The sequence below is a fragment of the Trichosurus vulpecula genome, chromosome 4, assembly GCF_011100635.1.
Source record: "Trichosurus vulpecula isolate mTriVul1 chromosome 4, mTriVul1.pri, whole genome shotgun sequence".
NCBI lineage: Eukaryota > Metazoa > Chordata > Mammalia > Diprotodontia > Phalangeridae > Trichosurus > Trichosurus vulpecula.
The window spans coordinates 46,392,477-46,464,565 of NC_050576.1; the positions used below are offsets into that span (position 1 = coordinate 46,392,477).

The 72,089-nt window shown below is 38.1% G+C and overlaps 1 protein-coding gene across 2 annotated transcripts; it reads right to left on the minus strand.

Moving 5' to 3' along the window:
- Positions 1-992: 992 nt before the first annotated feature.
- Positions 993-36,245, minus strand: PRKACB (protein kinase cAMP-activated catalytic subunit beta). Of its 2 annotated transcripts, XM_036758044.1 has the most exons (11): positions 36,059-36,245; positions 30,517-30,578; positions 26,354-26,482; positions 20,455-20,526; positions 13,078-13,176; positions 12,019-12,101; positions 11,203-11,329; positions 10,979-11,074; positions 5,754-5,876; positions 5,186-5,350; positions 3,263-3,470 (listed from the first exon to the last, which is right to left on the minus strand). In XM_036758044.1, exons 1-11 carry the CDS (start codon positions 36,243-36,245, stop codon positions 3,345-3,347), a joined length of 1,269 nt encoding a protein of 422 aa, XP_036613939.1. In that variant the 3' UTR covers positions 3,263-3,344. The 2 variants fall into 2 exon arrangements, with proteins under 2 accessions (XP_036613938.1, XP_036613939.1); XM_036758043.1 differs by lacking the exon at positions 20,455-20,526 and having other exon boundaries at positions 993-3,470.
- Positions 36,246-72,089: the final 35,844 nt, after the last annotated feature.

The window sequence follows — 72,089 nt, forward strand, 5'->3', positions numbered from 1 at the left end:
TTAAGTCTTCTTTATTATTGTTCCTGAGTCTCTTGCATTTTATTCCATGGGGTAGAATAAAGGCACTGTTTCTTTGAGTATGGGATCTGGAATACTCTTTTACCCACATCTGTAGTGACCTAGGCCCAAAGCTATTTCTTCAGGGTAAAGTGTGGGTGAGGAGCATAAAGAGCCCAAGATACTGATAAATTAACACGTTATCTGTGGTAGTTAAATTCACTTATGAAGGAGGTCTATGGGTTAGGTATGAATTTCTTTGCCCATTAGTTTGCATGACAGAAAAGGTAGTGTACCTGATGAAACACAGAACCTGCCATTGGAAGGCAGATATTAAGTTCAAGAGCATCAATTAATTCAAATGTCTTTTTCAAGAACTTGATTTTAGATCCGAAAGAATCGAAATTATGACCATCATTTTAGAATTTAGTCCTCCTTTCTCATTTTACAGCTGAGGAAATGGAGACCTAGGAGAAGTAAGTGAAATCTAGGGCCACAAAACTGGTCAACTGCAGAGCTTACATGTGTTCATCTCAGGTCTCTGACTCCATGTCCAGTCTTTCCATTTCATCATGTTCCCTTCCTGCTCTAAATTGGGTAAAAGCATAATTTCTTCAACTGTGAAAAGTTTCAACTGATACTAAATACTCATTTGTGAAAATCATTTTCATTCAAATTCATACCAATGCTCTCTGGCCAAAAGTGGGGCTTGAAATGAGAGGTTTTATTATATGTTCAATGTGCCTACTAAAGTAAGGGAAATTGCATCTGGAACCAAATTCAAATTTTCTTGTTCAGTGCAATGAGTAAGTTGAAAATGGACACTCTTTACATATCCAAGAGTTTGTTGATACAATTTAAATTGTAGAATAAAATGGAATGAATAGCCCTTGAAACTTATGTCTATTGGGACTCAGTTTCCACCTTTTAAAGACAGAGCATGTTTGTACTGAGAAGAAAATCAGTAACACAAATAAAGGTACAACAGAGACAAATTGCGACATATAGATAGCATTTATTTAAAACATCAAAGTTACTATATATTTTACCGCATACAGCTAGCGTACAAAGCATGTTCAGGAGCTAAATGAAATACAAAAGATTTAAACCTTTTCTTGCAAATAATTTTAAAATTTGTTGATGGGATGGCAAATTATTTTTTACTTAAATTCTGATACAGCAAATTATCTTATACTTTTCTTGCACATGAGTAAAAGTAGATAGAACAATACTGAAAATCGGTGTCAGCATCTTAGCAACATTGCTGGTACTAAGATGCTCGAGGATCTGGTATCATACTGAAAGTTGGAGAAAGAGTACAGTTCAAATATAATTTTAAAATGAGTATAAAGATTTATTTATTTTTTTATCAGAAAGGAGTAGTAGGCAGATTAAAAGGAATTTGTTTCAGTGACCTATGAAACCTTGGTGATATAACTGTGGTATATCGGTATATAAGATCGGTTTTTTTGTAAAAACGATCATCCTGTGAAGTTTGTGTTTTGAAATTGATATTGATCTGCAATTTATGCCCCAGTTTTTTTTAAAACTGTGAAGGTGTGCTGTGTGAAGATAGGTCACTGAGAGATCCATAAGTGTTAAAAAGTACCAGGATGGATGTTTGAAAGGAAAAAAAAGTGCTGAGCCATGGAATTTTGAAAAATCGGAAAAGAAAAAAGAGCGCCCAAAGCCAGCACTTGGCAGCAAGATCGAAGTTAAGTCATTTGGTGAGAATGTAAAAACATCTACGCCCAAAAGCTTAATTGATGCTGCGGTTACGTGATCGTAACATCTGGCTCACCGGAAACTAAAAACTGATTACAAACTTAAGAGAGGATTCTGTTCAAAAAAAAAGAGAGCGCACCTTTAAAATGAAACCCAATTGTGGCAGTTTTTTTTTTTTGATTTTGTTTCTCCTTTCCTTGTTATAAACAATTAAATTGAAAATGATGTTTGATGCAGTACTCCATCTTCAGCTTACTAATATAGAATACCAGAACAAAAACATGGCAAAACGCTCTAAGTTAAAAATCACTAAGAACAAAAAATAAATAGCCGCAAGCAGCTAGCAGTGCATTCATAATATAAATAGCAATAGCGAAGCCACTTAATTACTTAATTTTTTATTATCCTAGCAGGGCCAAGCAAACCCATCACACAGATGCCCTTTTAAACATAAAGCAAAATAATCTTTTTTAAAAGCGAAAAGGTTTAAAGTGAGGGATTTTTATGACCCTCGACAATAATCACTTAAATACTCATGCGCTGTTTACAATACTGAAACTATTAATTTTATTGAATACATATGGCGATGCTGTTACCTATATGAGTGAAACTGGTTTACAATCCAGACCATTGAGAAATATTCCTGTTGCATGAGATCACATGCTTCTCATTGCACAGGCTACTCATGATTTACAGAACAACACACACGCAAGAATTACAACAGAAGGCAGAGATGAAAGAATTTTACTGGTCACAGAAAACCAAGGCACAGGGACCGGCCGGCCACCCCTGACTTGATGCCAATTTATCGCCTAATTTAGTTTAGTTTCCAGAATGATGGGTTTTTTTTTTTTTTGCTTTGTTTTGTTTTAGTTTAATTTTGCATAAATTTACATAACATTGGGAATTTTGTTTTTAGAAATCTCCAATAAGTATAGAGTAGTTTGAATTAGGAAAAATTTTAATAAATTAATATAATTATTAGAAACCATGTCTAAGGATTGTAGATAAAAGGGACTAGCTGGTTCAGACAAGAAGAAATACTTTCTCTCTCTCTCTCTCTCCCTCTGTCCCTCTCTCTCTCTCTCCTCTCTCTCTCTCTCTCTCTCTCTCTCCCTCTCTCTCTCCCCCCCTTTCCCTCTCTTCCCCCTCCTCTCCTATCCCCCCTCCCTCTCCCTCTTTCCCCCTCCCTCTCCCTCTCCCCCTCTCTCCCGCCTCTCCCCCCTCTTCCTCTCCCTCTCCCCCCTCTCCCTCTCTCCCCTCCCCCCAATCTATCAAACACCACTAGCTGTACCACCTCTCATTTCTGAACACCAAACTGATCAAAACAAAATAGGTCATGGGGGGGGGGACGGGGCGGGACTTTGTAATTTGAAAAGGGGAGGAGTAAAATTATAGAATCCAAAGAGAAGGACAAACAAAAAAAAAAGGACAAAGTAAAAATAATACCCGTGGCCGGCCCTGTGCCTAAGTAATCTGGGTTTTCTTAATTGCACACATGATGATGACTTTACTTAAACGTGTGGAATGAAGGAACTAGATGGATTTTTGTTACACAATAATATTCAGCATCGCCTTTTTTCATAACAGCGTGCAAAGGGGTGAGACCTGCTGGTCTCACTCTAAAAATCAGCAAATTCCTTTGCACATTTCTCGGTAAGAGAAACACGGATGTCCTCTTCTTCGTAATCATCGAAGTTGCTGGTATCACCAGCACCTCGGTAGCGAGGGACAAATGGAGCTTCCACCTAAAATCAGAAAAGCAAAAGAAAAAAGTGAGAAGAAAGAAAGAGTAGGTGCTTGATGGTTGTATATTCCTAAGACTGGGAAGATGCTTCCTTTATTCTATACCATATCCCCATCTCTATGAGCAATCTAAAGGAAGAACATGAAAATAAATGGCAACCAAGCAGAAATTCCCAACTCCTTTTTGCATCACAGACTCCTTTGACAATCCAGTGATCTTCACGGTCCCTTTACCAAAATAATGCTTTTAAATGTATAAGATGAAATATATTGTATTACAGAGGAAACCAATTATATTAAAATACAATTATCAAAATATATAAAATAGTTCATAATTCTTTAAAAATTACATAAGGAGCACAAAACCAGCTCACATTTAGATAATTCTTTAAATCTTTCTCCAAAAGAAATATACTCACAAGGCTGAATGGCTTCATCAATTCCTGAATATCTCAAAAATATATAAAAAAAAATCTGCCTTTAAGGGTGTAAAAAACAAAATTCCATGGAGGGAGGGGGGAGGTGGGAACAGAAAAGGCACATTTTAAATGAAACTGCTGCATACAAATTATTTTTCAATGGGCATTTAAAAAACAAAAGAGCAGATAATTATGATTCAGTCTAGTGAAATCTTTTCATAAATGCCTCCATTTAATACAAACAGTATGGTGATGTGTTAATCGCATCCTGCCTCACAGTAATTAATACATTACTGATTATCACAACAACTGTACTGTTAACTGGAGCAGAAAAAAACCCAATTTCTTTCTATAAAGTATTGTTAGATTTGGGGTTTGGTTTTCTGTTTCATTCTGGTTTTTAGCGGTACACTCACCCTTGTTTGTGTTTACATTCTATTGTCCCAGTCAGGAATTTGTAACTAAAAATTTGTTTAGCAAAAATATCTTGACTCCGGTGCAAAGTTTTTCTTCCAACATTTCCATACTGTCTGGGAATATCATAATATTGGAAGAGCTACTTTTTTGCATTTAATACTACATATCTAAAAAAGAGTATCAGATCTATTTTGCTGGTCTAAAATTCTGTACACAGTGATATCTTAGTTCAAAGAACCCGAGTATCCTTCTTCTAAAGAAGAGCAGGGGGGAATTTCAGCTCTTCCATGTGATGAATGGGAAATGGGGATTCCCTCATTTTTGGCTGGGTGAATTTATTAGCTTCCATAATATCCCCATAAAATGTAACTACATGCCTATTTTAATGTTATCCATTTGGGAATGTCCAATCTTGCAGGACAAGAAGTATGTTGCACACATGTCAGACATAGAGCTGTGCTTGAAAAAAGACCATTTGGGGATAAGAGAATGATTAAAGGTAGGAACCAGTGTCAGGAAAACTACTTGAAAATTATAGGAAAAATAGGGAACATGTCCTTTTCCTTCCTCAGGGAGAGAAATAATTTAGGCTGTGTGCCTCAAGTGATACACAGAATGATTATTAGTCCTGACCATAATAATGCATTTTAAAGTGTCTTAAGGTTCATAAATAATTTTCATTAGAAGAAGCAATCCTATCAGGTAAATAATATAAGTATTATTATCCCTGCTTTACTGGGAATGAAATTGATAACTAGTTCTAAAAATTACTGAGTGAAATCTAAATGGTGCATGTTTACTTGGGGCTCCATTGTCTGGAACCGGAGCATCAATCATTCCGTTCTCAGCTATTTACATTGAGAAGAGAGAGGCAGGCTTACTTTTCTCTGAAAAATGGCAATCCAGTCAATGGCAGAAAACCAGCGGTGGTGCTTGATGTCGCCGACACCATTCTTCAGGTTTCCGAAACGCTTGGTCAGGTCGACCTGGAGCAGGTTCCTCAGGAGGTCCTTGAGTTCGGAGCTGAAGTGGGAGGGGAAACGGACCTACACACAGACATTCGCATGTTGACATACATATTCTATACCTTTTCTCTATATTTTCCGCCCCCCTGGACACTTCTTTCCCAAAGTTGTATAAACAAAGACATACAAAGACATGACCTTCAATCTACCCCTGACATAAATAATGGTTTGTAAGTGCAGTACTGCCATATAAAGGTACCCATTGTCTTTATTTGATTCCCTCACATCATCGTATCATTGCAGAGTAATGAAGTGATTGGTAGAGCATGACTGATTCAGCGGCAGATTCATTGACTAGGCTGGTCAATCAATCAACTGGATCTGGGAATTTGCTGAATTTTTTATTGACTTCAATTCTTTTTTAAATTATGCCTTGGGAATTCATCAATAGCAAGTGGGGGATGGGATAACAATCTCTGCTCACCTTTCCAGAAATGATCTTTTCGTAGATCTGAATAGGCTGGTCAGCAAAGAAGGGAGGATAACCAGCAGTCATCTCATAGATCAGCACTCCCAGGGCCCACCAGTCCACAGCCTTGTTGTATCCCTGAGATAAACCAGTATTGAAGGTCAATTACTGTTTCATTTCCTAAAATTAAATGGGGCCTAGGGGGAGGTTAATGATCTTATAATGATCTTCAAGCACATGAAAGAGTATCATAGCAGTTACTAAGAAGCTATTGAGGGCAGGAGAGGAAATGGGTTTAAACTGTAACAGAAAAAATTCAGGTTAAATAAAGGGGAGAATTTTGGAAACTAATGACTGGTAAAAATTGGAACAGGCTCTTAAAGAAACTTGTAAAATATTTACCAAAGAACATCAATAATACAATAAACAGCCAATCTCAAAAATATGCTGTCCCCCCTGCAGGCAGGGAGATGGACCAAATGACCTCTTAAAAGGCAGCATGGTGTAGTGGAAAAAACCCCACTGGGTTTGGAGTCAAAAGACTTGCATTTGAGTCCCAGCTCCACCATTTATTACTTATATGACTATGAATAAGTCACTTAACCTCACTGAGACTCAGTTTCCTCATCTGTGAAATGGGGGTAATATTTGCCCTACCTACCTCACAAGATTGTTATGAGGAGCAAATAAGAGAAATGTATATAGAGTGTTTTTTCCAGACTTTTATAAATGTTACTTTTGTTGTGATTATTCTCAGAATGTATATTTAAGATGTTTCAAGAGATCTTCCCAAGATCTGTCAAACCCAAAGACTGCTACCCTTATGGTAAGTCATATAAGAACAAATGATATCACCAGAGAGACCCTGGGCAGAATTTCCCAAGACTGTGAAGATTTCAGGAGTAAAGTGCTAGACTTAGGAGCACAAGTGGTATTTCTATGATTACAACCAACTGATATTCAAAGATATCTGGGAAGTGAATATGTGGCTAAGAAGATGGTGTCAGGAAAGAGGATTCTTCACCAAGGACAGAGTATATATAAAGAGCACCAGGAAAAAAACAGGAGCCTTCCCTGACCAGTTGCTATGGTTCTCTTCCTTTTCATATTTCCTTTTATTTATTTTTATGTTGATTTCCTCCTCCTACTCCTTGCCCAAATACAATTGAAGTAAAGCTTTTCACAGCTGTGTGACACCTGAATTGGACCTTGGAGGAAAATCTACAGGTGATCTTTCCTGGCTAAGAGTTAAGCAATTCTTGACTTTCCTTGCTGATAATTTTGCAGTGGAAGGGAAATACAAAGGGAACTGCTAATGTGTATCTGATTCTGCCTAAAATGAAGGAAATGGTCAGTGAAGTGAAAATGACACAGACTTTGGGAGGAAGAACCAATGCTATTTCAGATGGCATCAGGGAATGTCTTCCACAGTCTACACCAAACCCAAGACTTAAAGTGAGCAAGTTTTGAATAATTCTGAGGTAGAATAGCAAGGATTCTTTGGCCTGAGGTGCTAAAAGGGAAGTCAATTCAAGAGAACTTGGAGGCTTTCCAGAATGAAATCCTGATGCCCAATAACAAATGATTACTTATTTGAAATAATTAATAATGACTATAATTATCATAAGGAAGAAAAAGGAGGAATGTCTAAGGAGGACCATGTACTTGTGTAAGGAATGCAGTGCTGATCTCAGTTTATAAAGGACAAATCCAAGATATGGAAGATGAGCACATAACATTAGAGTTATAAAAGGAAGAATGGTGTAAAATCTCATGAGAATAGAAATAGAGAAAGCCTGATTTGGGCTAAGGTTTGCAATAAATGCTAAAGAAAACAGGGTCTTTTTAAGTTTTGTTGGAGACAAGAGGAAGATCAAAGCAAATATAAGGGCTTCTGCTTGGGGAGGGAAGATAATAATAAACAGTGGAAAGAAGGCAGAACTACTCAGTGCCTATTTTGCTCCTTTTTTTTTTTTGACTGAGGGTAATAATTTTCAGACTGGCCAGGAGAGAGAAAAAGTAGTTGGCAAGCAATGAGATGCAAGATAAGTGAGAAGATAGTAAGAAAGCCCATTGCTGAAGGTGCCCTCATGGAGTTCAAGTGAACTTTGCATGTATGGCTGCTGAATCATGATTGAAACCAATTTTGGCAAGTAGGAAGTGTGCCACAGGACTTGCATCAGGCCAACCGTATTCTAGTAATTAAAGTCATGTTCACTGGCCCAGAGCTTAAAGGATTCATCTTTTTCCTCTTTTTGAAAATTCGAACAAAGGACAGTTTGTATATCCTCAGAAAGTGTTGAGGTACTCACTCTAAGCTATCATGGGTTTGTGAAGAACATGTTATACCAAACTAATTTCTTTTTATTATACAAAAGGGTTACTAGATCAGTAGATACTTTACTACTAGCTTTAGCCAAAGCTGGATTTGGGTATGGCAGATATTCAGTTATCTGTATATTTGGTTTTGGGTAAGGTAAATGGCAAAGTATTTTCCAATTTCCTTGAGGATCAATGTAGGGAGGTAGATTCAGTACCGCCCAAATGGCCAACTGCAAATAGTGTCTCTAGCAGTGGTACAGGGTCCTGTCTTTGGCTTGCTTAAGAATTTTTATTAGTAACACAGATAAAAGTACAAATGAAAGACTTCTCAAATTTGAATGTGACATAAAACTGGGGTTTGAAGCCAGCTAATACAATGGATAGCAGAAGTAGGATCCAAAAAGATTTCAATAGGCTGAAATAGTGGGCTGAGGTTATCAAGATGAAATTTAATAAGGATAAATTCTAAAAAGTTCAAAAAAATTAACTGTACAAGTATAGGATGGGGTATCCATGACTACAAACCAAACATTGGGGGTTTAGTGGACTACAAACTCCATGTGAACCAATAGTTTGATGAGGAAACCAAAAAAGCTTAAGTAATCTTAGGCTACATTAATGGCATCCAGAGTGAGGGAGGTACACTATACTTTGCCTCTCTGCACTCTGCTTTAATTGGAGCCCATCTGGAGTACTGTATCTGGTTCTAGGTGCTGCATTTTAAGAATGGCATTGACAAGCTGGAATGGGTCCAGAGAGGGCATTCAGGATGGTAAAGGAACTCCAAAGCATGCCAAATGAGGATTGGTTGGAGGAACCGGGGATTTAGCTTGGAGAAGAGAAGATTTAAAGGGTGCATGATTACTTTATTGTAAAATCTCAAGTCTCCACCATTAGGGGTCTGACCTGCCCGTCTTGGATCTGGAGGACAGAACTAGAACCAAGGGATGGAAGTTACAGAGAGGCAGATTTTGACTTAATATAAGGAAAACGTCCTAACAATTAGAGCTACCCAAAAATGAAATTGGCCGTTTCTGTAGGTAATGAGTTCTCAGTCAGTGGAGGTCTTCAAGCAGGGGCTGGATGACCAATTGTTGGGGATGTTGTAGACTGAATTTATGCTTGGGTAGCATTTGAATTACATGACCTCAGAGGTCCAACTCTGCAATTCTGTCAATGCATGCAAAAGCGCTTCGTATCTAGAAAGCACCATATAAATGTAAGCTTCTAAGATTTTGAGCTCCCACAATCCAATGAGACAGGGGTCCTACATTATAACTAGGAGCTTCAAATAAAACGGTAGCTCTGGGACATCAGGAAAATTTGTGGAATTGCCTTCCAAGTTACTAGAACTTCAAAGGATTAATGTGCCAAGGTCACTTAATCACAGTTTCAACTTTTGGAAAACAGACATTTAACGGGATGCTTAATCACCTACATATGGACATCATGCACTTACTGAAGTGCGTATTGCTCTGATCCTCCACTAAAATCCTATTCCACCGCCACATGGTGGCAAGGAGCAGGCCCTGGGTTCTCAAAGGCTATGCCAGGGGGACACAAGCTCTAGCAGATCCTACCAAGCTCACAAAGCTTTGAAAATTTGGGTCAGGCCTCTCTTGTCTAAGGACTAATCTCGCCAAGTTGGGAAAGAGTCATTCATCACCATGTTGGGAAATGGTGATGAACTTTTTGGCCACAGCAACTCTTGAAGACCATCTACTGAGTTATACAAGGGTTGTGATCTGCCTTAGTGAAGGTAGTACCTGCACTAAACAAATCACAGATCCTTTAAGTAATTACATCACTTTGACATGATTTATGCACTACTGGCTTAATTCACACATTAAGTTCGAGTGCAAAAGGTACGTAATTTAATTAATTTATATCAATATTAAAAATTTCTAGGAAAATAATTTGTTTTTAAACCACTAATGAACAAACAAAAGCATTCAAAATAAAATATCAAAACGATGTACATTCAAACTAAAGCTTATTACCATAGTTCTTAGTCACTTTGATAATGGATTACTTTAAGATAAGTAGAATTCCATTTAAAAAAACACAATAAAACAATTTGTATAATAAAGTTATTTACTCATTCTAAATGTGAACCACCCATTATTTGGTTGGCTTGGGGAGTGCTCCAAGATGAATAATCCTGTACAATGATGTTTTCTCAACAGCCACCTTGTATAATAGAAATACCTGACTGTGTTGGGAATCAGTGAGCTGAGTTCATTCCAGCTCTTTTGTTCTGTCATCAAGAATGATATAATTGAATGAATCTATTTAAATCCCTTCTCCTCCTCCCTACAGTCTAAGCTACCATGAATTGAAGGAAGTAAGACGAAAGCAAAAATGATTATTTTTGGATGTTGGTGCTGCAAAGAGTTGCTGGGTGTATTAGAATCCTTCTACTTGGTCTGCAAGTATATCATAATTGTGGGCTTCTTACTGTGCTGAATGATATCCTAATATAAAGTTTCATGCATGAGTGGATGTCTATATCTGCAGCTTAACTGGTAACTTAAATAGATGGGATGAACTGGTGACCAATATGCACGTTTTGTCAATATGTCTGTGTTTGGGGCACCTGATTCCAATGATTTCCCCATTACTAGAAATAATAAGCACTGGATTATTCATCTGGTTTTATAACCAGGGATTTATTTATACTATCTCCTTAACAACGAAGGTAGCAATTAACTAAGGTTGTGGAAGCAATGGGAGGCCCTAAACAGGCAATTTTTAGTAGTTAATGCAGAAATTGTAGATTTAAATTAGTGAGTTAGAACTAGAGAAATCATAGCAAGCACTCTTTGTCAATTAATTTTAAAATTATACTGTACTTGAAAAAATTCAGGATGTGCATATATTAGATTGCTGATTGTACAAGATTTCCTAATAAAATGTACCTTGCTGAGGATGATCTCAGGAGCCAGGTATTCAGGGGTTCCACAAAGGGTCCAGGTTCTGCCCTTCACCCTTTTGGCAAATCCAAAGTCAGTGACCTATTAAATAAAATGGAAAAAGAAAGAATTATCTTTTTTATTATTTGAAGGTATCAGTTAATGTAATTCTAATAAATGCTTTCTGAATGAATGAAAATAGTTTCTATATTAATTTGATTAATTCATACCAGGATGTATCCATATTTGTCAATCAGAAGGTTTTCAGGCTTCAGGTCACGGTAGACCAGGTCAAGAGCATGAAGATACTCAAAAGTCAGGACAATCTGGGAGGCATAGAAGCGGGCATGGGGCTCGCTGTAAGGAATGAAAACATGTTGGATTCCGTAAATATACACACATCTATTGAAATGATTCAATTCAATGAATACAATTAATATTTATGAAAATTCCTAAATGACAGGGTTTCATTTGGGCTGAAAAGTTGATGATTTTGGTTGTTTGCCTGCTCTTTTGCCACTGAAAAACATCCTTAGAGGGTGCTTTTGATGTACTTGCCTTGGGTTGCTAACCCATTCTAAACTCATCAAAAGCATAATCAATTGATCTACAGTATTCTGATTTCCTTTTGTTACATTTCAAGAATACTTGCACGTAGTGGGTTGAATTAAAGTGAGCCCAAGGAGTAAATGTGAGGGACAGGTTATACACGGAGTGCCACATTATCCCTCTTATGGTAAATGTGTAGTCCTGAATTTAGCCAGATTTGCTTCTGTGAAGTCTCGTCAAAACTATGGTCACTCATTGCTGGCACTGGCAGAAAATACCTATTTTATATTATTTTACTTGAATTAATAAATGCATGTACTTATTACATTATGCCTTGTTATGTTTACTTCTACTGCATTCTTCAAATAACCCCAACTTATTTAATCCAATTAACATGTATTTAGGATATTGAGGGTTCTCTAAAATTTGGGAGTTAAAAACAAACAAAAATGAACGCTAGTACTTAAAGTTTGGGGGTGGGGGAGGACCTGGATTACCTGAATCGGCCAATTTTTCTCAGGTGGGAAAACATCTCACCACCAGGCACGTATTCCATAACCATGTACAGGTTGGAATTATCCTGTGAGTAAGTGAAAAGAATTTAAGTAACATTAAAAAAATACTCAACCTAAGTTGTTTCTTGAAAAATATTTTTAGGTTCTGCTGTTTTCCATTAGGAAAGAATACTTTTACAATCTACTTGACAGGTTAATAATGTGGGAACAGAGTGCTGCCCCAAAGTTCTCCAGGCTCCCAATATTAGGGCACTCATCCACTTTCTTCTGGGAACTGTCATAAATCCATCCTGGTTTTCCTCAGCTCCCAGTGTCCATGGACCTAACTTGACTTAGGGGTATCCTACACAGACTCCAAATATGATTGCATGCTAGCATGAAAACTAAGTCAAAATACCCTTGAAAACAGGTACTAAAGAAATTTGTTTTTTACCTATGGTACAGGATGAGAAAGAGATCATTTTTCCCCTTCATTTGCTTTTCAGGGGATAAAGAGAACTATTTTGTAAGAGGTAAAATAGAGACATATAATACCTCATGCTTTTACTGTGACGATATCATGTTTCATTCTAGATAATGGAAATGGTATGATAACTGCAAGAAAAAATGCTAATATATATATTAGAAAAAATATCTCTGCAGCTTCTAGTCATGTGAATGAAGAGTCAAGGACTAAGTCGACTCCTAAAAAATTAAAAAGCTAGAAGTTAGGTGACTGAGTAAGAAGTACCAGCAGGGATTAAATGGAAGCAGAAAAAAATGGTGGGTATATATGTAATCTAAGAACTATGAACTAAGAACTATGTTTTGCTAGATGTCACCATGGCTTTTGATAAATTCAAATATTTGATTTTATAATAACATTTCACAAATAAGTATAGATGCCAGTTTGCCTAATTTATCTAGAGACAACCTGGAACATTTTCAAATACTGTATAAGGTTATGAACACAAGAGGTTTTAACTATGTACAACTCTTGTTACTTTATATTCTTTTTATTGAAGTTTTTTATTTTATTTTTTTACCTTAAGCAAAACTTACCTTGAAAGCATATTCCAGCTTGACCAGGAAAGGGAAATTCACAGCCTGCAGGATCCTTTTCTCATTCAAGGTATGCTCAATTTGCTTCAGCTTAACAACCTTTGGGGGAAGTGTAATGTAAACATTTTCAGAACAAATGTGCAGAATAGCAGAAATAGAATGGTTTTTAAATGGAAGGTTTTTCACATAGTGCTAAACTTGGGTTAATGGAAGTCTTGAGAATTTTATCATCATAGCAAGAACACCAATTAAATCAAAATTATTAGACAGCAAATGATCACAGGAGATTAAAAAAAGGATCAGTTGTGATTTGAAAATTGAAATGGTTTCTATTTTTAAATTAATGAAAAATGGTGAAGTGAAAATTAAACAATTTGTCAATTTAATATATATCATGAAGAGTAATAGAATAAGGAAAAAAAGGTCAATTTGTCCATATAGAATAAAAGAGAGGATTGTCTAAAAAATGTCATGTCTTTATGAAGACTAGGTCTTACTGAATTAATTAAACTTCCTCCTGATAGACTTGGTAACAGCAAGGAAGGAAGTAATTTATTTTGACTTTAGCAAGGTTTGTGATTCTTTCCTACATGACTTGGCAAATCTTGTGTTCACTCTCAAACCTCATTCAATACTCAGTGGCAATCTGCCAGTGTGTGACTGGCAGTGGGTGGGAGGTACAGCTCTTAGTGGTGGTGGATATGGAAAGATCTAGTAAGGGGAGCGGTTTAAGCGAGAGTCATTAGAAACCCCCTCCACCATCACTTCCATCTCTTTCATCAATTAGAGATTAGCAACTTGCTCTTTTAATGGCATCTTGCATTTATGTAGTTCCCAACAGGAATATCTTTACTCTTCTTTCATGGCTAAAACAGAATCATCACCTACTCATTCCTGCTTCCCTCTGCCACAGCAACAGTGGTATCCTTAACAGTAAACTGAGGCTAATCCTGTGACCTATGCCTTTAATCCTATTCCCTCTAATCTCTCTCCAAGACTTTGCCCTTGTAGTCATCCTCTGTCTTCTAGGCATCTTCAATCTCTTCCTCTTAATTGCCTACAAACATGCTAAGGTCTTTCAGATCCTAAGAAAGCCTTCCTTTGAGCACTCTATTTTTGAATCCAGCTCCTCTCCTACTTGTCTCTCCATCATTGTTTAATGACTTGAAGCTGTCCACATTGATACATCTGCTTCCTCATCCCACTCTTCACTGACTCTTTACAATTCGGCTTGCATTCTTATTGCAGTATAAGAACAGCTACTGTATTTCAACACTTCCAATGGCTTCCTTACTCTCCTTCCTCCCAAGCTCTGATCCTATGTAACCTCTCTGCAATGTTAGACACTATCACTCCCTTCTGTTAGATCCTTTCCTCTCCCACTCTCCCCTAATCTCTCTAAATTCTCCATCTGAGCCTCCTTTACTAGTTCTTCATCCTTTTAGCCTTTTTATGGATCCTTAAGGTATCCTCCTAGGTGCTACCTTTGGCCCATGGCTCTCTCTCCTGACTCCCCATGGCTTTACCCTCTTTCTCTAGGGAAATAATTCTTAAAACTATAATTTTCATCCTGATCTCTTTCTTTATCACTTACTGACAACTGGCAACTCAAACTGAACATGTCTCAAATCAACCTATCCTTCTTCCTGAACCTTCTTCTGCTTTTGACTTCACTTGTTTTCTGTCACTAACATAATCATTTTCCTTGTCTCCCATATTCAAATTATTGGTACTCTCTATCTTTGACTACCTCTTTGCTTTCTCATATCCAGTTAACAAGACCTATCAATTCCTTTCTAACAGTTCTTCCTGCCTCCTTTCCTGGCCTTTCACCTCTCCTTTATGCCACAGACAGAATTGTCTTCATATATAGATTTTGTCAAGTCACCCTATCTGCTCAGTGAGGAAAGTTCAAACTTCTTTGTCTGGCATTCTAGCTCTCTCACAATCTAGCTACATCTTATTTTTCCAGCCTCCTTTTATTCTCCTCCATACATGCTACATTCTAGCTAAACTAGACCACTTTCTGTTCTCTGTACTGAACTATTTGACTCATGTTCTTTTTTGAGCTTCATTTGCCTTGTATCTCTCTCTTCTCTGCTATTAAATTCCTGCTGGTCTTTCAGGACCCAACTGAAACATCATCTTCTCCATGAAGCTTTCCCTTATGTCCTGTCAGTAATAGCTTTCTCCCTTGGGCCTCACATAACACTTTGTTTCATCTTCCTATAATGTGTTTATCATGTAATGTAGATTATGTTTATTTGTTTTTGAATTTTATCTCCTTGCTAGACTGTAATTCCATGAAGGCAAGGGTTATAAAATATTTAAACAATATTATTTCCTCAGTCTTTATCATAGTACCCTGCATACAGCAGGAACTTATTAAATATCTGTTAAAAAGAATCAAATGGCGTGCAAGCACACTGAACGAAAGTAAACCAGAAAGCTGGCACTGTCAGATACATGCATAATTAGTTGCAAAGTGGTTCTTCACACTGGTCAAAGGGCTTCTAGTCAACCAAAGAATCAGGAAAAAAAACCAAGTCCAACATAAATTTGAAATGTATTAGTGTTGTTAGAGAAGAAATGGGATTGGTATGAACAAAGAATATAGTATGTAGAAATCATAAGGAAATTTTTAATTGCAATGAAAATACAAGAAAATAATTGGAATTTTAAATGGCATACACTTCCCATTCCTTTTACTTCTTCATCTCATTCTTCCTATCACTAAGCCCCTTCCAAAAAATTAAATGGAGCCAGACATGATAGGCTTTATCCTGATAAGAGATTTAAAGAGCCCCAAATTTGACCTTAATTTTTTTAAATTTAGACTCAGGACAGTGAAACAGCAGGAAAATTAGCTGTTACATGGCTCTGAAAAGGTCTGGGCCCTTGAAATATCTCTCAAACACTTGGCTTGGGGAATTTTTAGACATCTGACACACATATAGATAAAAAGCAATTTCCAAATTGTGCTCATTTCTGGGCTCCACTTAGGTATGAGAAAGAGGCAGTTGCAAAGGTTTCAAGGCAATTAGGGTGTGGGAAAAGAGTATCTGTCCAATCTATGTGGAAACATATGAAAGGAATTGGAATTGTATGGGCACAAAAAATTTAACAACAGTATTTAGTGATATGAATGGTTAGGTTACAAAGAAATCATCTTTGTAATATTATTGATCCAGAAGACCTAAGATTTGTCTTCAGGAGGATTTAGGTTAGAAATAAAGAAAAAGGTATTTAAAAATTAAAAATTAAAATAAAATAAATTTTAAAAGTTGATCTAATAGTCCCTTAAAGAGTCACAAATAGGGCGATCTTTAAACTAGCAACTTGTTGAGTTCCTAATCACAATAGAATGACCATTATGGTCCTATGGTAAGGAATGATTTGCTGTTCCCATGACAATAACACTGCTAGAAATCTGTGAAACAATTACATTCAGCCCTACAGTTATTAGAGGAGAAGGTGGTGGGAATAGAGTGCTTTTCTTGAGTCATTTTTTTAAGCGATAGATTTCCTTAGCAAAGGAGAATGATACAATTAAGTCAAGGGCACAGTTAATTTGGAATCCAAAGAACTCGAGGAACCACAAGTCTGTCACTGCCTTGCTGTGTGACCTCTCTCTGAATTCTGTAAAAACAGCAACTCAACACTGACCATGAGTGTAAAACATTTTACAAATAATCTAAGTGATTTATTTCCCTTTGAAAAATGAGAAAAAAACCCAACCCTACAAAGCAGAGTTACATAGAGATAATGAGAACAGAATGAATGATTGCACTTTCATCAGAACAAATCTTTGAATTTTGCTAGATATCTAAAAGCACATTAACCTTCCCTCTGAAACTATGGCATTAGGGTGTATTGTTGATACACTAGCCAATGAAAAAAATACTGGAATTTACAGTAGAACCATATTTTAATCCTATCAAGAAGGACAATATTTCTAGAAAATGATGAATAAGATAAAAGTTATGCTTATAGTAGTATATACATATAACATTAAACATGTATATATACGTATCAGTATATGTGTATCTATCACACTAATGACATACATATCACTATGAACTTAATGGTAGCTAACATTTACATGGAGTTTTGAGGGTTAAAAAGCCCTTCATGTAAATTGTCTCATCGAATTCACTCAACAACTCTGTAGGTACTACAGTTGTTATTATCCTTATTTTGCAGAAAGTTAGGATTACTTGCCTATTGGTCACACAGTCAGTAAGTGTCAGAGCAAGATTCAACCCATGTTCCTGCTAACTCCATCTTCTGCATTCTAACTATCACCCTGACCACAATAGCCTACAGTCATGTCACATGAAGTAGTATATTTTATTTGCCCTATTAATAAATCCAAATTTTAATATAATTTATTGGGCATTTCCTATACTAAGCTTTGGGTTCAGATATGGACTAGATGGTCTTTAACATTCCTTCTAACTTGAATCTCCTATAGACTTGGAAAATAACATCTCCTTAAGCTCTCCTGGATGCCCTGAACTTCGAGCATAGCACTAGGTTTTGCAAGTCTCTAACACACTTATCAAGTAATATTTTGGGTTATGGTAATCTAAGTTTAGGAGTTATACTTCCACAAGAAAGCAAGCCTTGAAGAAGGCATGGACACAGCCTTATCTATCGACTTTCACACCAGGGACTTTCACAGTGCTCTTTATACAACAGGTCCTAAAATGTTTGTTGAATTCAATGGTTTAGTATGTTTTCCATTGTTATATCTGAGGCTCTCAAACACATTCCAGGGAGAATGGGCAGAATCTCAGAACACTCCACGTATCAGATATGAATCCTGGACATCTGAATGATTGTGTCATCATAGACTCGCCCTCCTAGGGGTACTGACTCCCTCCACTATTCTTGAAACCCCAGCTTCTAAGCAGATAGCAAATATACCCAGAGTACCTGGGATTTGGGGAGGGAGGGGAGATATAGACAGGCCACAATGATATGCTTTATTCTCTGACCCCACCCGTTACTTTACTGGTAGGGTAGGTAAATGAAGTCTCCACCAATTCAACAAACAGTTACCAGGCACCTGCTATTAATTAGCAAGGTACCACACTAAGTCCTCACAATACAAAAGTGAAAATGGCAATGCCTTTGCCTCCAAATACTTACAATAACCAGGAAGGGTAATATTTACGCACAAATAAGTACAATATACCCTGGAATGTGATAAGACCAAATGAGAGAGCCAGAAAAAAAATATTACAAGGCATTGCATCTAGAAGAGGCCTTAGAGACTGTTCAGTGACTAGATTCTTGTCTAACCTCTTCATTTCACAGATGAAATGGAGGCCAAGGGAGATAATTTTGCATGGTGGAGCTCATAGAAGTGGCCACTTAAGGGAAGTTGTATCGAAACAACCATAGAAAAGAGAGAGTAAATGTCCAGGTTGATAGCCTTGCAGTTGGCATTCAAGTCTAGAACAGATGGAGTGAGCCCTAATTTGAAGAAGTCTTGATAAAAACGAGTACTAGGACAAAGACATGGGTTGGCATACTCTGCCTTTGAATCAAGCTCTGAAAGACTGTGTGGTCTTTCAATTCTAAGTCCCTTCCTATAGAGGAGGTAAACCAGTTTTAGAGCAAGGATAAGCATCACTGTTCAGATGTAAACTCCCACAATTTAGCTGAATCTGCATTTTCTTGCCATCTGTCCCTCCCCACCAATCCCCTACAGTTTTTGCATTAGAAAAGAAAATTGGTAAGGAAACCCATTTCCATTTTGAGCTAATTAATTCTTTGCAAATATTTCCTTATATCAAGCTTAGTTCTAGCTCTCTGTTTCTTCCTGCCATTAATTCTAGCTCTGTCCTCTGGCCAAGAAGAGAAATCTAATCTCTTTTCCTTATAATATTCCTTTAACTACTTGAAAACAGCTATGCACTCCACCCCCACCCCCCAAAATCTTTTTTTTTCCTCCATGCTAAATATCCCCAGGTAATTAAATTGAATTGGTGAGTATACTTCTATTTTAACATCTATGGCTTTCAAACATATTTTTAGGGTGATGGGGCAGTCTTGGAATACCCCGCTTGTAACATATGTATCATGCACATTGGAATTATAAGCTCACCATAAATTTGTCCTTTTGGTGAATTGACCACCTACTCTGTGAATAAACTACTATGGAGCAATTCTTTACAGTCATTATATTCTGTGATACAGAATTGAATCAATTTACATTATGGAATTACGTTATGAAAGCAAACAAGCAAAAAAAATATCCTTAATTTTGTGTCTTTGTCAACTGAAACAACTAAAATCTAAGGTTGTCTGGGCCATCTGCCCTGATTCTTTGCTATCCAGACTCCCAGGGTGATTTGACCCACCATCCACCCTTTAGAACCCTGAGCTCCCCTCTGCAGCTGACCCCTCTTCTAGGTGCCCTCTCCCCCAACTAGAATCTGAACTCCTTGAGAGCATGGGCTATCTTACTTTGTCCATTTGAATTCCCAGTTTAGCATAGTGCTTGGCATATAGTAAGTACTTAATAAATGCTTTTCTATTCATTCATTTATTCTAATAGTCCTCCTTAAGAATAAAATCATAGGATCATAGATTTAGAGCTGGAAGGAATCTTAAAGATCATCCATCTAGTCCAATCCCCCCATTTGGGAGATGAGAAAAGTAAGACCCAGAGTGACTTAAGTGACTTCTCTATGGTCACATGGGTATTATGTAGCAGAGCTGGAGTATGAACTCAAGTCCTCTGACTCCAGATCCAGCACCCTTTGCACAACACCAGACCCTATTCCCTGAAATTAAAAAAAAAGAAAAACAAAACAAAAAAACAAGCAAAAACCAAAAAAAAAAAAAAAAAGAACCCAACAATAACAAAAAAAACCCCAAACCTCCCCCAAATAAGGGAAAAAAAACCTTCAAAACAACCAAAGTCAATTTACTGGGCACATGCTAGGGAATTTCTTAACTTTCAAAGGTATATATTAGATCATGTACATATGTGCATACATTTGTCAGTATGATTTGGAATATGGAAGCTGAGAGGTCAAACAGCACATATGCTTGGGAATGGTCTCCTTCAGAAAAGCCTCTCTCTGTCTGCCTCCATCCCTCCCTCTTTCCCTCCCTCTTTCCCCCCTCCCTTTCAAAAAACACATAGGCATGCACACACACGCGCGCACACACACGAAAAACTTATTAGTGTTTTAGAATTCTGCTTTGAGTGACATCATTTCTTGGCCAGAAAAGTTCAGGTTAAATATAAATTTATTAAGCAAATATATCAAGGTAAGGGTTCCAAGCTTCTCAAATGGCACATTCATAAGAACATACTCTAGCTTAATTCTTAAATAAAATTTGAATGAACTAACTTACTTTTTCCTGCTGTGTTTGTGGAGCACATTTGCCTTGTCTAGTGCAAGTATTCTCTACCAGAGTCTTCTCTTTCTGCCCAGGAAGCAAAAACCAAACCAGAATGCAAAGGTACCTCACACAGTGAACCCAAACAAGACGCACAGCAAATCACATTCATTCACAATCTTTACTGATGTACATCAGAGGACCTGAATAGAACTACTTTGGGGGTCTAGACCTGTGATTATACCAGTATAGGGAACTCCCAGGGAGGAATTTTCTCTGCCAGTGTAGATTAGCATGTCTTAGAGTTGCCAACAGGGCAATGAGAAGTTGCCAATTGCCCCACGGCCACGTAGCCAGTAAGGGACTGAAGCTGGACATTAGCTAGGCTGATCCTTGAAGGATAGCTCTTGATTATTTAAGAAGCCTTTCCAGCTCAGTATGACCAGGCAGAATTTGTGATTTGCTGGCACTGTCTTTGGGAACCCAAGTTCAACTCCTCACTGTGAAGTGACATCAGAATGGGATTTTTAGTGGAGACTCAGAATATGCATGAAAATACTTGAGTGTGTCTATGTCTCCAGCTAATCTTTTCATAATCTTTTCAATCTCTTTTTAAATCCCCCATGGCAATTATGACAATGGCCTGCACAGTGCACACTGTTCATGATTGGACTCTTCACATCCATGACTCTTCCAGTCATGGACTAGAAGCCAAAATTCATAAGATTGTGCTACCAGAGCTTTGCTTTCCTCTGGGTTAATGGACTTGAAGTCACTGTTTCTCTTTCTTCCAGAGGAGTATTGGAACTCTGCCAAAGACAGCTGAAGCAAGGTTCCACCCTGATTGTTTGGATAAGAAGACTACAGAAATCCTGTTTACTCTAAGTGCCTAATGGGCAGAGTTTGTAGAACAAAGAGAGGAACATCCAAAGAGGGGTTTTTCATTTATGGCATCTCTTCTACACTATGCTTTCTGCCTTGGATTACTAAGGCAGATAGATACATCTGGGCTATTACTGAGTTAAACATTTAAAGAAGGGCCTTCAGTGTATATGCCTACAAATTCAAAATGACAGCAATTTAAGCCATAGCTTCAGCCTAATGGTTAAAGGGCCTTCACCTTTGAATCCGGAAGACTTGGATTCTGACTAGTTCCCACTTCGATCTCTATTGGCTATATGGCCTGAGGTCAGTCACTTACTTCTTGGGGCCTCTGGGCAACTCTCAAAATTGCAGAACAGGTACTGATCTGCATTAGTAGAGGGATTGTCTCATTAGGAGTTCCCCACATGAACGAAATCACAGATCGAATCCAAAAACAAACACACAGCTTTGTCCTTTGTACACAAACAGGCTGGTATTTGTTATCTTATTCTCTTCCAGAGGGAATATAAGATTGTCACTCTCCTAAGATAACAAAGTCAAATAGATGAAGGGCTAGATTTTCCAAACAAGTCAATTTAAGAGGAGCTTGCTAGCTATTTTACAAAAGGATTCACTATGGGAATTAATCATTTATGTATTGAGTTCCCAATTTTATTGAAAATATAATTCCATTTAAGCAATATTTTAGAAAAAACCATCTACTATATGGAGTAAGGCACACCTCTTTAGTAATCTAATACAAGTTAGGAAAATGATTCTAAGATCCCCCAATTTCCAGTCATTTGCCTAATGCAAACTAACATTTTTTAAAAACCAATATCCAAAGACATTCAAAAGGAAACCAGCTCAAATGTTTTCAATAATCTTTGACAAAAGAACTGCCATAAATATTTCCAAAAGGGAAAGGTAACAATATCACCAAATAGTCATCTTAATCAATTTGAACTTTTGCCAGACAAGACATATATCCAAATCTGGTCGAATAATTAAGACTACATCAGACAGCTACATTAATCTGGAATCCTTTATGAGGATAAATCACTATTTTCATACTGCTCTGTCCTAATTCTATACAATAGGACACAGACTAGTTCCTAAATGAGGATCTTGAGGATGTTATCAAATTTTATTCCTCAACAGCTGAGCTGAAAGAGTTCCCTCTCAGGACCAACAACTAACATTATCTTTTATCAAAACACCGGTTATAATTATTTTAACTTCAAGGTTCCTTCTTCTGTCCTCAAGTATCATTTTGAAGACTCACCAAATCATAGAATTTGAGGGTTGGAAGGGACCTCAGTGGTCACTGAATTCACAAATAGGTTTGATCAATAAAATTAAGCCCCTGAAATGACGGCTTCTCTCCATGAGTATTCAATGGAGACGTTCAGCCCATGGAAGAGAAGTCTAAGGGGAAGAAATTGTGATGCAATGTTCAAACACTTGAAGTGTGGTCATATGTAAAAGGGATTCAGGCTGTCCTGACAGGCCCTGGAGGGCAGAAGTAGGACTGACCAGGGGTTCAAGTCACAGGGAGCTAGATCTTGATTCTGTTTAAAGAAAAACTTCCTAACAATTACAGCTTTACAAAAATGGAATGACTGCCCCTGTCAAGTAATGACTTTCCTGCCACTGAGGTCTTAAAATGGAGGCTCTAAGTCTACTATTAAGGGATTTTGAAGGCAGAACTAAGGCTCTGGGTAAGGGTTGAACTGAGTTCCATTTCAACTCTGAGATTCTATGACACTAACAAATGGATCTGAAAAAAATTCATCAAATTTAACAAAGCAATTGTATCATCACAAGCACCCTGAGACTCTTTGTAAATTTTGGCAATCGTTAATTAGCATGTTGTCTCAGTATCAGAGGTCTTGACTTCAAGTGATTCTTTTGGTCTTTTGCAAAGGACCAGAGTTCAAGTCCTACTTCTGATTATGCTAGCTAGGTAATTGTGGGCAAATCACTTACCTCTCAGTGTCCCAAGCAACTTTCTTTGAGTATAGGCTTCAGGTGAGTTGCAATCTGCATCATTGGAGGGGGTTTCCACACCAGAAGTTCCCCATACTTATAAAATCATGACTCCGGACCCCTTCCCCCAACCCATCCAGAAAAAAAAAATAGCAACTCAAAAACTGTCTTCTAGTTTCTGGAGAGGTGATTCTTCATGAGTGGTGAGAATATTCCCACCAGTGAGATCATAACTCCTTGAATGATTAAAGTAATACAATAAAGTGAAAAAGGGTTTGGATTTAGAGTTGGCGACCTGGATGTAGTCCTAGCTCTGCTACTGGCAGAACACTAGGCATCTCTTAGCCTCAAATTCTCATTTGTAAATATGACTATTGGACTTATAGATGATCTATAAGGTGTCTTTTGGATCTAACATCCTATTATTCTATTCTAGTCATTGCCAGAGAATAGACATTGCTTACCTATAAGAAGGTAGTATTCATGTGCAAAACAACATTGAATAAAGAGGTATTCCATAAGAACAGAATTTTCCATACAACTCAAGTTTCACCTCTACTTTATGTCCTCAAAGATTTATATGCTTTGACCATTTTAAAAGAAAAACTTTCTCAAATGCTTTACATATTTCCCTGCCTTTTTAAACAGAGTATATTTCTATACTTCAAAAGATCTGTGATTTCTCCATTGAGGATATTCCCTCCACTAACACAGATCACAATTGCTCCATGCCTTAGTAGAGGATCTCATGAGCTGCTATAACCAAAAATAAATGTAAAATTAGGTGAATAACCTTTTGGTAACGATCCACATTGATTCACTGATCTATTATACCTTAACTTTAGGCTGTTTTTTTCCCTTATTATTCAATTCTCAGATATGATTCAGAGAGTTGATGCCCATGTAGGGAATCTTATTATTTTGTACGTTACAGTGACATGAAGTCACATTATGATTCCTGGAGTGCAATATTCTGTCTTGGCTCTCCTGCTCCCTGCTATTGAGAAATTACTATATAATTTTGGACAAATTACTTAATCTATCTGGGGCTCATCTTAATCTATCAAACTGGTTGGACTAGATAATTAGTGATGGTGGTAATATCACTTCATGTGACATTGGGTCATCTTGTATTACATTACATGTAACGGGTATTTTAAAAAACCATAGTGGTTATAACTGCAGTTTACATATTAGTATTTGTTGGAGAGAATAAAGAGATAGAGAAATTCTCTTAAGAACCAATAAGATACTCCAAATTAAGTCAAAGTATATCTAAATATTAAGTGACTTTGAAGCAAAGGTGGGCATATAGGAGGACAGTGAAAATATATTAGAAAATGTGGTTTGGGATCAAGAAATAAAAGATGTCAAGGATTTGGAGAATATATAGATGCCTAATGCCTATGTAATGCTTCAAGAAGAGAGTTGGGAGGTGCTAGACAGTGAAGTTAACTATATATTAACATACAAGAAAAAATAATTGCTGATGTGGGAGTCATTTCCGAATCAGAGGTCAGTGGTACAGTATGACAATTGAATTGTCACAAATATCAGAACAATGTAAGACTGGAGAAAGAATAAAAATGGGAAGATGTGATACAATGAAAATGGCTCCAACCTAGTCAAATTCAACAAATTATACCTACTGAAAAATTGGAGCTAGATTGGAAATTGGAACTAGAATGGAAAGTTTAGCCTCTAGAAATCGATTAACACAATAAGGAGGCCAAAAGAGCTCAGGAAACACCTAAAATAGGTCTATTCTGGAGGTGACAGGTTTTGTGGGTGTTGAGGAATTGAGTCTCAAGATATCCAAAAGTAGGGAAAACACCAAATGACTGGGGGGAAAATAAAGACTAGTATTGTCAAAGAGCAAAGAGCAAAGCTTATTAGGTTCATTAGCATCCAAGTAACATGAAGTAGATTCTCAGTCTAGGATTTTTGGAGAAAATGGACAAGAGTTATACAGAATGAGAAGGCATGGATGGTTTCCAATCTGTACCGTCAGAGTGAGTACCCACAATGATGCAATCACAGAGCCATATGCAAATTGATTCTAAGCTATATAGTTTAACATGTCACTGATACTGATACACATTTATCTAAACATCATTTTTTTGTAATTGGCTGTTTTGGCAGACAAAACCATACATACAAACAACCTGAAACCTTTTATGTTGTAATAGAACTTTGCAACTTTTAAACAAGTACTCTTAAGAAAGAAATGGCATAGACAACATTCTAATCAAACTGGGGGTTGGGGGAAAACAGTAGCAAAATACCTCTCCAACATAGCTTGCTGAGTTCTAAGAACCAAGATGCTCATCTAGTGGTCTTACCTAAAATGATGTCATTCACATCATGGATGCCTTGGCACCACAAATTTGATGCTCAAGAAACGATTCAATTGATAACTAAATAATTCTCTACAACAACCTCAGATTTTAAAATAATGAGCCTGGCTTGACTAGGGAGATGAGGAACTATGGGTTGTTGGGGCAGGAGGGTTCCATTGGGGCAAATGCTCTTAAAACAATAAACCCTCATTTCACACCTCTTTGACTATATGTCTATGTCTATATCTATATTTTTTAGGGCATTGCAGTTTATAGATAAGAGAAAACATTTTCTTCTTTCTCAGCTGCTTTTCTTGAACTTGTATTAAAAAATGTCGCCTCTATTTCTGGGGTTTTTCCATTAGCTAAACACATGAGGTGTGAGGGTATTCAACTAGGAACCGATTTCAGAATATGAAATATCTTTTAAGCATTTTAGATATGCCATGTTCTACGTCCCAAGGAATGTGGTGATGATTCTAAAGTCGGACAATCCATGCTAAATTCAAAATTTTGTATTAAGAAAACAAAAGCATATTTAAATGAATTCATTAAAATAGCTGTTTTTTCACAAATATTCAAACCATCAACAATTTTCATTTAAATAACGTCAAGAAATTTGAAATCAGTACTAATATATATGTATATAAAGATACATTTAGAATCTAAGCCTTCAAAACCCAAGTTTACACTACGGATAATTCATGACAGAATGCACCAACCTTCTGCTTATCAAGGATTTTCATAGCATAATACTGCTCAGTGGCCTTGTGTTTCACAAGCATGACACGTCCAAATGATCCAGTTCCAAGGGTTTTCTTTCTCTCAAAGTCATCCAAAACAGCAGTATTCTATGTGTAGAAGTGTAGGATTGATTACCAAATCAATTCAACAAGCACGCAAGTGCCTAACAAATGCAAGGCACACGGAATTTACAAATGATGGGGTATCACGCAGAAGAGGAGCTAAGACTTTTTGTTTGGCCCCCAAGGACAAAACTAAGGGCAATGTGAGTGGAAATCGCAAAGAGCAAAATCAAGACTTATGATAAGAAAAAAAAAAACTCTAGCCAGTAGAAATATATAAAAGTAAGACAGGCTGCCTTGAGAGGTCTTTAAGCAAAGGTTGAGTGACCACTATCCAGAATGCTGTAGAGGGGTTTCTTGTTCATATATGGGCTACACTTGATGGTCTCTGAGGTCCCTTCCAGCTCTGAGATTCTTTGATCTTGGACAGGAACTCAGATGGACAATGAGCTGGACCCAGAATTAAATAGTAGGAGAGCAGGTGGGATCACCTTTGGGAAACTGAGTAACACCTTCAATGATCTTAAACTGCTCCCTGACACAAAGATTCATCTCTTTAATAACATTCTCCTGGTCATGCTATATGGCTACAGGATTGTGATCTTAGAAAAGGAAAACAAAAACCCAAAAATTGCACATGACCCGAAGGGGCAATGGAAAGACACATGGCAAGGGTAAGTAGGCTGTGACATATTACTAACATTCACTTAAATGAGAAATGAAGCCAAAAAAACATCATCAGAGACATGTATGCATGGAGAACTGTTCATGAATGAGGCATAGTAGCTCCAAAACCCAAGGATTATACCGGTATCCACGAAATATTAAAATAACCAAAGAAAGAACTCAGGGCATTGCGTAGACTCACGGAATCATAGAATCACGGAATTGAAGGGTTGGAAGGGACCTCAGTGGCCATCTAGTCCAACCCGTACATGAAAGGAGTCCCCACTATGACATACCCGACAAGTGCTGGTCCAGCCTCTGCTTGCAGACCTCCAAGGAAGGAGCCCCCACCACCTCCTGAGGCAGCCCATTCCATTCCTCTATGGAGGATTTATGGAAGGAAATAGACAAGGATTGCACAGGATGAGAAGTTGTGGACATGTTCTTATATGCACCCCTGGAGGGAGTGCTCAAATTGATGGGGTCAAGCATCCACCAAAGCATCAAAGCACAGGATTTGATAGGATTCCAGAAAAGAATAGGGTGCATAAAAGAGCACAGACTTGGAATCAGTTTCTTCATCTTTAAAATAAGATGCTAGATTTGATCTCGCCCCAACCACAGCTCTAGAATGCTATGATTTTATGAAAGCATTCCTTATTTTTAGGATGGGAACACTAGGTTACAGGGTAGTGGAAGTGGGCATTCCCCTAGTGCCTGTTCAGCTGTGGGGATATCTGAGAAAACCATTTCTCCCAGTAGCAATGGTTTTTCTATGACAGTGGGGCAGGTGAGGTGGGAAAGCCAACTGGTTTCCTTTCACCAGAGAACAACCTAATTCTTCTAACAGTGGCACAATGGTAGTACTAGGTCTTCCTCTGATTTCTCCCTCCATCATCACTCTACTCATAGTCACTGTCCAATGGCAGCAAAAGCAGGGAACTGGTCTCTCCCTCTCAGCTGCTGTGATTGCCCAGTTTTAACTATATAGATGACTGAAAGGAAAATCTCTGGCTACTGATCATTCTCCAATCACCTTAGCAGAACTTGGGGACAAGGTTAGGAAAAAGATCTCCCACCCCAAAAGGGAAACTGTCAAGATTTAACACAAAATGTATAGTATTAGTCATCTACAGATGTTACAAATTCAAAGAATTTTTTTTAAGAACATTGTTTTTCAAAGTGTCGTTGATAAGACGAGTGGGCTTTCCAAATCTCAGGGATTTTGCCTTAAAAGCAAAGGCATCCCATGAAAATGTAACTAAGAATAAGCTACACTCTTGAAACTGGCATGTTTGTTATGACAGTGTGTTAGAGGGACAAACGCTTTAGTTGCTTGAAAAGCGAGCTTGAAAGAAGAGAATTTGAAAGTAAGAATTTGCCATTGGATCTCCAACTCTGTCCAGTGTAGAAGGAACTCTGATTGTGTATGACCAACCTCTACTATTTTTAAAAAGAATTATTTCTAGGGTAGACAAGCTCAGATCATCAAGCTAGCTTAGCTTATAGGAAATATTCCTTAACACAATCTCATTCCTTTCACTTTGATTCTCCACTTAACAAGTAATTTTCTGATTGTGTAATTTGTTTCTTAGAATCATCATAAGATCATAGAATTGGAGCTGTAAGGGACCTCAGAGGTAATTTATGCCAACCTCTTCATTTTACAGGTGAGGAAACTGAGGCCCAGAGAAGTTCATTAACTTGCCCAAAGTCACATAAGTAGTAAGAATAGGGCCAAAATATGAATCCAGGTGCCTCTGAGCCTTAATCTAGCACTCTTTCCACGGCACCCATGGGGGGAACTTAGCAACCAGGAGAGGAGTGGGCCCCTCTAGGCAACCGGTCCAAATTTGCCGGTCAGAAGTTTCTTCCCCATTGTAAAATTGTAAATCAGCATTTGGGTTTATGAATCAACTTTTTGTTAATAAGGTTAACTTGAATTGATGCTCTAGAGGTTGATTACCCTCGGGTGAACTGACAAAAACTGAGTTTCTGAACCTTCAAAGCTGAAAATTACACCCGAGAATTACAGTACGCCCACCAGAACATCCTCACAGAATCACAGAATTTGAGAGTTGGAAGGGGGACCTTTAAGCAGTCCCTGGGATGTGAAGCCTTGACTGAGCAGTCAGTCAGCAGGTTTCTTTCTGTAATTCCTTCTCTTAACTGAAAAAAAAAATCACACCACTGACTTGATGGTTCTTTTGGTAAAAATTGCTTTCATTTATATTTCAACTTTAATTTTCCAATATTTTATATCTTAATAAGGAAATTTATTCAAGGCTATATCCTTTTAACTGTAATCTGATTAATTTTTACTTTCTCAATCTGCCACCATAGACCAGTTGAAGTATTTAGTGCAGTCATACCAAAATAGGAGTGCTCTGGGTGTGTGTGTGTGTGTGTGTGTGTGTGTGTGTGTGTGTGTGTGTGTGTGTGTGTATGTCTCTCTCTGTCTCTGTCTCTCTCTCCAGCTAAGGTAGCATTTTACCCCCAAAAAATCTACATTTAGTACAAAATATTCGTTTCTGCCAGGCCTTCCTTTTTTTTTTCTTCCTACTCAGGGTATTCCCTACCTCCTACAGTATTTCTCTGTTATATAATGTTTTAAATAGTGTTTGCCATTATTAGTATGACTGCATTTTAAATTATAAGTCATACCCCCAAAACCTTGGCAGGGATTATAAAATTACTATGATTATTTAGAATTAAATATTCTTTAGTAGAAAGATTTCTTAAATATTTATAGTTCAATGTTAAAAAAGTCTTTCAAAATTCACTTTACAGCTAAAATCTCCATCTTCTTCTTTAGTTTCCCAAAGAATTAAAAATTTATAAAAGAAACCATCTTTTAAAAGTTATTCTTAATCTTATCTTTCAAAATTCAAATTCAGCTTATATTTGTTCCATGTGTAAACTAAGGCACTGTGCTTAGAAATGAGAACAAAACACTTATCTAAATTCATCTTTTTACCAATGAACTTATATTTTTAAAGGAATCCTTATTCAACTGGTATGATGGCAGATATTAATAATGATTATATTTTTAAAATTATACAGCATTTACACTTCTAGACAACAGTACTTAACATTACTGGTAGTTGAGAATAGTAATTATCAAATATTTATACTATGACCACTACAAGAAGCAGCATGGCATAATAGAAAGCTGGCAAAATTAAATTTTCATCGAAATTTATAAAATCAGTAGCATCTACATTTGTTCAATGTCATAAGATCCATATTGCAAACTTTAATTCAGTATCTTTTCACTTTAAGCATTTAAGCACATCATAAGTCGTTGCTACATTCACAAAAGTTTTTAAATTGATTTATCATTTCAGGAACTAATCAGGCCTTTACTTTCTATAAGATTTTTAAAGTAACAGAAAATTTTAAAGATTGTTTACCTGGGTGGGATTTTCCCATTTCCTCAAGAATTCTTCCTTGGCCTTGGAGAGGAAGTCTCTCACTGAAAATATATAAAATACATTTTGTTTTGCTAACAATTATTTGAAATAATTATCTAATATTAGTTATGGGTACTGTAATAACTGTGTTAAAAAGCATGCATCACAGAAAGCAATAGCAAGAATACAGAACCACAATAGCATAACACAATATAGAGGCCTGCAGTCAGAAAAAACACTGTTCTGTTAAATTCTAATGCTTGAATTTACAGCAAGTACATTAAAAAACTATGCAAAGGCACATTAATATGAGACCAAATTGTTTATTGTTTCCATAAGAGTAACAAGTTCTTCATTTGTTTCTATTTTGGGGTATTCAATTTTAATAAATGCATTTAAAGTGTTTTTTGTTTTGCTGGGCCATGCCAAAAAGTGATTAACAAGAAGTAATTATTTGCAGATAATTGTTTTAGGTGTTTAAAAGCAACTGATTGGAAAACATCTCCCAAGATTATAAAAAAAAGCTAACAATGTTAACAAACAGCACAATATAGGCAAATGAGAACATAAAGTCTGGCTATGCAGAAAGTAGCTATTGCAGTATACAGATTGTGAATCATTATTTTCTCCAACAAATGCATATTTTGGCATCCAAATGGTAAGGCAGATTAACACCTAATCCCTAATATGATGTCTTTGTTTAAAAAATTATGTCTTAAAAAAATTTCCAAAAGTGACTTTCATCTCCCTCATTTATCTCTCAATAAAGGCACAATGCAATTTAATGAGTGTTCAATGATGCCAGACAGTAAAGAACAGAAGTTTTGAAAAAGAGAATGACACAGACCTATGCCTTAATTTTGGAACTTCTAAATTTCCTCTATTTTTATCCTTTCAGCCCTGTAGTTTCATTTTTTTCTTTTTCACCTTCCATATCCAATCCATGATCAAGTTTTGTTAGTTCTATTTCTCTATCTCTCATTGACCATCCCTTTCCCAATATAGAGGAGATGGAGAAATAGAACTGATAAGACTGGACAAGATAAATGTGGATTATATACAGATTTTTTTCTGGAGTGGGGGCCAGAAAGAAACCATAGGAAGGGAAAAGAACAATACTTTTTTTTTTCAGATAATAACAATATATCCTATGATAAAACTACCCCCCCATGCCAAAATCATTAAAGAGCTGCCTCTATATACCAAATATATGACTATTACTTCCAAGATCTAACTAGAAATTATACAGTCATTATAGAGGACTAACAAGACCTTATTATGCAAATTATATTAAGTCTCCTTAGAGATATGCCTGGGGCACCGAGAGTTAAAATATTTGCCCAGGGACACACACAGTCAAGATCTCAGGTCTTGACTCTAAGCCCAACTCTATTCACTACACCACGCTGTGTCTCATATATGTGGCTATCTATTCTAAAATTGCAGGTTTGATTTTAAATGTATAGTTTAATGCTCTATTCTATTATGAAATAAACCATACAATTTAAAAAAAAAAACAGCTTAGGTTGTAAGACCAAATAGGAGATTAATTATCCTATTTGAAAAAAATAGTGGGTTATTATTTCCCTCTAAAGATTGTTCTGGAAAATTTTTAAACAAAGAAGTCAGAGAAACAATTTTATCTGAATTTCAACGTCTCTTCTCGTAGGATCATGCTTAGAGGCAGAAGGGATCTTAGCGGTCACTTATTATCACCCCCTTCATTTTGAAGATGAGGAAAGGGAGGCCCAAAGAGCAGAAGTGACTAGCCCAAGATGACATAGGCAGGAAGTAGCAGAGCCAACATTTGAAGCCGTGTCCTCTGGCTCCCAATAGAGCATCCCTTTAACTATACCTCCCCTCTCCCCATGTCCAAATATCCCAATAAAATCTTCACACATACCTTATCTCAAGGCTGGCTAGCATGTTTGTTTTCATATCATTGCAAGTAAAAATCTTAAATGTTGGGATTCACAAAAGTATTCAAATTAAAATAACCTGATTATTTTTAGGAGCCAGGTGTAAGAAAATAAATCTTCTTCTCTAATTAAATGGCTTTCATTCATTGATTTATAAGATTATTTATACGAAAGCCTTAAAATGGCACATTAAAATCCCAATGAAAGAAAAATGAGGAACTTACATATTAACATTGGCTCCTGATAGTAGGCTCTTCATATTTTCCAGTTTTTACAAGACTTTTATTTAGCTTCTCTAAGTGAATGAACACAAAAGCCTCAACACATTTTTAAATTTAATGTAGTATTGGCTCTAGTCTCCCTCTGGAAAGGAAAGTCTTTTCCCTTCATATCTAAATATGTTTTAACAAATAACTGAAGAATTACAGATATCAGAGACTCACCATTCATGCTGAAAATCAGCCTTTCCAAAACACATCGCTCATAATAACCATCCAACAGTATTGTGAGTTATGCTAATCATTAGAGGTAGAAGCACTAATCCTATAAACACATTCACTGGAAATGGAATATGCCACACAGAAATGGAAAAAGGCTTTTCTTCCTTAAGAAAGCTTCTGGAAGGAAAATCCAATTAACCAACCCAAAATGCCACCAGCTACCACCAGAGAACAGCTAAGATGTGCATAGCTAGTATTGTCTATCACACTGTCATCTAACCATCCTCTCCTCTTGCATACACCACCACTACAACACAAATTTAAAATGGCAGAGGAAAAAAATGCTCAAACACCAGTATCTTTAAAATGTTCTCGATTATACCTAGCATGAATTGTTACCATGGCAACATTAGACCAGAATTATCAGTTCACTTGTAACCAAGGAGTAGTCCCTCTAAAGCTTTAATCAATCCAAGCATATAGGATTCTTCTCTATGTTTTCGGTGTTAGATGATTTTAAATGTACCCTCATATGTCATTTCTAGCACTCATCTGGCAGTAACACTTCTTATAACTCTCAAAGATATAAGTTTATTCATGAATTACTATGTTTCTCAAACATAGTGTTTATTTCTCTATTCCATCCTGAATCTGGCAAAGGCCAAACAACAAAATGACTTGTTCTAAATATCCTTCAATTACACTCAGATCTTATTGCTAGCAACCGATTTTACAGATACTAAAATGCGCGCGCTGTTGCATGTGACTATTGCAATGAATCTTATTACCCAGACTGGCAATAGCTTTTATTTTTCATGGGCCAGGATGAAAGGGAGCTACATTGCATAGTACTGCTAAGATAAACTACTCAAGCTTGCTATACTTTGAAAGTGACATAAAACGTAACATTAAATATAGCCACATTTTAAAAGGAAACCTACTAACATTTCTAAACTTCCATTAAATTCAGTATTACAAGTGCTGCTAAGCTTCTTGTCCCTTAAAACTGGTTTCATCCTGGCTTGCTGATCATATTCAAGTGGCCACTAAGATGACAAAGATCAGAAGCTATTGGTAGTGCTTGGTGCCATATGGAGCATTTTTCAGAATCTACTGGCAATATGTCAGAGGTGCTGGCAAATCATAGAAACCACTCTGGACACTAGTGGAATGAACAATGTCAATGGCTGAATAATTTAGGTTCAAATTCCCGCCATACCATTTACTGCCTTGGATAAGTCATTCACTTCCTATGTGCTTTCATTTCCTTGCCTGCCAAAAGCAAATACTCCTAAACCTATGTACCTCATTTTGGCAAGTAATAACATGCTATTTTTTGTTCTTTAAACTTTTCACAACGTGTATCCTTTACTGGTTTCCCAACTAAATTGTCAAATTAAAAATATATATCTAAATAAACCAAATAATTATCTTAAGAACTTGGTGCTTCTGGAATAGCAGTTAGACAAGTCAGGTCTTAACTATACTCTTTAGAGACAGAGGTTCATTGTAAGACTTATAGAGCAAAGAGCAGACACAATGTGATTTTTAAATAAAAATTTAAAGGTCAAAATCGAACAAACAGAGTGAGTTTTTAAGTGCCACAGAAGAGAGCATTTTTGAGTTGGCTTCATAGAAAGAATCAGACCAATATATCACTATGTCATTTCAATTGTAGGGTCTATAGTAGCTCTTTTCCTCTGATTTTTTGAAGGAGTCAGAGCAAATAGAGATATTTCATGTGTCCAGAGGTGAGCCAATAAGGAGGCTACTTTTCTGGCGATGTTCTAGAAAGGGCATCAATTAAAATGACTCTAAGAAACTTCTGACATGGTGCCAGATGTATAGGGCATATTAAAAGGTATAAAGAGCTCATTATGCCCCCCCCCTGCCCCGCTTATCTGTATCACTGAATAGGAATCAACTTCCTGCTACTAGATAGTTGTAAATCAAAAACACCAAACCCATTTCCAAAGACTATCAACATCATGTGGCTACCTTATCATCTTAGAAGCAAAAAATAATGGAGGTAAGTCTGGTTGAATGGTATCTTAGGTCTACTTTACAGTCAACAGACTTAATAGCTCACAGATCTCATTTGTTTGACGCTATACATGCTAACCTCTTTGCTTAGTGAATTTCCTGAAATAGCACCTTAGAAACAATTATATTCACCAAATTATCATCAGTGTACATGACATTCCATTTCCTTGTCAAACAAGCTATGCAAGTAAATGCTTTCTACATCTAAGAAGAACAGAACACAGCTTGTACACAAACAGTTCATATTCTAAGTGTGTTAATATGCCAATTCTCCTTTCATTAAAGAAATGAAGGAAGGCTGCTATTCAAAAATTTTCAAATATTTTCTATTATTCTATTGCATTCTATCCAATAAAAGAAGTTAATTGAACAATTTAGGGGAGAGCCTAATATGAGATAGAATTTAGAGGAGATGTTCCCATTTTTACGTAATTTTTTAAAGTTAAAGGACAAAGTTCCCACAGATAGTTTGATTTCATATTTTAGAAAAAAATATAATCTAAACACTTTAACATGACCTGGAGAATATCTGATGAATGAATCAAAATAATTATTACTATTTTGTTATAAAATTGTAGTCTTTGATTAGCCAGAAATTACTGATTATATAAAACCATTGAAAAGTTATAGAAGACAATTAAATGTGTAATTCTATAAGTAAAATTTTAATTAAAACAACAACATGAAGCTTTTAACTTTGTAGAACCCTGCTTATAATGCTGAAATGACTCTCACAAAGTGCAATCCAAGTGAAAACACTGTGAAGGAATCCTTCGATTCAAAATACAATCAATTTCCACAAAATTTGAGGCTTAGCATCTCCAAGGACTTAAAGCAAATTATTTTTAATCTAGTCCTTTTTCTCTGGAACTAACAAATTAATAAATACCAGGGCTAACAAAAGGCCAGCATAAAGCCTATCTACTAATAATCAAGAAAACCAAAGCTGCATGAGTTAGGAAGTAATGCGGGAGTAGCTTCAACTTGAGCCCACAAAATGTCCTTCTATGAAGGAATAAGTAGTTATGAGCCATAAAAAGGCTCTAGCAACATGCCATTCTTTAGATCCAATTCAGTCATCAACTTCTCACAGCTTTTGTTAGTTATCTGCAAGTCGAAGGCTACCAGAGGAAGACTTACTTGATCTGTCCCATAAGGCAGTGTACTCAGAGAAATGAAGGCTCTCATTTTCCAGAGCTGTTTTCAGATCATGGGCTGTACCCTTAGGCTGTCTATGAAACAATCGGCTAGCAAAACCTTCAAGTTTTTGAAGAGTAGTGGTGGTCCCTGTACACTGGTTACAAGGCAGCTCCCTCTTAGCTGCCATTCATCTACATGAGACTTTTCAATACCAGAGACGATGCCCAGAAGAAGCTCGATAACTTCTAACATCGAAACTAAGAGCTATGCAAGTATCAAACTTCCTGTTTGCAGGGTATTCAAACCACTACTGCTGTTCTGTTTCCTGTTATATCAAACAGCACATTTCTGAGCTTTACTTAGTAAAAAAATTCTCATTTCATCTCAACTAAAAGGTGGTGATTTAAAAAAAAAAACACCCTGTAATATCTGCCTTAAAAGCTCTGACTTTAACAGTCTTTTAACATAAAAACACTTAATCATGAAATCAATAAACATAATGGCATTTTATATATGGTAGTCTAAAAAAACAAATAATAATTTTTGAAAATAAACTTATTACAATCTATATAGAGAATTGAAAGTCAATAAAGCAACCAACTAGACCAAATTAAAAAGTCAACGTTGGTGCTAATATCTATTACCAAGAAATCTAGCTCCCCCCCACCCCAATGAATGTAGGCAGCATTTTCCTTTCCAATGAAATTATACTTAGAAGCCTCCAGGAACCTTCAGTTCCTTATCTGTCTCAGTAAGGTACTATTTCACTAAATTTAAAATTTATCATCTATGATCAGAAAACTTAAGCACCTTGTAGTATTTAATGGCTATCTTGTGAGCAAGGTGCAACAGAATCCTCCCTGTGCATATGTACAACATTGAGTTTGCAAATTCTAACTCAGGCTACTTGGAAGGCAACAATCTCAAGGGAGAGATTCTCTTAAATATACCTTATTCTAAATTTCCTACCATCTGCCTAAATGACAGATATGACAAAGGTGAACAATTGCCTAAGCTAAAAGCAAATTTGGGAAACATAAGAAACTAACAGGAAATATCATTACTAATGAATACTGTTAATTGTATATTCTGTGAAATACATTAAATAAAATCATCCATCTAAAAAACTTAGAAGATGCAATTTCCTCATATTGAGTTATTTCAGTCTACTCAATTCCTCAGGTCTTCTCCCCTTGAACTATTTTCTGCCTATGTTTTCCTCATTCTGTACACTGGACTTGATTTTTTTCCCACTTAAGCATGAATCTTGATTCAATTTCATTTGATTAGATTGAGAACATTGTTTTAGACAATCAAAATTTGGGAACCCAAATCTACCTTCTAAAACATTAGCTAGCCCTTTTAGTTTTGTGTCACTCAGAAAAAGCTAATAAAATATTCAATCAATAAAAATATTGAACAGAATATGTCCCTGTGGGCATATTCTTCTTGAGGTTGCCCCATCTGGCTTCTATCCATTAAAGCCTATTGGGTAAATCCTCCTTATTTCATCTAACTACGCTATCATCTAGTCCACATTTCTCTACCTTGTCCATAAGGATACTGTGAGGCTCTGCCTTGCTAAAATATAAGAAAACTATGCCTGAAGTACAGCCCTGATCTACCATTCTGGTAAGCCTGTCAAAAAAAGAGATGAGATTAGTCCATTATGACTTGTTCTTGATGAGCCCCTTGCTCACTGATACTGACAATCATGTTCTTTTCTAAGTGCTCACGTACTAGTCGTTTAACAAAATGTTCTAGAATTTTGTCAGCATCCAAAGTCAAACTCTTCAGTAGAGAGTGTGAAAAATTTACCTCTTCCTACTCTTCCTTTTTTTTTGTTGGCAAGTCAAGATATTTGTCCATCTCCAATCCAAAGGAACTTCTACTCTTCACCTTTCTTGTTTCCTTCCTCTCTCTTTCTTTTTTTCTGTCTTTCTTTTGCAAAGTCCCAGTTCTGAGAAACCTTCCTCAGTTACTCTAACTCCCATTGACCCCTACTTTCTATGAAGTCTTATAACATCTCTCTATACTGCATGGTTTTGTATTTGTCTTGATTTCAAAACCTATTTGCGTACATGTCTTATCCCTAATTAGATTTTAACTTCCCTGAGGACAGACTACACTTATTTATTTTCATATCTCTCTTAGCAATGTGTTGCACAAAGTAGGTACTTAATGTCTGCTAACTAAATGTTCCCCATTGCTTTTTCATTTCCCATTGCCATTAGTTAAATCATTATAATTACAGGGGAAGGAGTGAATACACTGAAGTTTTTCAACTGATACATTTTCCAGACCCTACAACTCAAGGATACCTGAGTTAAAATTTAATGATCTCCTAAATTCCTGAGTTGAACTCTAATTTTAATCGATAAAAATATGACTGTTCTCTAAGTAAACATAACTATAATATCGAGTAAAGTTTTAACGGTTAAGTAGTTATAAAATATTAAACTGAAAAATCTTTACATAATTTCAACAAAAATTGCAAAGACTTGTTATAAAGTCCTATTGAAAACATGCTATAGGACTATAAGAACCCTATATCATATTTTCTAAAAATAGCAATTCTAAGAGGAAGTTGTTGCTATAGCCCTGTTGGTCTCAATTCTATTTTAATTCAGAAGAACTCTACTGGCATCTACTGCTAGAAGGGAACAACTACAGTTGTAACACAACTGATTTGTTTTGTAATTTAATCAACCCTTGAGAAGTGTGATCTTTGTTAACTGAACTCATCAGCATAAAATTTAGTTTCAATTTTACTTATTGGTCAACAATGGGAAGCATCGTGGCATAGCGTATAGGGCACTGGAATTGGAGTCAAGAAGACTTACATTCAAATTCCACTTCAGATACTTACTAGCTGTGTGACCTTGGGCAAGTCACTTAACTTCCATTTGCTTTAGTTCCTCAACTGTGAGATGTGAGGATTGGCCCCAATGGCTTCAAAGGTTCCCTACTGTTCAAAATCTAGGGACTTATAAGTGCTGTGTACTACTTAATGTTTGTAGAATTGAAATATTTACTATAATTGCATTCTTTTTAAAAAAAATGCAGCCTTATTAAAGAATATTCTCCATAAGGAAAATTATTGGCAGGTTTCTTTACACTAGTCTATTTCACATCAAGGAGGAAAATGGGAAATTTGCATTTTAGCGGGATACTAATTAACTGTAGATGTTGACCAAATCTGGATCATAACTGTTCTAAAATGTACATATGTACAGTGAGTCTATTTTTTCCTCAATCATTTAGTCCCTGTCTCATCTAAGGTCTCAAGCTTCATTGAGGGGATACCAAAAGATCTCAATTTTTCTGAACCTTGGGAAACTTCTCTAGAGTAAGTTTGGAACCCATCGGTGCCTAAGAGTCCTTCACGTCTTTAGAACTAACTGAACTCTGGGACAGCTATAAGCTGGAGCTACATTAATCCCCACTACTCTTAAGATAGTCAAATAATTATGCTGATTTTTTTTTAGCACTGCCATCTCCAAAAATAAAAATCTTTCATTTACAAATACATCTCTGTTTCACTAAACTACTGTTTGTCCAGTTTATGTTTAAAGCAAGGCTATCATTTAGTTAAGACTAAATGGTTTGTGGTATTTGCAGATAAAGTGATTTTTTTTCATAATAATGGACCCTGACTAACTTATACAGATAAAAACAATAGTATCATTAGAATTTAATATTAATAATTAGCTCTCAATAGTAAAGAATTAACACTAGCATTTTAAGTCTCAACTCAAAAATGTGTTGCAAATAGCAGCCTTACAATGTTTTGGAAGAGAGCTGTAACAAAAGAATAAACTCTAGCCAAGAGACCAGAAATTATGCTAATTTTTAATAGCTTATTATTATTGTTATTTCATAAAACAGAAATTTTTATAGGATGTTTACAGACAGGATAGATACATGGAGGAATGGTTAAATTAAAACAAATATGGAAACTCTGATTAAAAATGAAGTCATTTATGTCAATGACTAAGATGACTCCATACATGAGCTAAAAATCTTAAGTAACTGGAATTTTGTTATACTTTAGCACCAACAAAGAAGGTTTTATGTAACCAGGTAGCTATTCAATTCAACCTAACAAAACAAAAGTTTATTAAGTGTCTGAACAGTAAGGGCCAGATAGCATGCTACACCTGAGGATATATAGACAAAAAACTACTAAATCCTGAGACAAACTACTTAACCTCTTAAAGCCTTCTGTGACTTATCTATAATCCAGAGATAGTGCCACCAGTCCAACTGGATTTACAGGGATATTTAAGAGGATCAATGTGATAATATAAAGACTGGGTGATATAGCAGTTAGACTGCTGGATTGGGGAGTCAGGAGAGAGAGAATCTGAGATCTTTTTGATTTTCCCTTTTTAAATGACTCCATTTTTTCTGTCATGTTATTTGTGGTACTGAGTTGTTAAAGTCCAAAGGGTTCTCCTATCCTTACTAGTGATAACAGACCATACAGACCATTCTGTTCCATTTCACATCTACTTATGGTCCTTGTAGTTTCATCTGCAAAATGGTCTCAGGTTAAACTGACTTAATCAAGTCGGATACCATGCTCTCTGAATTCTTGGCTTCCCTTGAGCAACTATCTGTCATCTTCCTCCTCTACTTTTTGTAAACGAGTTTGCACATATATTGTCCTTGATTAACTTGTTTGTGTATTGGCGAAGAAACCAAGTACTTGTTGACTAAAATAGTTTATGGGCTCTTCTGGCCTCCTCATTGTGGCAACTGCCATGTATAGTTTACCTCTTCCAAAAATGGCAATAGAGTTAGAGTCTTGATTTTCATCTGTTTCCTATTTTTTTGGAATCTACAGATTGTTTAAATAGGGAAGGCTAGAGCTACTGGAATCTCACATTTCTATTTCCCTCCAACTTTAAATTTACTTTAACCTTTGCTCTAACCTCTAGATATAACTAGACATAGACAGATGATACATAATGAAAACTGCTAAATTTGGAGTCAAAAAACCTGGGCTTCAAATCAGAGCTTACTGTCACTATGACCTTGGAAAAGTCTTCATCTGGAATAATGAGGGAATTCCCCTTCTAGCTCTAAATCTAAGATCCTATGACCCTAATAATAAAAAGTAGAATCCATCAATGACTAATACAAAAATGTTTGTGAAGCCGAATCCAACCTTCCTTTCAAAGGCATGCCCCATCATTTATTTTTATGATTAACTTATCATAGAAGGAAGGGAAATATGTTTTATAACATGCGTCCATTAAAAGTTATCTTCAAAACAAATTAACTGTTTGGAACAAGTTCTGGATAGGAAAATAATCCAAACTTATAATTTTGATCAAGAACTGAAATAAGCAAATTTTCAAAAGCCAACTTGTAATACCAATACAGAATAAAATTTGCAGTCTTCAATTGTCAATTAGGTCTAACAGAAAAACACACAATGTTCTAATTTATCTTATGGTCAAAACAGTACAGAACAATAAAAAATTGATGATGGAGGGCTAATTATTCTGATACATGCTGTGTGACCTGATTAAAAGCAACTACTCTCAACTTTCTACTCATATCACCTAATAGTAAAGCTACTGTGTAAATTAATCTCATTCTTCTTATCCAAAAGGATATAGTATTTTATTTACATTGGGTATATCTCTTGTAAAGAGTACCTCCAACAGGGTTTAATATAACTGCCATCATTCATTTTCCCCCCAATAAATGGAGGTTTTCAAATGCTGAGTTTCCTATCTTCAAGAAAGGAGGGGTGAAGACATGTATCAGTGACTTTGGGGCAAGTGAAGAGGATGGCCAATACATCCATATAATTATCCATCAAAGTAACTGATTCATGCATTTACAGATCCCACTGACCTTTAGAAGAGAAATTCTAGATTCCCTACTTCCCCTATTACTCTTGGTCAGATGGGGGTAGGGGGAGGGAAGCATGCAACTGGTACAAAGAGGTAAGTAAATACAAATTTAATCTAAGGAGAGAGTGGATATTAAGAAGTTGCTCCTTGAGGTTTTGTTTTGGTAAATCCTAACTCATTAATACAGGGAAATAACCTCATTATATTTTACCTCCTATTGCTCAATATTTATTCACATTCACAGAATCATAGATTTTTAGACCTAGGGCCTTAGAGTCCAACACAATCATTTAGTCCTACACAGTCATTTACAGATTAAGAAAATAGGGCCTAGAGAAGTCAAGTCACTGAGCCAGCTCATGGCAAAACTATAACTGGAACCCAAGTTTCCTGACTCCAACCTGAGTACTCTTTCCACTGCATTACAGAGCCTCTTGGCATATACTTTTTCCCCAATAAAATTCTCAGGATATATTCTCAACTTCCATTTTCCCAGAAATATATGTTTATACAGAATGACCTTGGTCCCAACTCATTCTGTAAAAACAGGATTTTGCTTCATATTTATTTATTCATTTCCTCCTAGCAGTCACCTTACAACTGTTTCTCTGCAAATGATTTCTTTCTTGAAGTCTTTCAATTCTCCATTGAAGATAGGGATAAGGTCAGTCAGTACACTCTATAATATCTTATATTTCTATGCTTTTTCATGCCTCTTTTTCCTTTGTCCTATTCTTTCCTTTATCCTATTTCTTCTTAACTTCCCACCTCAAAACATAACATTGCATCATTTCACATAACACATTTCATACCAATAAAGCATGGGGTGAGTACAAAAGAAAAAAGTCAGAAAGAGACCAACCAGCTCTGAGTTTTCACTCCAATTTAGTAACCTCCTAGTACTGATGATTTACCTTTGGATGTCTAAAGCTCAATAGGTGACAAGTCAATCTACTAATTTTTTCAACTATATTATAATTAGGAAACAAATTGCCCTAAGGAGATGAATCAGTTCAGCATATCTATCTTAAAAGGTTAAGCTTTAGAGAGGAAAAAAAGTTACTAGAATGCTAAAGCTTCAGAGAGACTGAAGACATTTTAATACAAGACTGTTTTGAATTTTAATGTTCCCTTAGAAGTTCTTAAACTAGGATCCATGGATTGGATTTCAGGGGCACTGGGAATTTGGATGGGGAAAAAAGTCACAACTTTATTTTTACTAATCTCTAATGGAAATTAAACATTTTGTTCAATTATGAATTTAAAAAAATTGTTGTGAGATGGGGTTCATAGGCTTTACCAGATTGTCAAATGAGATCCATCACCCTCCCCCCACCAAAAAAGTAAAGAAATCTTGGTGTAGAACCAGCTCCATCCCATAACTACATTTCATGTGATTCATAGCACCCTTCTCAAAATGATGTTTTATCAAATTTTCTTTCTATATGAATTAAATTTTGCATTTTTAAAAGGATTTCATGATGAATCACAAGATAATTGGGATGTTGACAAAGCTGGGAATGTCAATCAGTAAGATACATTTACAGAACAAAAAGCTTAGTTCCCACATCAGAATTTGATAGTGCTTTCAGCAACTATCCAAATAGCTTCACCATTGTAAATTGTGAGGGGGCCAGGGGAGATGAGAGAGAGAGAGAGAGAGAGAGAGAGAGAGGGGATGGGGGGAGAGAAAAGGGTGGAAGAGGATGGAAAGAGGAGGAAGAAGAGAGAAAGGGAGGGGGAGAGGGAAAAAGAAAAAAGAGGAAGGGAGGGAGAGGCAGAGAGAAAGAGAGAGAAACATGAGAAAAGCCAAAAGTCCTTCCACTAAAGTCATATACTCTAAGGGTCCCTTGGTGATACTCTATTTTTTTTTCTATTGAATTTTAGACAATACTTTAAATGTAAACCTGTGACATTAAGCCTTATTTGCTAACAAATCTGACCCCCTCCCTGAAATCCCTAGGGCTAAAAATAAATCATTTACCTCTTAGAGCAGTCAAACTAGATTGAATTCAAGGTAGAAATGATGCCTGGCCATGAAATGGCAGGACTGGGGTATTTAGACTTTTTACATATTTAGCAAGGCTTCATTGGAATATCCGAAGCACCATTTTGGATCCATATGCAAGTTAAATACTATATGAAATAAGGGGGGTTTGGACTTAGTGGCCTCCAGGGTCTTTCCTATCTCAAAAGCTATGATTCTAAGATCCTAAGTAGTGTACTGGGTGTCCCAAAAGTCTTTGTGCATTTTTAAAGCTTTGGTAGTTCAAATGGGCTAAAATTAAACAAGAAAAAAAAAACACTAAAGCTGGCAAACTCCTTATGAAAATATGCGCTTACTTCTCAATAATTAAAACAGGAGAGTGTTTAAGAAGAAAAAACAGTCTATAGAAACCAATAATGAACCTAATTGCCAATGATCTATGCATCGGTGCTTTACAGAAAATTTATATTTTGAGATTACTTCCCCAATACTATCTGGAATATCACTAAGACTGCTATCTCCTTCTCCTCATCTAATTTATGCTCTGGAAACATAATCTAATTTTAATTTCTACCAAGTTAAACAGAATTAGCCTAAGTTAAATGGAAGATAATTTTAAGTTAAAATTTTTTAAAAGGCATTCCAAAATCAAATGTGTTTATTTTAAGTCGCCTGTGCTCCCTCAATTAGCTTCAATAATTGAAAACTGATGACTCTTGCAGCAAAATTTAAGATGTTATTCAGCTATTTATGTATCTTCAACTACACAATTTTTAAAAAAATGTATGACAATGATCAGGTAAGGGAGGAGCGGAAAAGTATGCATTCTAAAACCATGCTCGAAAATCCAAGTGTTTGGGGGGTTACTTTTACATTATAATCACCCCAAATTTTTTTTAGTTGCTCATTAGTATTTCTACTAATGCCAATGAAAACATGTAGGTTCATAGTTTCTTATTTTCAGTATAATAATAATTTATGAAAATAATGGGCTATCAAATGTACTGAAAGCTTGTTGAATTGAGTTTTCATTTAGTTGGTAAAAGTGAATGTAAACTTCAAACAGCTTTGATAAATAGCAATTTTGGATTTGCTACAACTAGAAATTCTTTGAAATGCACAAAAATATAAAATATGCATCTTATATTTGTCTCCTTTATGAGCTATGCAGAAAGTATAATTAATGAGTGATACTTATACAAAGTTTTAAGGTTTTCACAATGTTTTACATATGTTATCTCAGTGGACCCTCACAAGAACCATTCTTGGAGGTAGGCACTATAAATATTAATTATACCCATTTTGGAGATAGGGGAATTGAGGCATTGAATGATTAAGTGATTTGCCCACATCATATGGCTAGTTAGTATAAAAATCAGGATTTGAACCCTGGTCTTTCCTGACTCCAAACCCAATCTTCTTTTCACTAGGCCAAGCTGCCCTTCTTGCCTCTTGTAGGTTGATTTAAAATTTTTTTTCATGTTTTAATTAGATGAAAAAAAGTAAACACTAGCATTAGAAGCATTGGAAAAGTAAACACTAGCAATTTAAAAAATCAGTTTTCTGGGGAAAATTTCCCCTTTTGGGGGAAACATCCACTAGAAATACAAGAGGAATCGATTGGGGATGAAGAAACTTCATTTCTTTTAGAGCAGGGATGCTGGCGGGGGGAGGGCAGGAAATTGCATCTTTAGTTTTACTAAGTTCTAACTAAAATTTAGGATTTTTTTCAATTAAGAACTAAAAAAAAAAAACATTTTAAAATGGTCAATGTCTTCAACAGACTGCCAAAGGTATCCATGACTAAAAGGTTAAGAACCCATGCTCTAGGACAAGAGGGGAAAAAAAAGCCCTAAACATTTGGATTTAAATTCTCAACAGTCATTTCTTTCTTTCCCATCTTTCCTTTCATATTTCAAGGAACTGTAAATTTGTTAGTGTCGCTAGGATATCAAGGTGTCATAATGTGTGAAAACTAGTCACAAAAAAGAATAAAGGGGTACGCTTGAGTGAAAAGAATATTGAATTTGGAGTCACACAGCCTGGGCTATGATCCTGACTCTGATATTCCCTAATTACACTTTAATTTCTCTATACCTCAATTTATTATTTGCAGAAGGGGAGTAACAATACTTGTACCATCTACTTCCCAAGGTCGTTAAGCAGAAAACACTTAGAAAAATCTTAATGAATTATACAAATGTAAGAGATCCTTATTATTACTCACACTGGGGACATTCAACACAATAGAACTATTTAAAGTCTATTTTCCCAATTTGCTACACATTTCTGGGGGAAGAAGGTCTGTCTCTGTGTATGAATAGACAATAAAATGACTATATAACGAAGTATGCCTTCACTTTTCTAAACTAAGAGATGAGGGCAGAGTTCTCGCATTGTTTTTGTGTAATCAATGGCCCAGACAAAAGATTGAAAATATGCTCATCAATGTTTTATATTAAATTAAGTGAGCTTGCTAATATTCTTAAGAGATGTAAAATTTGAAATTACTTTGATAATTTGAAGAGCTAGCCCTATTTATAAACTAATGCAATTAGTACTCAAAGACAAAATAACTGAAAGATTAAACAAACATAAATATGCCAGAAAAAATTGGGGGGGGGGAGGCCTCATAATTGACTGCAAGCTAAACTGAGTCAGCAACATAATGCCACTGAATAAAAGGTTCGATGCTACAGAATACATTAATGGAAACCTTTTCACTAATGAATATATTTTAAAATAGTTTTATTAGAGCGTTGTGTATTATTATGCCATCTATGTGAAGAATGGGCTACAGAAGGAAGCTATGGGAGGCAGAGAGGCTAATTAGGAAGCTGCTATGAGGCTTGAGGGGAGAGGTGATAAAGGCCTGAATTAGCACGTTGAGATGAAAAGATGCAGGTCAGGTGATAATGAAATCTGACCTGCAAGTGTGACCAGATCCAAAGAGTTTGGGGCATCACTAGCAGTCTAGTTTAACTGGAATGAAGAGCTCATGAAGGGGAGTAATATGAAATAAGCCCAGAAATGTAGGTAGGTGGGAGCTGGCTTTTGTAGGGCTTTAAAAATAGGCTGAAGCAGTTGTATCTTATCCTAGAGGCAAGATGGAGTCATTGAAGACTTTCAAGTAGGGTGGTGACATTGACATTAGGAATGTCAGTTTGGCAACTGGGAGACAGTTGGACAGGAGAGAAAAGAGATGGGAGGCAGGCAGAATAATTAGGAAAATATTGTAACAATTCAGGTGAGAATTAATCAGGGTTTGAACCGGGGATGGTTATATAGTTTTATGAATCATCTGAAAAACTAAGAACTTGGTTCTGATTCTGACCCTGATACTTCCCACCTATGTGGCTTTGGGCAAGTTATTTAATTTATTAAATTAATTTAATTTCTCTGGGACTCAGTATCCCAAGCTGGACTAGATGAGCTCTAAAAGCCCTTCCATTTCTAAATCTACGATCCTATGATCACTCTCCCCCATCCCAATAATGACATCTTACTTGGTCTTACCAATTGAAACATAAGGTAAGATTGTTCAAGAAATTCACAGTTATAGATAGCTTTAGTATATAATTAAGAAATATTTGTTAAATGGAATGGGTTGTGTTTTTTTCTTCTTTTTTTTTTTACTATAAACCTAATGCTTTTGAACACACCCTTGGAGCCTATGGCAGAGTCTCAGAACAATCGCTTATCAGATATGGGTCCTGGAAATCTGAATGACTGTCTCATCATTGACTCACCCATCTGGTACACCAATCCTCTAGGGTGAGTACCAAAGCACAGGGATGCTAAATAAGATTCCAGAAGGGGGGGGGCACAAACTACAATTACCCATTGATCCCCCTCCTCAATTTGATATGAGTCTCTGCTTACTTTATGTACCAGTGGGTACATAAGAAAAGATCCCTTGAGGCTCCCAGCCTCAGCTACACCTTTCTTGGTGAATTTCATTATTTGAGTTAATAATATGAATTTAGAAACCAACATGTTTTTTCTTATAGGCACCTCAGATTCATCAAGTTCAACCCCCTTCACTTTACAGATGGGGAAATGAGTTCTGAGAAGTTAAACGATTTACTTATGATTATATGGGTACTAATTAGCAGAGCTGAGGTCCAAATTCTGAAGCTTGTTTAGCTTAAATATTTTAAAGCTTAAAATGGCTTAAAACTGCACTAAGGCCTTTGGGACACTTGTAGACTACCATATATTTACTCACATTGAAACTGACATGATACTTTTTTGCCCATATAGCCTTATAACTTCCTATAGCTGCTCTTATCTATCTATCTATCTATCTATCTATCTATCTATCTATCTATCTATCTATCTGTCTATCTATCTATCTATCTACTGATCGATTGATCTACCTATCACTATTACATATATACTTATATATGTCTTGTCACTAAATTTTTTTTAAATACTTAACAAGGGCATTAGAATCACAGCATTTTTGACCCAGAAGGGAGTTCAAAGGCCATTTAGACCAACCACTTCAATTCATAACTGATGAAAAGAAAGCTCAGAGTTATGACTTATTTAGTACTAGTTAGTGGATGAAAAAAGATAAGAACCCAGAACTCCTGGTTCTCTGGGTCCAGTCTTCTGTCCTCTCATTATTGTTATCTTAATACCTCAAATCTAGGAAAATGTTTACCCTACAAAGCTAATAATGTGAGTATCTTACAAATTAGTACTTTACTAATTAAAGGAAAATAATTTCTAATAATTTCCTTTTCAATTAAAAAAATGAATGTTACTATCAAGACATATAAAACTCTAGCTTAACAAAATTTAGGTTCTTATGAAGCCAAGGTCATTCTCACCAACCAAGTACCTCACCCAGAGAAAATCTGTTCCACAATTAACCAAGCATATGCTTAAGCCAAATTACACATTTTACATATTCACAAGTTACCAGAATGAGACTCAATATACCATATCATTACTATTAGAAATAACACACTTAAAAGTATATGGCCTACCAATAGTGCCAGAAACATTTAGATAGATAAACACAGAAAATTTGTAAGTGTTTACAGGGCAGTACATTTTTTTTTAAAGGAACATCCATCTTTAGAAAGGTTGCAATTAGTGGTTTTGGTCATTAAAGGTGTAAATCAGCTATTTTTTTTAACCTATTCTCATCTACAGTGTATTTGCTTTGAAAAAAAAAAGGAATTTGAGATTACCTTGTATAAAACAGACCATACATGTTATTATTGGGAATATCTGTGATTGGATGAGGTCACAAAAGACCTGTTTTTCTTATTAATTTTTAGAAAAAAGCACATTAGTTGACAATTGATGAATTCACAAGCCTAGATTTAATCAGAACTAATTCAAGGTCAATTTTTTTTGTCAGAGCAACTCATTAATATTATCCACTAAAGCAGAGATTCTTAACTCGGGGTCTCGGAACTTTTTTTCTAATTTTATAACTGTATTTCAACATATTTGGTTTTATTTATAGTTTTGAGTATTTTACTTTATTTATTTAAAAACCTGATTCTGAGGAGTCCATAGGGGCCCAAGGGGTCCAAAGGTTAAGAACCCCTGCTCTCAGCTTCTACTACTTCATCTCAGCCATCAATTGGGAACCAGAAAAGGGCTACACAGGACTGAGAGTCATGAACTATTTTCATTTAAAATGCCCTCAGATAACGGTGATCAGCTTGTGATGAGTTTCTTGGTAATTAACTAAGCTGATCTTTGAACAGCAGACTCAGTCTACTGAGTCACGCAAAATTTGCGTTTTCATTATTAGCATTATCTGCTAGGGCTTATGCTTTACTGGCAGAGCCTTTGAAAACCCAAAGTTGTCCCCATGATGAAACACCAGAGGAAGAACATATATAGGGAATATACTTATATATATACATATGTACATGCATATGTGTGTATAATTTAAATTTAAAAATATATCATTAGTTAACTTTTCATATAAATAAGCATGGTGTATCAGAAAGAATACCAGTGTGACATTAATCAGTTAGTCAAGGCAGCTGATCTGTGGGGCAGGAAAGCAGCAGCTGTTTCTAATATCCCTATGGGGGAGCTAACCTCTCCCCTACTTTTAAGAGGTCTAGTCAGTATATAGGGTGTACCAAAAGTCTTAGTGCGCTTTAAAGCTTTAATAGCTTAAAATAATAGTTATTTGATAGCTATTAAAGTTTATGATTTTTGGGACACTGTGCAAAAGCAGAAAGAGCTAGAATGTCTAGGTCAAGGGTCTTTATCCTTTTTATGTATCCTGGAGCCATTAGGCAACAGTCTGTTGAAGCTTGTGGACCCCTTCTCAAAATAACTATTTTTAAACGCATAAAATAACTAACTAGCATTAGAAAGTTAACTAATTATATTTAAATACAATTATCAAAAAAATTTAATTCAGACCCCTCCCTAGAAAGGGGGAGGGGGAGGTTCATGGTTAAGAATCCCTGCTCCAGGCTGATATTTAAGATTGGCCAATGATTATGTATTCACAGAATTGTGTATATTGTAAAGATAAAGGGTAAGAGATCTAGGTGAGATTTCTTCTTGCAATAACAGAGCAGCCCTGCCAGTTTGGTGGGCCTAATTTTTCTTATGTGTCTGTGATTCTCTTCCTCTGTCTTGTAGCTACCCCTAAGGAAGTCTTGTGGACCATTGGTTCTAGGAGAACAGATTGTAAAGCATTCCCTTCAAAGGATTATTGTGTGTATCAAATAAGATATACATAGAAAGGGCTTTAAACCCTGAAGTGCTATATAAATATAAGCTACTATTACATTTCTTAAATCAGGGTTACCCAAAGTCTTTGCCCCTTATTGCCCTGATCACTCTTTTGCTTTTTCCCCATCTGGCATCAATTACCTTGTCCACCTTAAAGAGGAAACTTGCTCCTTCATGTTGGCAATAAATAATTTTAATAACTTATATAGCAATTTAAACCTATAAATATATAACTATAGATGGTTAATGGGGGTGGGGGATGTGGCTGTGCTAACCTCCCTCTAGGTCCATGTCTCTTTGCCTCTCATTCTCCATTAGTCTATGACTCCGTTAAGCTGTGATGCTACTCAAACTAAAGCTAATAATTTGAATGAATGCTACAATAAAGGGTACTGCAATGGGGTTGGGAGTGGGAGACAAGGATTCAGGACAAATCAAGTCTTCATATCATCAAGGAGACAATAGGCAACATGAGTTGCATTTTGGGGCATACCTGCCATCTGAGGGTAAAAAGAAAAATAATTCTAATGAGAAATATGGAGAGATGCCTAAAAAGATAAATGTGGCTACAAAAGGAACTCACTAACGAACTTAAGAGTTTTTAAAGAAAACAGGAGCAAGGGCAGGGAACAGGAGATGAATTTGAAAGCACAGATAGTCGCATAAGAGTGAGAGGAGCATCAAGGCTCAGGAGAGCTGAGGCTGCCTACGAACGTTAAGGACAAACAAAAATGGGGGCTGCCTCTTTATTTGGGATTTTATAGTGATATTGGGAAAAGAGGAAGATCAAAGAAGAAGCAAGGCTGCTTCTTGGGGGGGGGGAGAGGGCAGGCTGAATGATCCCAGACATTGGAGAGAAAGCAGATAATTATTTAATTCTTCTGTTTTCTCTAATAAGGAAAATAAACTTTGGAATAGAGAGAATGAAACAAATAGTTCCTGGGGAACTGATACTCAAGAGAAGTAGAAAGTAAATTCCAAGCCAAGTGATTTAGCTGGGTTTAAATCATCAGTCCTTAAAGAACAGGTGGGTTTAGTTGCTCTGTCAATAACCTATGAAAGGTTTCGTAGAAGAGGAGGCATGTTAAAGGACTGGAAAAGGAGAAATGAATCAGAGGAGGGGAATGAAGGCTGTAGCATGCCTGGCCCATGAACTTGAATTCAATTCCTGCGACAATTCTAGAAGGTATTATTAAAGATGGTTGGGGGGCCATGATCACAAAAAGCTAGCATGGTCTATGGCTTGGTTAAAAAAGGTCATGTCAGAATAACCTCATTTCCTTTTCTGACAGGGTATAAAACAGGTGGGATGGGGTTGAGTGAGGGGAGGAGAGAGCAAGGGATAGGGCTTTGGGGGACAGGGAGAAGCAAAGGGTGGGGCTTGAGAGGGAGGGGGAGCAAGGCATGGGGTTTGGGGGGCAGAGATGGTACTTGGGAGGGGCCAGGAATGGGGTTTGGTAGGGAGTGGGGAGACAAGGGATGGGACTTGAAGTGGGAGGGAGGAGATAGAGATGGGGCTTGGCAGGGGAGGGGGTGGGGCAGGGATAGGGCCTGAGAGGGAGGGGATAAGAGTGGATAGAGGAGAGTGTCCAAAAAGGGTATGAGGTTAATCTGGAATGGCTTCTCCACCCCACCCCCCACCCCAACCTGCCAATCACGTTACCATTTTGTGATCACCATTTCCTTTTCTAGCTTTTCCTAACCACCACTTTAATAGAATGTTCTGGAATTTTACCAGGAGTCTGAGTCCAGCTAGTTAGCCCAGCCAGCCACACTGTAGAGTTCATTATTTTCCCTTTTTTGAAAACAAAGAACTAAATTAATTGGAGGGGTGGGTTGCCCACTACCATTAAAAAAATAATCTACAAACCAGTTTGGTTAGAATAAGGGATAGAGCTCTGGATTTTGAAGTCAAAAGACATAGTTTCAAATCCTGGCTCTGCTACTTATTGACCTTGGACAAATCACTTGACCTCTCTAGACTTCAGCTTCTTAATGGGTAGAATGAGAAAAGTGAACCTTTAAGGTTCCTTCTAATTTGAAATCTGTGAGTTTATAAATAGAAGAGTTATAATAGAGCTCTGTTGATTTTCTTGGCTGTGTTTGTACCTCCACATTCTAGTGTACTGCCTTTCACATAACAAGTTTTTAATAAATACTTTTTGATTCTATTGCATCTATATTCAGTAGAATGATAATGGATAGCTATACATTGCTATGTAAGCTATTAAAATTATTTTATGCCAATATACAAAGAGGCACATAGAATGAGGTGTGGACAGCCTGTTTGCACCATCGAAGGGAGTTTATGGGTTGTGATCTGTATTATTGAAGGGAGTGTAGGTGTGGTAATCTGCACCATTGGAGGGAGTGGCCACATCAATGAAATTACTGAATCCACTCAAGTATTGAAAAATTATTTAAAGAAAATACAGATTAAACACTTAGGTGATTCACAGCTAGGCTAGTTAAATTAATTTTTTAGTAAGCACCCAAAGCAATAAACCTCTCCAGTGTTATGGTAATGGTTCTTTTATTTATTCTTACGATTTATCGATGGGTCAATTACCTTGTTAACTCCAACAGGACATTAACAGTGCCCTTGAATGACACTCTTCCAGCTGAAATTATGCACACAGATCAAGGACACAACATATTAAGTAGTTGTCCTTAAGTTATGTCATTTGCTGTTTTCTATCACTTTCCATCATTCGTTCAAAACTATTCAGTAACCTTCAGTTGGCATGTATAATGTACTGAAAATGTCTGCTAATAGACACATGCGAACCAGTCTGATATTGAATATTTGAGACTTTTAAAAGAAACTCATATTACATAGTGAGTCTATAGGAATAATTAAATGTTGGGGGTTTCTCTTTTTCAATTTTTTTTAATGTAGTGAGAATTTTTCCATATATATGAACCTTACATTAACACTGGCAAGGAGAGGACTACTTTAGTAGCCCGATAATTAAATATGCAGATGATCATAAAACCCATCTTACCATAAGGATCATTCTCAAGATATCCATCTCCATCCATGGCTAAAAGGAAAACACTTGCATGATTCAGTTCACAAGTACATTTTTTTTTGTAATAGAAATAAGGCACCAACACACATTTTGGTCACTTTAATTGATTAGACATTTTAATTAATAGAGAAAACAACTCATTTGACACCCTTGATGGATATTTTTCTCTATAGCAGGCTTCTAAGTTTCTATAATTTTTTCCATTTTCTTCAAAAGCAGCAGATAGCAAAGTCTCTGCTTCTATATTGGCCTCTCATTAACATAATTTTAAAACGATTATTTTCTCATAGTTTTGAAAACATTTAAAAACACTTTTATATTGGCTCATGACAAGTAAACAGCAAGACCATACTGGCACACCACCATAGAGCCAAATCATTTGTTTAAATATTCAAATTAAAATCTATAGAAAAATCAATTGGTCAGTGAATTTTTTTCAGATTTTCAAATTGTTCTTTAATGATTTAAGGACACAGGCTCTAGAAGAATTAAATTTTTTCTTGACGCTGATTAGAAAAAAATTACTTTGACTTTGGCGCAGAAACCTGGCTGAAGAAAAAAATATTCATTAACTGGCCAATAAACAAAACCTAATTTACTTAAATGTAGAGATAACACCTTTTAAACCTTGGCATTACGTATGCCTTCAATTCACTTTACTCTAAATGTTGCCTGGAGTTCATAAGAAACAAACCAGGATGTGCTTTTTATTTGACCAGTTACAAAATATCTTCTAACCCCAGAAGACTATATGTATATCAATTAGTGTGTAACATTGTACATACAAGGATGTAATCATGCATTAGCATTAAGTTGGCAATATATGGGAAGAGGGAGGGGGAGTGGGAATGGGAGGGGGGAGGAGAGGAGGGAGGGGGAGAGAGGAGGGAGGGGCAGAGAAGGGAGGAGGAGAGCAGGGAGGAGGAGCTTGAGGGGAGGAGGGAAAAGGAGGAGAGGAGGGAGGGGGAGGAGAGGGGGAGGGGGAGGAGAGGAGGGAGGGGGAGAGAGGAGGGAGGGGGAGGAGGAGGAGGAGGAGAAGGGAGGGGGAGGAGAAGGAGAGGAGGGAGGGGGAGAGAGGAGGGAGGGGCAGAGAAGGAAGGAGGAGAGCAGGGAGGAGGAGCATGAGGGGAGGAGGGAAAAGGAGGAGAGGAGGGAGGGGGAGGAGGAGGAGAGGAGGGAGGGGGAGGAGGAGAGGAGGGAGGGGGAGGAGGAGGAGAAGGAGAGGAGGGCGGGGGTAAGAGGAGAAGAGGAAAAAGGGAGGAGGGAAGAGGAGAGAAGGGAGAGGAGAGAAGGGAGGGGAGAGAAGGGAGGGGAGGAAAAGGAGATGGGGGAGGGGGAGGAGGAAGAGAGGAGGGAGGGGGGTTGCGGCGGAGTCGGGGGGGGGGGGGTGCAGAGGAGTGCGGGTGGGGCATGAATTGTCATGTTTTGTACTGCTTGGGGTAGTTGCCATACTTTTTCCCCCAAAGCGGAGGAATCAATATTATTACATGTGTGGCGAAGTACCATTTTACTCCCGCCTAATTCTACTGTTACCTTGTCATTTTTGATACAACTTATTGCGACAGTTTTTTTTTTCGGGGGGGGGGTTCTAGAAACGCTGGAGCTGGCCCTTTTGCTCCCCTCGAATAAACCCACTTAGCTAGATTAGCATTCCCCCCCCCCCAAAGGGCGCAAAGAGTGCAGCCTGGCGAAAAGCGCAGGCGTTATAGAGGATATACCTCAGACAACGCTCCCCGTCTGTTTGCCCTAAGAGCGCACCGCCAGTGGGGGTGGGGGGAGTCTTTTACAGCTGCGCCTCATGGGGCGGTGAGGGGCTGGGGTTAGTGCCAAGTGTCAAGGGGAGTGGGGTGAATAATATGTGTTTTTTTGCCCTCCTTGAGTCCCCCAACAGGAGGAGGGGGCGCGTGCGCCAAGAGTGGCGCTCGCTCAGGGGATTGGCACAAGTGCGCGCGCGGCTGTAGCCGGGCGCTTAGCGCATAACACGTCGTGAAGGAGGGAAAAGAAGGGGGAAAGAAACGTGGCTTTGGTACTTACCGGGCAGGTCCCGCATGTGTGCGTGGAGGTTTCATTCCCTTGCTTTGCGCTTGCACACGCACGCACCCACATACTCTCACACACTCACTGGCACGCTCACTAATAGGACCCCCCCCCCGCCCGCCCCCACTCTCCCCTGCTAGCCTCAGAGCCTCTCTTCAAGGGGATTAATCTGGGCAGGGGGAAAGGAACACAGGATTGGGTGAGCTTCTCCACCTTTCATCTCCCTTCACCTGCGCGTCTTTGCCCAAGTTCGTCCGTCGGAGCGAAGCCCCTAGCCTGTGCCTCAGACGGGTAGAAGCTCAAGAGAGGACAGACTACTACCGTCTGGTGGACAAATGGTGAGAACTGGGACATAAGGGGACCTAGAAACTGGACTGGACCATAAAGGCAGTCAGTAAGGACCTGGGAGGGCGGGAAAAAGCCACGGGGAGCTAGAGACAGCTGCCCCGAGTTGTCTGAGACCAGTACACTGGACTTTGGACTGCGTAGTGCCTAGGGAATTCGTGGGGTGCATCTTAGGGAGCTGTGCCCCACCTTTGTGTGGACTTTGGAGGGCCATCTCGAATTTGCTACTGTCACCGTCCTTCATTCGTCCAGTGAGCCCTTAAAGAGCTGGACAGAGGGGCAGGCGGGCAGCGCGTCGAGACAGACTAAACCAGACGGGACTAAGGCTAAACTAATGGACGGGACTTAAGGGAGTTGGAAGAGACGGCTAGGTCTTAAGGAACTTACTTAGGGGAGGCTGGCAAGAATTGGAGGAGACCTTCAGTGACCAAAAGGCAGGCGGACATGTGGGTGGACTGGGGAAGAGGCTAAGTCCGCCCGCCCCACCTGGGAAGACTCACCACTCTCACCTTCGGTGCACCTTCTGGCAGCTGCTCCGGCGTTTCCCATGGTTGGGGAGTCAGGGAGATCGGGATCTTCGGGGGAAGGAGGGGAGGGAAGGGGAAGGTCTTCAGGACGCTTGGACGTCGTCGGCTCTGGGTGAGGCGGACAAGCCGCCTGACTGCTCAGTGACTGGGGTGCCTGCGGCAGGCGTGCGGGCAGAGAGCTGCTGAGGACAGCTCTCGGCTCACTCGCAACTCTAAGGGGTTCCGCTCTGGGAACTCCTCGGAGGCTGCTGGCGACGGTGGTCACAACAGCAGTGGCACTGGCACTGGCGGGCGCGGGATAGACACTCTCGCTGGCGGGCAGACACGCCCCCAACCCCACCCACCCCCTGCCCCCCTCCCCATCAGGCTCCACCCCCTGCTCCCCCTCCCCTCACGGAGGAGCAAGCCCCCCTCCCTCACCCGTCTGCGTGTTCCCTGCCAGCCTGCCTCATGTAGCCGGCCTGGCCCAGAAAGATACATAGTAGACCCTTTCTCCAAGCAGACCCCTTCCCCAATAACGCACAAACCCAGAAGTAACGCCAACGTGTCCTGGGACTCTAGCTGAGGAGGGGGCTCAGGGAAAGGAGGATAAAGTGTGGGGGCGCCACAGACTGGATCTTCAGATGAGGGTCAGTGACTGAGTATGGAAAAGGCCCTCTCCTGATTCTGCTTTTCTGGGGCGTCTCTTTAGAGTGGGACCAGTGGGGACCAGGTGAGCACCCCTAAAGAATAGCACAGTGGCTAAGTAGATATGTATGAGCAGGATGTAATCAGTGGTGACTTTAGTTCCCTTTACTGAAGACACCTCGGTCTTAGAGAGTGGCATGGATAGCCCGCCACGCACTGGGCTTTCTGGTCTCTCTGCAGAGCTGGTGGCACCCGAGCCTTCGAGGCTCCTGCAGCTGTCCCGCTGCGCACCTTGTCCACAAGGGGGCAGTCGCAGCTGCTGCAGCATCCCGAGCCGAGGCGGCCGCGGTGGCCGCCGCGGCTAACCGGCTTTTCAAGCCAAGTTACCTTTGGTACGCCGGCCAAGCCGAACCCGAACCCGAATCCAGCCGGCTAATAAAGAAAAAAAAGTGCTGCCCCTGAGCCCAGGGCAAGGGGGCAATGGCTCGGACATGGGGCCTATGCTTTTGTCACCTGGAGTGCACACAATACTGCGTTAGTGGACTGTGTGTGGGTACTTTTCCGTGCGTAAAGCAGTCCGTAAGTTAAGGGTACAGCGAGCCCGTCGGCCCTGACCACCCCATCACCGCGGCCCCAGCAGCCCTTGAGGACAGGGGCACTGGGTGCTTGTGTTTATCAGTTCAGTCTATGCCTACAGACCCCCCACTAAAGACCCCATTCCCATTTTTAATGCGCATTTCCCAGCCTTTCTCGCTCGTTTTCCCGGCCCAGGCAGGCATGCGCCAAACAAGTTTTCCATAGAAATTGCGCAGTGCGTTTCCTAGTCCTAAGCAACTCTCAGGCACAAATATAAAAAAGGAAAAAGAGAATAAATCTCCCTGAACCCCAATCTATCTCTCTATATTTTTATTCTTGTCCCCGATATTTTCCTACTGCCGCAATATGACTGCGAGCCCTTGGCAACGCGGCTGCGGATCGGGAAAGAATCGGGAGTTCGGGGGTCACCCTGAAGACCGGCGGTAAGGCGGCTGAAGAAGCCGATTGCCAGGGATGACTTGCAAGTCCGATGCCTTGCTGCATTGATTTGCGCATTGCAGGAAGACACTGTCCAAAATGTATGATAAGAGAGAAAGAGAAGGGCCGGTCATGGAGCAAAAAAGCGAAGGATAAATAGATGGACAGGCTGAGTGATGCGGCAGAGTGGTACCAAGAGAATGTCAAAAGACCTAGAGGTGTTTTCACAGGGGAAAGGGCCGCCAGGCACCTGGGATGGGTCGGCTAAACGCTATGGATAAGCCGCCGAGAGCAGGGAATCGGTGGCAGAGAGTGGGGAATTGGCGGCCAAAAGAAGCGGCCGGCGGGATTCGATGCCCGCCGGGCAGCTGGCAATTGAAATGGAAACAGGGAGAGAGAAGCCGGCGAATGGGTCGCTATCTGCGCTATCAGCCGGCCGATCCAACAGCTTGAAATCCCGTAACAAAGTATCTATCGCACAGTAAACATGCATTGTTAAAGATGTTGATAATTCTACCCTTTCGCACGCCGTTTTGCACACACACGGGTCTCACAGATTTCGGTAATCTTAGCATAGAAGGGAACAGTAGATAGAGGGATCGCAAAACTTAGACTTAGAAAAGATCTTAGCGAATCAACTCATTTAAACATTCTTTTAACGGCATAGATTAGGCGAGAAAAGGGATCGCAGGAACAGAAAAGAGCAGAGCTCAGATGCAAACTCCGAATGTAGCGCTCTTTTCTCTGTGCGAGCGCCTGCTAGAAACCTTTCCCGCCTTATCTCGCACTACTCTGGTCACAGAGAACGCTGCCAAACTGTACGTTTCCTGCGGTTATCCCAGCCGCATCTCCCGCTTCGGGCGCACCGTCGCATACATTTTTGCGAGCGGACCCCATACTTTGGGATGAACTTTATTTAATCTTTGTTTCTCAGAATCTTTGATGTCTCCAGGACTTAAGACAGGCGCGACCCTCCTCTGTAAAACACCTTCTTTAATCACCTTCCCTGCCTGTTTTTGATTTTGTATGACATAGCGCGGTATCCCCGCCGTACCTCGGGCTTAGTAGGTGCTTAATACGAGTTTAATACCTTTGTTATTGAATGAATTTGGTGGCTTTCTGCTTAGTCAAGGACTCAGAAGCTACCTGTGACCATGGGCAAATAAACCTCAGTTTCCTCTTCTGTAAAATGTGGGTGACAATACATACAAGAACCAACTCCCACTAAGTTGCTGATGAAGTAACGTATGTAAAGCACTTTGAGCTATGCTATATAAAAGACAAGTTATTAATTTACAACATGTTGCTTCACAAGATATATTTTATAGAGAGCTGATCAAAGGAGTAGCCTGATTAATTTGATGAGCCAAGAGGTTGGGTTTTGGAACTCCCTGATTAACCTACTGCAAATATTTTTACAGAACAACAGCAGTCCAGATATAATGTACTGATAATCTTTGGTACTGTATTTAGCAACTTTCTGTGATGATCTCAAAATAAAAAAAAAATAAGTTCATAGGAGCTGGAAGAGACCTTAGCTTTGTCAGATGAGGAAAGAGAAGCCTAGCTAGGCTAAGTAATTTGGCCAAGATCACAGAGGCAGTAAATAAAACCAGGATTAAAAGTCAGGTTTTATTGTAAATTCAGTGCTAATTTTCATTACATAATCTTGGTATCCTTTTACTGTATACCTTATAAATTTTTGCATTTTCAAGGAGCTTCCTGGTTGTTTATGAGTTAATATTTGTAATACAAGAGCATGTTTAAAATGTGGATTTTGTTTTTTGAGCTCTGCTGCTTTGGAAATGTGAATTCCAAAACCTGACTTTAAAAAGTAAGTTACTAACCTCGGGGGGCCAGGTCCCACTCCTCTAATTTCTTTTGTATCTTTCACCTAGCTATGCCTAGAGCACAATAGGTTTAATAAATACTTTTGTTTACTTAAAAGCAATATACCAAGAAAATACCTCAAGATCTTAAAGATGCTGGCAACTCTAACAGGACAAAAAAGGGGAAAATTGATTATGGCAATTACTAAGCCTTTCCAGTAACCTCTGTCACTAGGATGTTGCTTGTTAGCATGTAAGTTTCCCATTATCAACACACTTGGAAACATGCTAATTTTGACTCTATGTGCTGCAACTACGATATTTTGGTTAAATACTACCTACAGTGAACATGGAGAAAATAATCCATATTTATATAACTCTTGAAGGTTTACATTCAATCATCCAAAAAGTATTTATTAAACCCATACAATATGCTGGGCACTGTTCTAGAGTCTAGACAAAGACAAAACAAAAAAAAAAACAATCTTGATTCTCATCAAGTAGAAAACAGGGACTGTTTTAGCAATCACTTATGAAATGCCGGTTGAATCAAACTTATGTTCTAGTGCTTTCCTTACAGCAATCTTGAATCTGGCAGTACAATTCCTATGGCCCTCACTTTACAGATGGAGAAACTGAGGCACAGGGTACACCAAAGGGGAACTTGTTCAATGATGAGTATAAATGATGTATGGCGGCCTATGAACCAATTGAGCATATAATCAAAGCAACTTGGATCCTATATATTACTTCGGTGGGTATAACAAATGTTGCTAAGATCTGACATAAGACCTTCACAGCATAAATTCTGAAAAGAACTCAAAATATTTATAGCATTACAACAAGAGTGCTATTTCACCACTATGTGTAGGACATATACTGTTCTAATGAATTATCAACAGATTCTTGTGTGATACAGTAAAATAAGTATAGTGGAAAAGAGAAAATAATGCATTTTAATAGATGTCCAGGTTTGGATGCAGTTACTAGAGTTTTCAAAATACCATTGGCCCTGAAAGGGTCTTTGATATGTCATGAAAGATTTGCATAAGATCTAAGTACACACCGAAAAGCCATTTGGATTTTTTTTAAAGTTTTCTCCCTGACCAGTTCTATGTGGATAGAATAATTCTTATTCTTCCATTGGCTGCAGAGATGCTCAACTCTGCAGGGACATGCAAAGATTTTAAACAACTACTGGTTTTTCTATGACTGCACAAAGGTAGAAGATGGGGAGTAGGATTTTAAATCCCTTTCTCCCCTACAACTAGCTTTAGTGATGCTTTGTAAACTGGGAGAGATGGAACTGGAGAATTCCTACTAAATCTATAATATTGGGAGAAGTTACAGGAAGGAAGCTTTTTATTTGAAAACAATCAAATTTAGATTTCCCCTGAAGATATATATCAAAATTAACATCTTGAAATAGGAAGATTTTGTAAAAAAATTTCACTTTTAACAATAAAACCTTATTTTTCAAGCTTCCTCAGTATGAAGAATCTATATAGGCAACCTAACCTCAGAATTTGGTTCATGTAAAAATAAAGCAAAATTAAATTCCCTTGAATGTGCCATAGTTTTGATAGGTGTTGGACTTTAGATTGACTTTGCTTATAAGTCCTCATAGTGCTTATTAGTAGCATAAATTAAATTAAAGAGGAAATGTTTAAAATACATAACTATCTTAACTCAAGCACAGTACAAGTACACCCTCAAACACTTTAGAGATACCTATTAATGCAAGATTAATTTATATGCTAATTACAAATAATTGTCATTCATTAAAGCAAGTAGCCTAAAGAACATTACTTGGCAACATTTTTCTTATTCTAAGCTGAGTTAATGTATTTTCCAGAATCTCAGAGTTGGAAGGGACCTAAGAGATCATCTAGTCCAACCCTTTTGCAACATCTCTGGCAAGTGGTCATCCAGTCTGCAATTGAAGGTCTCCAGTAATGAAGAACTCACTATCTCCTGAAGCAACTCATTCTAATTTGGATCAGCTCTAATTGTGAAGTTTTTGTTTTTTTTCCCATATGTGAAGCCTATATCTGACCTTTTCACCTGCTGCTCATTGTACCTACTTTGCCCTCCCCCCCACCCAGACCAAGAAAAGGAAGCTTAGTTCCCATCCCATATGATGACTCGTCAAGAACATAAAGACAGCTCTTAGCTTCCAAAAGTCTTCTCCTCTTTAGGATAAACATTCCATTTTTCCAGTTGATCCTAACCAATCTGTTCAAACAAGAATAGATATACCCTGTGCTAGATATAGAGGATAAAGAGACAAAATAAAATGCAATCCTTGCCCTCAAGGAACTTAGATTCTACTGAGTAGAATCAACTTATTTGCAGAAGGACAGTATACTAGCAGCTAGCAAAATTAGGAATGGATTCCTATAGGAATTGTAGCCTCAGCTGAACCTTGAAAGAACCTACCAATCAAAAGAAGTTCATGCCAGCCATGAGGAACAGCCTGTACAATGTGTGGAGGTGTAAGATTGAGTGCCAAATTCAGGGAGCAGTAAATAGGCCAGTTGGCTGAAATGGAGACTATGGGAAGGTGAATAATATGAAATAAGCTTGGAAAGGGAATCTGATCTCAGATGGTAAAAGGCTTTTAATGTCTTTTTGGGTTTGTATTTTATGCTGTGTGCAGTGGGGTCTTGAGCAGACGGTGATATGGATAGACTTGTGTGTTCACAAGGTCTTTTGGCAATTGTGGAAAGGGTGGATTGGAGTAGGGAGAAGGTAGAAACTGAGTCCAGTCAGTAGACTGTTACAATAGTACAGTGAAGATGAGGTTCTGAACTAGGATGGTAGTCATGTGAGGGGTGAGAAGTGGATGAATCCAAGATATATTGTAAAGGTAGTCTTAACAAGATTTGGCAGCTGATATGGTGAGATATAGTGAAGGAAGAAAACAGACTGAGGATCTATGAGGCTGCTAACCTGATGGGCTAGAAAGATGATGGTATCCCAAACAGAAAAGTTGTCTGAAGGAGTGGTAGATTTAGGGTGGGGAAGGTAATGTATTCTACTTTGGGAGTTTAGATGCCTATGGGTCATATAATTGGAGGTATCCAAGAGGCAGTGGGTAATGGGGAACTAGTACTTAAGAAGGAGACTAGAACCAAATACATCTGGTGATCATTTTCATAAAAACAATTACTGAACACATGAGAACTGATGATATTGTCAACTAATAGCATGTATCAAGAGAAGAGACGAGAACAAAGCCTTGATAGACATCCATAATTAGGGAGCGAGAAATTACTGATGATCTATCAAAAGAGAGAATAGGAATAGTCAGTCTGATAAGAGAAGAATCAAAGGAGTATATTGTCACAAAAAAAAAACTCAGGGAGAAAATTCAGATTCTGTGAAGTGGTCAAGAAGGATGAGGACTGAGATAAGGTCATCAGATTTAGCAATAAAGAGATTGTTGGTAACCTTGGAGAAAGCAATTTCAGTCGACTGATGGAAGTCAGATTGGAACAAGTTTAGAAATGAATAGAAGAAAGGTTGTTGTTGTTCAATCATATCTCACTTCATGACTCCATTTGGGGTTTTCTTGGCAAAGATACTAGAGAGAGTTGCCATTTCTTTTTCCAGTTCATTTTACAGATGAGGAAACTGAGGCAAACGGGGCTCAGTGACTTACTCAAGGTCATGCAGCTAGTAAGTGCCTGAAGCTGCATTAAAACTCACATCTTCCAGACTCCAGGCTTGGTGCTCCATCCACTGTGCCACCTAGGTGTCCAGAAGAAAAGTAGAGGCAACCAATGGCAACGGCTTATTCCAGGAGTTTGGTAGTGAAAGTCTGGGGCTGCTAGGTGGCGCCATTGTGCATGGGGCGCTGGACCTGGAGTCAGGAAGCGTCATCTTCCTGAGTTCAAATCTGGCCTCAGACACTCACTATCTATGTGGCCTTGGGCAAGTCACTTAACCATTTGCTTCAGTTTCCTCTTCTGTAGAATGAGCTGGAGAAGGAAATGGCAAGTCACTCCAATATCTTTGCCAAGAGAACCCCAAAAGGAACCTTTAATGATGGGGATACCAGGACATGTTTGTAGGCTGCAGCAAAAGCAGTTAGAGAGGGATTGAAAATCGAGGGGTAGAAATAGTAGTAAAATTGAATATATATATGTATATGGCATAAGTAGAGGGATTGGCCTTGGCAGGGAGAATAGCTACCTTTTTGTCACAAAGCAGGAGAGAAATATGTTAAGAGTTCTTGTAGTATAGAATTGGGAAGAAGAGGGAGTTCATGATGGATGGCTTCTGTTTTCTCAGCAAATTTGAAGGCAAAACTGAGCTGATAGCAAAGTCTTGAGGAGAGAAGAGAAGGTTGAAGCCACTGCTCTGGGGAGTGTGATAGAGAGACAATCAGGAGAAAATAGTAGGGTTGTTATGCAACAATAAGAGATCAACTTAAATAACAGATTTTCAGCAACATCAGAATGGTTGTGTAACTTCCAGCAGTGTCCAACAACACCCAGGTGCTATGCTAAGGCAGATGATTGGGACAACCTAGGGTTAATGGTGGATAAAGCATAAGACAAGGGAGCCAGGGAGTCAGTCAGCTATTGGATCAAGATTGCAAAGAGAAGAAAGGGAAATCAGAGAAAGAGTGGTAGACTTGAAGTGGATGATGCAATGGGGTGATGAGATGTCACGGGGAGGATGAAGTACCTTATAAGTCTGTCAAGAGGTAGAAAGAGAGGACATTATAGCCAGATAGAGGAATTTCATATTTTTTGATCATGGAGTTACAGTAGGCTACATATAGATATTTATGGCATGACTTTTGCTGTTGTGTTTGAAGTGTAGTGAAAGCTCATGAGAGTTGAGGAGTTTGCTGAAATGGGAAACCAGCATGTCTAAGTATTTATTGGCATGTGTACTGAAGTAAGTTCTCAAGTGGTAAGGGCGTTGTCACATCTACCCTCACCATCCTAATCAACTACTTGACAATAATAAAATAAATTTGCTTTCCTTTCCATTTCCACTGAGAATACCTAGTTATGGCCCTCATTACCCCTTGTCTGGACTATTATAATCGCATGCTAACTGTTCCTCTGCCTCCAGGCTCTCCTTAGCTCCAATTTACCCTACTAAGAGTCACCAAATCAATCTTTCTAAAGTACAGATTTGATAATTTGACTGTCATGCTTAAACATCTTCAATAGCTCCCCTTTGCCTACCAAATTAAAGCTATACATCTTAACCTAGCATTCAAGGCCCTTAATGATTTGACTCCAATATAGCTTTCCTGTCTTATTTCTTAATAGCCCCCTTGCTAACATGAACCATGGGCAGATGTCTAAGGGGAAAAAAAGCAGGAAATAAACATGTAAAGCACTGCTAGCCATGTCCATGTAATGATGGATGACAGGCAAACCCAACTACAAACACAGAAGTGCAATAGGGAACGGAACAGGGCTGCTGACTGGCTACAGTTTGACCAATGTGGTCCATATGCTTTCATAGAAGCTGGTTTCTTCTTAGACATATGTTGAGTTATATCCATTTTTAATTTTTTTTTGCTTTGTTATGGTTATTCTAACCCTCCTGATCCTTCAACTTTATTCTAATTATCTCCACCATTCCCTAGGCCCCTTTTAGACATGTTCTATCTTCCAGACCATTCTATTGTGCTTTAGGGCCCAAAATACAGAGACCTATTCACTGAATGGGCATTGTCTCACTCTAAGTGAGTACATGAAAAGGCCTAAGCCTAAAAGGGCTAGGGTCTCCTCTCCCACTGCATCCTGGGTCATCTCCAGTCATCCTGGTGAATATCTGGCCACTGGACCCAGATGGCTCTGGAGGAGAAAGTGAGGCTCATGACCTTGCACAGCCCTCCCTCCCTCAAATCAAAGTCAACTGCAAGTCATGGAATCATTTCTCTGATGTCATGGTCATCTTCGAAAACAAAGGACAAACACAACAACAAACCCATGCTTTAGGATACCTATTCTAGTCTCAGCAAATGCCCTTACTTCTTTTAACCACCCAAAGTTTTACTTTCTTTTTTTAACTGGAGCCTAGATCTCCTGGTAGGATATCAAATTCCTTACAATCTTCTTTGTTGGAGGCCTCTCCTCTCTTTTCTCCTGCCTTATAGGACAAGGAGAAGGGAGAGGCAAATAAAGTTATTCTTCTGCCTTCATTTCTCAAGGACCTTTCTTCTTTTGAATTACTCTTCCCCACTTAAGCCATATGATAATAATAGTTCACATTTATATAATATATTCAGGCTTATAAATTACTTTCTTCATAACAACTGTGATATAGACAGTGCAATATTAATAATAATGTAATCCTAACTGATGTTTTTATAGTGCTCTAGGATTTGCTTTTTACCCTTGTTCTCATTTGATAATCATAATAATGTTATAAGGTAGGGAATAGAAGCATTATAATGCCCATTACATTTAAGGAAACTGAGGCAGAGGGAGGTTGAATGACTTGTACAAAGAGGGCTTGCAGAGGTAAGAAGTGTTGGTTAAGATTTGAACCCAGGACTCCCATCTTTATATCTAAAGCTTTGTAGACTGTGTTGCTGGCATGGTTAAACCTTAGAACTGACAGTAACATTGCCTCCAAAATCTGGAACTTTGAAATTCTACTGTCTGAGCACAGCCTCCTTCATCCTTATACTTATCCCCCCTCTCTTACTTACACTAAACCTACTCTTCACCCTTATTGCCACCTTTAGTGCCTTGACTCATCCGTATTCTATAGAAAAGATGGAAGCACAGATTAATAATGAATCAAAAATACATATATTGGGAAATTGAGGGGGTCAGAGGCAATCATGCAGCTCTTCAGAGAAACCACTTATCTCTTGATGGAATCATTCATTCCTTCAGAGAACTATGTGTATCAAGGAATCAATACTGTATGGAGACACAGAAGGAAAGCAGGAGCCGTTGTCAGATGGAGATGCAAACAGGACTGGCACAGCAAAGAGCTATGGTGTGGAGGAATAACCTGGACCTCTCCCTTCACTGGTACTGTGAGTCATATGAACTGTACATCCTTAGGGAATATGAGACCTACAAGAATGGACGGTTGCTTGACTAGAAGCCTTAATTTCTTTCCCCTTGTTTGGGTGGCGGGAGGGAGGGTAGAGTTAGTGACCCACATAAACTCTGAAGGACTGTTTAGATGGGATGTTGGAAGCATACTAAAGAGGAAAGGGGACTTGTATTGCCTGTTAATGGGCTTGGTCATGACTTCTTTTTGTTTGTTGTGGTTGTTATTGTTGTTATCACTGGATCAAATGAAACTTGTCCTATATTCAATAACCTGTTAGCCCGAGTGCTTGCATGGGAGCTGAGGGATTTTTTTTTTTGACAGAAGTGAAATCTTGATGTTCCCAGGGTAGACTCTGAGTGGGGGAAAATGAGTCAAATTCTTCTGTTCCCTGGTAAAACTCTTAAGTAGTTGCACATGCAAAAAATAAATAAATATTAAGAAGCCTCCAAATTAAATCCAGTCAGTGTATTCTTACAAACTCAGCAATAGGGCACAGGTTTTGTGTGTAAGTTTCTTGTATTGCCCTGAGAATTATTGCACTGGAATTATTAATTTTAGGACACACTGTTCTCTCTCTCCCTCTCCCTCTCTTTCTCTCTCTCTCATAGCAGATATGCCCAGGAATGGTCCAGGAAGAGGAAGAGTTTCCCCCTTTCCACTGTGGCTCCTTGACAAGGTATTGATTTTTGCCCCAAATCTTTGTTGTTCTACTTGTGATTGCCACTGACCTTTGACATCTGTGCATACCCAAGTGTTCTGCATATATTAAATGTTATAATTTTGTTCAACTGAGTTTGTTGAAAACTTCCCGGTTGGAAATAAGTATTCTTGCCTTAAAACGCCTATTTTGCTTTTCTTATGACACTTACCACATATTATTAGAGTTATTTGTGTTAACTTATCTCTCTAACCACATTATAAACTCTATAAGGTCAGGGAACATATCTTAGTCATCTTTGTAGCCTCCTCAGTTCATTGTATAATAGCTGACACATAGTAGGTATGCAACAAATCTCAAAGAATGAATTTCTTTTAAAAATATTCTATAATTCAGCACTTTAATAATTTAGAATGTTCTGCATCTAATTAATCTAAATCACCAAGGTCATATAGTAGTACAAAATGACCTGAAGAAAACCAAGGTCATTATTGACAAAGGGCTTGTGTTTAGAGGATCTGTAGCAATAAGAAGTCACTTAATCTAAAGATTCCCTTTGATTATCACACATAATACAATACTGAACATACAGTTCATTTTTACATCAAAGAAAACTAACCTTTACATTTTGAAGCAATGCATTTCCTCCAATGCACATTTCTTTGCGGTACAGTCCTTCTCCAAGAAAAAAATTCTATGGAGAAACTATATATGACATATATATGTGACAAGACACATTTTGTATACTGTGGTCTTCATAAACTCATATTTTCCACAGAGATAACAAGGGTAATGTACAACTTGGGCATGATTTTAATCTTCTGAATTCAAGATAGGGGATAATAAAAGTACAAGATGTACTAAGATTGTTAACAAGAAGACTTACCCGTTAAATGCTATTTGTGTCTGTTTTATAGACTGTCAGAAAATAAATTAGGTCTTATAGTGATTTGCAAATTTGTCTGCAGGAGAATTGATTCAAGTGGTTAGTGGAAAGACTGAGTTTCTTCTCAAGAGCCAGTCTGCATATGTAGTGATATAGTTCGTTAAAAATGTTCAGGGGACAGTGACATTCTGTGTTAGGAAGGAGTGGGAAATAAAGATGGATAAATACATTTAGGCCCATTTTTAGATGGCCTTGAAAACCAAGCGGAGAGATATGGAGTAGGAAATAAGAAACAACTGTGATTGGTATACAGAGAAGGGAAAGAGATGAGACATAGAGGAACTAGCTAGTAGACTTTTGCAATTTTCTAGGCATGAAGTATTTAGGATCTGGATGTTGGGGTAAGCAAGGATGGCTAGTGATATTTTGAAGGTAAAAATAATGTGAATTGGGGACACATCGGATGTAGGAGAGGAAGAATTCAAAATCAGAAGCAATACCACTGACAGAAATGGAATAGTTGATAAGCAGAGCCTTTTCAAGGTTGGGGAATTAATAACCTGTCCAGATTTGAACTTGTATTGAAGCTGATGGAAAAGGTAGTCTCTTCTCTCTTCTTTATGTACATACATAATGACTGTGACACCAAGAAGTCAGGACAAGAATTTTATACATCTTCTCTGGTGGAAAGAATATCCCCTCAAAAAATTAGGGCCTAAGTTAAAATGCCTTCTTTGCCTCTTACTATCTTTGTGACTTTGGGCAAGTCACTTACCTCCCTAGACATCAGTTCCTTTATTATAAAAAGATTGGTTGAGTTAAATGACCTCTCAGGTCCTTTCGAACTTTAAATAATTTAGCTAGTTTTAGGTCCAACTTCACTCAGGGTAGAGAAATGGATAAATCGGCTTTTCTATTTGTATTAACATTTTTGTTTTTTATTTTTAACCTGATTTCTAATTGGGAATGTTGGCAGAATACCTGATAAAGGATCCTAGAGTTTTCAGGACCTGATCTGCAAAGGAGGAATAAACACATTGGTTAATACTAGGAATTGATGAGGGGGTGGAGCTAAGATGGCAGCTGGAAAGAAGGGACTAGTGTGAGCTCCCTGCCAAGTCCCTCCAAAAACCAATAAAAAATGGCTCTGAACCAATTCTAGAACTGCAGAACCCACAAAGTGGCAGAGGAAAGCAGGACTCTAGCCCAGGACAGCCTGGATAGTCTCTGGGTAAGGTCTATGCCGCACGGAGCTGGGAGCAGAGGGGAGCAGAGCTGAGCAGAGCAGAGCCCAGCATGGGCGGTGCGGACCAACCAGACCAGGAGCTGGGCAGAGCGTGCCCTAGTGCCCTGAATCAGTGAGCTGTAGCAGTTACCAGACTTCTCAACCCACAAACACCAAAGACAACAGAGTAGGTTAGTGGGAAAAGCTGCTGGGAACAGGGGGATAGAGTGTGCAGTTCAGCCACCAACCCAGGGGCAGCAGAGGTGGGGCAGCTACAGAACTACAGCTGCAGTTGCTTCCAGCCCCAGGCCCACCTGGTGGGAAGAATCAGAGCAGGAGTGAAGAGCCTGTGGAAGATCTAAGTCCAGTCCGGGTTGGGGGTTCTTGGGGAAGGAGGAGTGCTGGTGTGGCAGCGCATCCACCCAAGCTTGGAACATAGAACTCTTTAGTCTACAAGCAGTCATACCCTGCTGAAAAACTCAAGGGTCAAGCAAGTTGGCTGGGAACATGGCCAGGCAGCGAAAACGCACCCAGATTCAGTCTCAGACTCTGGAATCCATCTTTGGTGAAAAGAAGACCAAAACATACAGCCAGAAGAAGTCAACAAAGTCATAGAGCCTACACCAAAAGCCTCCAAGAAAAACATGAATTGGTCTCAGGCCATGGAAGAGCTCAGAAAGGATTTGGAAAAGCAAGTTAGAGAAGTAGAGGAAAAATTGGGAAGAGAAATGAGAAGGATGCGAGAAAACCATGAAAAACAAGTCAATGACTTGCTAAAGGAGACCCCAAAAAATACTGAAAAATATACTGAAGAAAACAACACCTTAAAAAATAGACTAACTCAAATGGAAAAAGAGCTCCAAAAAGCCAATGAGGAGAAGAATGCCTTGAAAGGCAGAATTAGCCAAATGGAAAAGGAGGTCCAAAAGACCACTGAAGGAAATACTACCTTAAAAATTAGATTGGAGCAAGTGGAAGCTAGTGACTTGATGAGAAATCAAGATGTTGTAAAACAAAACCAAAGGAATGAAAAAGTGGAAGACAATGTGAAATATCTCATTGGAAAAACCACTGACCTGGAAAATAGATCCAGGAGAGAGAATTTAAAAATTATTGGACTACCTGAAAGCCATGATCAAAAAAAGAGCCTAGATATCATCTTTCAAGAAATTATCAAGGAGAACTGCCCTGATATTCTAGAGCCACAGGGCAAAATAGAAATTGAAAGAATCCACCGATTGCCTCCTCAAATAGATCCCAAAAAGAAATCTCCTAGGAATGTTGTTGCCAAATTCCAGAGTTTCCAGGTCAAGGAGAAAATACTGCAAGCATCCAGAAAGAAACAATTTGAGTATTGTGGAAACATAATCAGAATAACACAAGATCTAGCAGCTTCTACATTAAGGGATCAAAGGGCTTGGAATACGATATTCCAGAGGTCAATGGAGCTAGGATTAAAACCAAGAATCACCTACCCAGCAAAACTGAGTATCATGCTCCAAGGCAAAATATGGATTTTTGATAAAATAGAGGACTTTCAAGCTTTCTCAGTGAAAAGACCAGAGCTGAATAGAAAATTTGACTTTCAAACACAAGAATCAAGAGAAGCATGAAAAGGTAATCAAGAAAAAGAACAAGAAAATGAAATTTCAAGGGACTTACTATAGTTGAACTATTTTGTTTACATTCCTACATGGAAAGATGATGTGTATGATTCATGAGACCTCAGTATTAGGGTAGCTGAAGGGAATATGCATGTACGTGTGTATATATATACATATATATATATATATACACATATATATGTGTGTGTATGTATATATATGTACATGTGATTGTGTATGTATGTATATGTGTATGTGTATGTATATATATATATATATATATATATACAGAGAGAGAGAGAGAGAGAGAGAGAGAGAGGGCACAGGGTGAGTTGAAGATGAATAAGGGATGAGAGAGGAATATATTGAGAGAGGGAGATAGGGAGAGATAGAATGGGGTAAATTATCTCCCATAAAAGTGGCAAGAAAAAGCAGTTCTGTAGGAAGAGAAGAGAAGGCAAGTGAGGGGGAATGAGTGAATCTTGCCCTCATCAGATTTGACCTGAAGAGGGAATACCATACATACTCAATTAGGTATCTTTCCCCACAGGAAAGAAGAAGGAAGAAGAATAAAAAGGGGGAATGATAGAAGGGAGGGCAGATGGGGGTGAAGATAA

Coding starts and splice junctions, on each gene's coding strand:
- PRKACB (XM_036758044.1), bottom strand. CDS start 36,245: ATGGCAGCTAAGAGGGAGCTGCCTTGTAACCAGTGTACAGGGACCACC. Junction 20,527..26,353: donor AAATCCTTGATAAGCAGAAG/GTTGGTGCATTC, acceptor CTTCCTGGGCAG/AAAGAGAAGACTCTGGTAGA. Junction 5,351..5,753: donor AAAAGATCATTTCTGGAAAG/GTGAGCAGAGAT, acceptor GTCTGTGTGTAG/GTCCGTTTCCCCTCCCACTT.